This window comes from Rana temporaria, chromosome 4 (genome assembly GCF_905171775.1).
Source record: "Rana temporaria chromosome 4, aRanTem1.1, whole genome shotgun sequence".
Taxonomy (NCBI): Eukaryota; Metazoa; Chordata; class Amphibia; order Anura; family Ranidae; genus Rana; species Rana temporaria.
In genome coordinates this window covers 422,146,497-422,216,663 of record NC_053492.1, presented here as the reverse complement: position 1 = coordinate 422,216,663, position 70,167 = coordinate 422,146,497, and the positions used below count along the sequence as shown (strand labels likewise).

The 70,167-nt window shown below is 45.5% G+C and overlaps 2 protein-coding genes across 2 annotated transcripts; one reads left to right on the top strand and one right to left on the bottom strand.

Annotated features, from left to right (window-relative positions):
• Positions 1 to 14,417: 14,417 nt before the first annotated feature.
• Positions 14,418 to 43,469, bottom strand: LOC120937845. Its single transcript, XM_040351359.1, has 2 exons — positions 42,059 to 43,469; positions 14,418 to 15,968 (listed from the first exon to the last, which is right to left on the bottom strand). The coding sequence occupies exons 1-2, from the start codon at positions 43,309 to 43,311 to the stop codon at positions 15,956 to 15,958; spliced, it is 1,266 nt and encodes a 421-aa protein (XP_040207293.1). The 5' UTR covers positions 43,312 to 43,469; the 3' UTR covers positions 14,418 to 15,955.
• A 445-nt stretch (positions 43,470 to 43,914) lies between these two features.
• Positions 43,915 to 45,406, top strand: LOC120937844. Its single transcript, XM_040351358.1, has 2 exons — positions 43,915 to 44,512; positions 44,567 to 45,406. Exons 1-2 carry the CDS (start codon positions 44,075 to 44,077, stop codon positions 45,380 to 45,382), a joined length of 1,254 nt encoding a protein of 417 aa, XP_040207292.1. The 5' UTR covers positions 43,915 to 44,074; the 3' UTR covers positions 45,383 to 45,406.
• The last annotated feature ends 24,761 nt before the right edge of the window (positions 45,407 to 70,167 follow it).

Genomic DNA, 70,167 nt, shown 5'->3' with positions numbered 1-70,167 from the left:
GGCGGCGACGAAATTTCACTTTTGACGGGACGCCTAATCTGACGAAACAACGGAACACCTGTAATCTGATACAATACTGTTTCTCTGCCCGTTTTGTCAAATTAGGCGACCCGTCAGAGTGTGTAAGAGAAGTGACGTTTTGTCGCCGCCATCTTGCTACACCCCGCACTCCTCCATAGTAAGGTTACATCCACCAGAGTTTTGCATTCTACACATTTTTTTTTAACAGTGAACTGAGGTTATATAGTGAAATACAGTGCTTAGAACTCCGTATGACGGGTCGCCTAATCTGACGAAACACCGTCAGAATCCAAGGGGGTCGAGAGGGGTCTGGCTGCAGAGTGGAGCTCCACCATTGACAGGAAGCATGTGGCCTCCACTCCACTTTTCTTTTTAAATTAAACGATCAGTAAAGAAAAAACATATATATATTTTTTTAAATAACAAACATATCATACTTACCTCCACTGTGCAGCTCGTTTTGCACAGTGTCCCTGATCCTGGTCTTCTGGGATCCCTCGGCGGCTGTCTTGTCTCCCCCCCCCTCACAAGAGCTTTCCACCTTAATGTGAGCGAGCTTGCATGGGTGAAAGCTCTTGCAGGCACGCTTCCGTGATACAGCGGCGGCCATAGCCGCCGACTGTATCACTCGGCCTCGCCCCTAGCACGCTGCGTCATTGGCTGTGATTGACAGCAGCGCAAGCCAATGGCTGCGCTGCTTTCAATCCATCCAGTGTAGGCAATCAACGGGCAGGCTGAGAACCGAGGAGTTTACACACAGAGATCCACGTCCCTGGCTCTGTGACTGCCAATCGCGGGTACCTGGTGGACATCGCAGCCGCCAGGCACGTACATAGGCACCCGAGTGACGTAGCAGGCATATGACGTCCACCGAGGATGGCAGAGCCACCTTGTGGATGTCATATGTCAATAGGCGGGGTGGAAAGTAGTTAAGGACCAAGCCTCTTTCTGAGATTTGGTGTTTACAAATTAAATTTTTTTTTTTTGCTAGACAATTACTTAGAACCCCAAAATATTATGGCCCGGATTCAAAAGAAATGCCTATCTTTAGGCGGGCGTAGCGTATCTCATATACGCTACGCCGCCGTAACTTTGAGAGGCAAGTCCCGTATTCAGAAAGAACTTGCGCCCGAAGTTACGGCAGCGTAGCGTATATGGGCCGGCGTAAGCCCGCCTAATTCAAAATAGGCTGGTAGGGGGCATGTTGTATGCTAATTAATCGTGACCCCACGTAATTGACGCTATTAACGAACGGTGCATGCGCCGTCCGTGAAAGTATCCCAGTGCGCATGCTACAAATTACGCCGCAAATAGTCAATGCTTTAGATGTGAACGTAACTTACGCACAGCCCTATTCGCGTACGACTTACGCAAATAACGTAAACGACGCAAAATTCGACGCTGTCCCGACGTCCATACTTAACATTGGCTACGCCTCATATAGCAGGGGTAACTTTACACCGGAAAAAGCCTTACGTAAACAACGTAAATCAATGCGTCGGGCGCACGTACATTTCTGAATCGGCGTATCTAGCTCATTTGCATATTCAATGCGTAAATCTACGGAAGCGCCCCTAGCGGCCAGCGTAAATATGCAGTCCAAGATACGACGGCGTAGGAGACTTATGCCGGTCATATCTAGGCAACAGTGAGGCGTATCTGATTCTATGAATCAGCCGCAGAGATGCGACGCCTCACACTCAGAGTTACGACGGCGTATCTCTGAGTGTGCGACGGCGACTCTGAAATTCATGACTTGGCTGGCGCCCTATGACTGCAGGTGTTCTGTCAGATTAGCAAACCTGTGCATGCACAGTAAGAATTCTGCTGACAGGAAAGTTACTTCCATTTCCTAATCTGGCGGATCACCTATTCTGACAGAACACTGTAGGCTGCCGGGCAGTGGGCGGGGCGTTAAGGCGCACTGTATGTGTCCACTGTCGTCTGGGGAGCTGGTCCCACCCGGACCGACAGGTGGCAGCAGTAGGGTCAAGGTAGTGTGGATATTCTTCCCCGGCGGCCAATCAGTGGGGGTTGATCGCCTCGCTGTGCCTGCTGGGGAGGGGTATTTAGGGGGCAGACACCATTGGTTCGGGGTCATCGTCGTTGTCGCCGCCTGGGCAGTCATCCCACCACCCCCGTGTGTGGCACTCCTGCCCGGGGTGTGTGTTTCAGTGTTCCTGGCTCCGGGACCACGTTGGTCCAGAGCAAATAATCTGCCTTGTGGGTAGAGTGAGTCCGCGGTTGCAGAGTTGTCCTGTGCTGTCCATCCCGAAGGGAGGAAGCCGACCGATGAAGAACCTGTCTGGGAGAATACTGAGCACAAGGCTGGTATCTCAGGCGAGGCCTACTGCTTTATCGAAGGACACATCGTTTCTGAGAGGCTGAATGATGGTCGCCTATCAGTTCTGAAATAAAACTAGCCGTTTAAGGGAGATTCAGGTGCTTAATCCAGTGTTGAGAAGGATTTTGGGCCGAGAAATATCTCCACCTTTGGGAAGGTCTGTGGCAGAGACTTTGCTAAAGTTCTGGGTGACACTCTGGCTGCTAGGCTGGTGAGAGCAGCCTATCCAGATGTACTATACCCACTCTGGCTAGAGTGGCAACGAAAGTTGTCGTTGGAAGCAGGACTGTTTCCAAAATCCAGTTATACGTCTGAATCCACTACCTACCATTTCTTCTATCTTCTCACTTACTACTACCTTTACCATTTTTACTCCGTTGGGTAATAAAGCACAGAAAAAGATACCTACATTGTGGACATTGACTTTCTTACAGCTCTCATCCTGTACCCTAGACGGCGGAGAATTAGAGGTAACATGCCACCCAAATCAAACCAGCAGCTCCTTCGGGGGTATTGCTACATATGCATGGACGCATTGTCCAACATACACGGCTGGAAAAAATAAATACATTTAAAAAAAAAAGTCCAGATGCCCCTAGGAACAGCTGAAAATTGTTGTGTGCATGAGGCCTTAGATACCCCAAACGTGGCTAGTAAACTCATAAGTGGAATGTATAGTTGCAGACCCTCAAACCAGTCCTCCTCCGTCAAGGCCGGTATATCTTGTTTCCACGCATTAAATTATTTGAGCATTTTAGAGGTGTCTCTACACGGAAGTCTGAGGTAAATAGAGGACAACGTCCAATCAATGTTAGTGGCCGTGAGGAGGGACTCGACCGAGTGAGTAGCAAGATCCACCTCATCAATGATAGAAGGCGCCCCCTTACTGAAAATGTGGCGCAGCGTCCGAATCTAATATCTATCCCAGACCTGTGGATCCGAAACAGATCTGAAATGAGGCAGGGAGGGGTTGCCCCTTAGCAGAGTATAGGGGGGAAGCAGTTCCCCCGGTCATTAAGATGCAGGGAAACCTGTCTCTATACCGTCACCATCGCTTTCATGGGTTTACATGGGGGGCTATATCTTGGATCTTTTTAAACCAGATTATTGAGTTCCGAGTAGGAGCCCAAGCGCGCCGCTTCCAGATTGACCGCCGGGTTAGAGATATTCTGGGCGAACCACCACCGCACAATAACCAACACTGCTGCCCAATAGTACTTCTTAAAGTTGGGCAGGGAGAGTCCCCCTTCCGTAAGCGAGAGCTGCAGTGTATTCCTAGCCACTCTAAGGGTTGTACCTGCCCAGGTAAAAGAGGTGATAGCTTGATCAAGTTGCGGCCGAACCCACAATAACGGTATGTAGACACCTTAGGTTGATGTCAGTTCCCTTGCCTGGCATATAACTTTATTGAGACCAGGACCTTTGCAAGGATTTTTGCGTCCACATTGAGGAGCGAGATGGGTCTATATAAAGAGCACAATTCTAGATCCTTGCTAGGCTTGGGAACCACCACAATAAAGACTCAGAGGAGGCAGAAAGGACCTCCAATAGTCTACTGGCCAGGGTTTCTATGTGGGCCTTATAGAGTTTGGCAGGGAACCCATCATCTCCTGGGGTCTTTCCTGACTGGAGAGAACTAATAGCGCACTGGAGCTCTTTCAGGGTGAGAAGAGTGTCAAGCCCCCGGCAGGCTGCCTCAGCAGCCCATTCATTTTAATAGGCTGCTCTAAGCGCAAAAAAATACAGAAAAGAACACTCTGACCCTTTTCCAAAACTGTGGCACTATGCAGTTTGCTGTTAGCAGATGTGCAGGAGTGCCATTAATATTTAGGATTGGTTTTCACCAATAGGGATGAGCCCGATGTTCGACTCGAACGTAAGTTCGACTCGAACATTGGGTGTTTGCCCGTTCGCCAAATTTAGAACATTATGGGGCATTCACCGGAAATAAAAGGACCTGCCGAACGCCCCATAATGCACTGCGAGATCGCAGTGCATTGACGGCTGCTGATTGGCCAAAGCATGCCCCTAACCTGCATGCTTTGGCCAATCACAACGCGCTCTGCTGTGAGAGCTATGATTGGCCAAAGGCAGGGTGCTCTTGGCCAATCATGGCTCAGGGGACTAAGTCCACGGCCCACACTTTGTAAGGCTGCTTCATAGTGGCCGTACATAGTGTAATGAAAGAGAGCAGGAAAATTACACTAAATTTTTTTTCATTTAAAACTGCTTGTGGCTGGAATGTATTGTTGGATCTCGGCAATATACATAAAAATCATTGAAAAAAAAGCGTGAGCCCCCCTCTCCATTACCAGGCCCTTCAGGTATATATTTTAAGGGGAACCCTGCACCAAAAGATAAAAAAGTGGGGTCCCCCCAAAATACATACCGGACCCTTATCCAAGCACGTAACCTGGCAGGCCGCAGGAAAAGGGAGGGGGCGAGAAAGCGGCCTAAACTGTACCAGGCTAGATGCCCTCAACATGGGAAGGATGCTTTGGGGTCCCCCCCAAAACACATTCTCCACATGTTGATGGGGACAAGGGCCTCTTACCCACAACCAGGCCCGGACTGGCCATAGGGCATACCGGGCATATGCCCGGTGGGCCGCGGCGGCCCGCGGGCCGGTAGTGGCCCGCGAATGGCCCTTGGCGGCCCGCGGGCCGATCGCGGCCCGCGAACGGCCCTCAGCGGCCCGCATGTCATTTCTACCCAGAGGTGTACCAAGGCCCTTGGGTCGGACTGGGCTGGGTTGCAAGAATGCATTTGCCCCCTGGGCTGCTCTAATGTCCTTCAAAAAGGCCACTGAGCTGGCCGAGTGCGCCACCTGCCACAAATTGTGGATTGTCCACTGGCCACGTCACCTGCCATGTCACCTGGCCACGTCACCTGCCACAAGTTGTGGATTGTCCACTTGCCATGTAACCTGGCCACGTCACCTGGCCACATCACCTGCCACAAGTTGTGGATTGTCCATTGGCCACGTCACCTGCCACGTCAACTGGCCACGTCACCTGCCACAAGTTGTGGATTGTCCACTTGCCACGTCACCTGACCACGACACCTGCCACAAGTTGTGGATTGTCCACTTGCCACGTCACCTGCCACAAGTGGATTATGCACTTGCCAAATCACCTGGCCACGTCACCTGCCACAAGTTGTGGATTGTCCACTGGCCACGTCACCTGGCCACGTCACCTGCCATGTCACCTGGCCACGTTACCTGCCACAAGTTGTGGATTGTCCACTTGCCATGTCACCTGGCCACGTCACCTGCCACATCACCTGGCCACATCACCTGCCACAAGTTGTGGAATGTCCACTGGCCACGTCAACTGGCCACGTCACCTGCCACAAGTTGTGGATTGTTCACTTGCCACGTCACCTGACCACGACACCTGCCACAAGTTGTGGATTGTCCACTTGCCACATCACCTGCCACAAGTGGATTATGCACTTGCCAAATCACCTGGCCACGTCACCTGCCACAAGTCGTGGATTGTCCACTGGTCACGTCACCTGCCACAAGTGGATTATGCACTTGCCAAATCACCTGGCCACGTCACCTGCCACAAGTTGTGGATTGTCCACTGGCCACGTCACCTGGCCACGTCACCTGCCATGTCACCTGGCCACGTTACCTGCCACAAGTTGTGGATTGTCCACTTGCCATGTCACCTGGCCACGTCACCTGCCACATCACCTGGCCACATCACCTGCCACGTCACCTGGCCACGTCACCTGCCACAAGTTGTGGATTGTCCACTGGCCACGTCACCTGCCACGTCAACTGGCCATGTCAATTGCCACAAGTTGTGGATTGTCCACTGGCCACGTGACCTGCCACATCACCTGTCCATGTCACCTACCACAAGTTGTGGATTGTCCACTTGCCACGTCACCTGCTTCAAGTTGTGTATTGTCCACTTGCCATGTCATCTGCCATGTCACCTGGCCACACCACCTGCCACAAGTTGTGGATTGTCCACTGGCCACGTCACCTGCCACAAGTTGTGGATTGTCCACTTGCCATGTCACCTGGCCACGTCACCTGCCACATCACCTGGCCACGTCACCTGCCACAAGTTGTGGAATGTCCACTGGCCACGTCACCTGCCACGTCAACTGGCCACGTCACCTGCCACAAGTTGTGGATTGTCCACTTGCCACGTCACCTGCCTCAAGTTGTGTATTGTCCACTTGCCATGTCATCTGCCATGTGACCTGGCCACGCCACCTGCCACAAGTTGTGGATTGTCCACTGGCCACGTCACCTGCCACAAGTTGTGGATTGTCCACTTGCCATGTCACCTGGCCACGTCACCTGCCACATCACCTGGCCACGTCACCTGCCACAAGTTGTGGAATGTCCACTGGCCACGTCACCTGCCACGTAAACTGGCCACGTCACCTGCCACAAGTTGTGGATTGTCCACTTGCCACGTCACCTGACCACGACACCTGCCACAAGTTGTGGATTGTCCACTTGCCACATCACCTGCCACAAGTGGATTATGCACTTGCCAAATCACCTGGCCACGTCACCTGCCACAAGTTGTGGATTGTCCACTGGCCACGTTACCTGGCCACGTCACCTGCCACAAGTTGTGGATTGTCCACTTGCCATGTCACCTGGCCACGTCACCTGCCACGTCACCTGCTACATCACCTGGCCACGTCACCTGCCATGTCACCTGCCACAAGTTGTGGATTGTCCACTTGCCACGTCACCTGACCACGTCACCTGCCACAAGTTGTGGATTGTCCACAATGCAATGCAAGCAATTACATGTTTTAATGTTTTTTTTATGGTTTTTCATAATTTGCCATCATTTTTGAGATTTCTAATGTAAAAAAATAGGTCACCTTTAAAAACGCCTATAAACAAAATCGCGGCAAAACGCCGGTACCCCGTTTTGCCGCGTTTAGCAGCGATTTGCCGCGATTTGCGTCTGAAACACGAAAACTTTTGCGTCTGAACCCAAAATTTTGCTTCTGAAAAAACAAGCCTAAACCCAACTGCTTTAAAACGCAAAAAAAAAAAAACTAATGTGTGCATGGACACATAGGATAACATTAAATGTGTTCAGGGGCAGTTGAAAAAAATGTCCAAATGCCTCTGAACTCGAGTTTACCAGCATCTCGTGTGCATTGGGCCTTAGATATGCCTAGCCCCTCCCTCCTCCACACAAAGCTCTATCAGAGGCTGGGTGGAGCTGCTCTTCCTTTCCCCGCCCACACTCCTGGCAGCCCTGTGTTGTCTGTGAAGAAGATTTGTGGGCGGGAAAGTTAAAACAAAGCAGTCAGCTCGGCATCCACAGCCTTAGAAAGACAAGTGAGCCCCTCCTGGGACTGTCCATTATGTCCCATCCAAGTAAGTGACAATAAGTAAGCTTCTCCATTCCTGCTCTCTCTCCCCCTCTCTGCATATTAAGTGTTATATTACAGCAGCCTGTGACAGTTTCTTGCCCTCCTAGATGTTATGATGTGGGTTCACACTGGCAAGCTGCAGTTTAGCTGCAGTGCTGGTGTTCTGGTATGTTACCCTCCAGTCCCATAGACTTCTATTAGGATGTACATTTTTGCTGCATGTCCTGAAAGTGTACAAAAAGTCCTGCATGCCGCATCTGTGGTGCAATTCCAAAAAATGCAGCAAAAATGCACAATTTCTAATTAGAAGTCTGAGGGACTGGGGCTATGGAAAACCGCCACAGTGGCGACCTGTCCATTAAGGGCACATGGCACTGCCCCCTCCATTATGCCACCCCCATATGTAAAATGGATAGATTCATGCCTGACCGGCCACTATGGGTAAGTGTCGGTCAGACAGTGAGTGGGTGGAGGGTGTGTCACAGTGGCTGCATTTGATAGGACAAAGTGGCTGCATTTGATGGGGCACAGTAGCTGCATTTGATGGGGCACAGTGGCTGCATTTGATGGGGCACAGTGGCTGCATTTGATGGGGCACAGTGGCTGCATTTGATGGGGCACAGTGGCTGCATTTGATGGGACAAAGTGGCTGCATTTGATGGGACAAAGTGGCTGCATTTGATGGGGCACAGTGGCTGCATTTGATGGGACAAAGTGGCTGCATTTGATGGGACAAAGTGGCTGCATTTGATGGGGCACAGTGGCTGCATTTGATGGGGCACAGTGGCTACATTTGATGGGGCATAGTGGCTACATTTGATGGGGCACAACGGCTGCATTTGATGGGACAAAGTGGCTGCATTTGATGGGGCACAGTGGCTGCATTTGATGGGCACAGTGGCTGCATTTAATGGGGCACAGTGGCTGCATATGATGGGGCACAGTGGCTGCATATGATGGGGCACAGTGGCTGCATATAATGGGGCACAGTGGCTGCATATAATGGGGCACAGTGGCTGCATTTGATGGGGCACAGTGGCTGCATTTGATGGGGCACAGTGGCTGCATATAATTGGGCACAGTGGCTGCATTTGATGTTTTTGTTCAGTTTGATTGCTTCCCCCCAAAAAAATGTTGAGCACCAGTGTGAGCCAAAAGGCTTGCACTCACAGATACTCCACTGAAAAGTTATCAATTCTCATGTCACTTTTCAGAGGCATTTGACAGACAGTAAGGAGGTGATGCCTAATTTCCTCCCTGCCTGTTTAAAACCTCAGCCAGTCCCTCCAGATATTTCACTTTGTACTCCACCTTATTTTCATTACTCTTTTATAGGTATTAGATGTTCTCTCACCTTATTCTTTGCACATCTAATACATAACGAGAGTTCTGGAAATAAGGTGGAGTTCAAAGTGAATTTCTAAACCTAAGTTGAGAACCCCTTTCAGAAGATTTGAGGATATTATTAAACTCAGAGACTGGTGGACTTAGGCCATCATAAATAGATTGAAATTTCTGCTGAACTGGCAGAATTTCAATCTATCAATGTGCAGACTGGTTATACAGACTCCGATCTATCAACTGACTTCAGTACAACAATGGGAAATGTCGAATGATTTCTCTCTGTTCCAGCAATGTGGAGTGATTTCTCTCTCTGTGCCACAAATGTGGAGCAGTCTCTCTCTCTGTGCGGGCATCCCATCATTACCCCCACCGCATGCCCCCCCCCCCCCCCGGCTGCTCAGTCTAAAATGCCCGGGCCTATTTTTTGTCCCAGTCCGGGCCTGCCCACAACCCTTTCCTGGCTGTTGTGGGAGTCTGCGGGCGGGGGTTTATTGGAAACTGGAAGCCCCCCCCATGTGAATGGGTATCGGGTACATTGTACCCCTACACAGCAACAGGTGCGTTTCCGTGCATCATGCAAAGGGCAGCCAACTAATTTCAATAGGCTGCCCTACACGTGAGAAATGCAAAAAAATAAATTCTTGACTGGCATTTACAGATGTGTGGGACACTATTAACAATAAAACCACTTGCCGACCAGCCGCCGCCATTGCTCGCTGCATTACTAGTCAAAATAAATAATAAAAATGCTATAAATCCATCCCCTATTTTGTAGACGCTATAACTTTAGCGCAAACCAATCAATATACGTTTATTGCGATTTTTTTTTTACCAAAAATGTGTAGAAGAATACATATCGGCCTAAACTGAGAAAAAAAAACGCTTTAAAAAAAAAAACAAAAAAATTGGGATGTTTCTTATAGGGAAAAGTACCCCATGGAATGGAGACAGCGCCCAGAGGCGATTCAGTTCGCATGTGTTGCCCTTTACAAGTTTTTCACTCACTCACAAAATATATTTTTTTTTCAAAATTGCCGCTCTTTTTTTGTTCAAAAAATAAAAATTGCAGAGATGATCAAATACCACCAAAAGAAAGCTCTATTTGTGAGAAAAAAAGGATCTCAATTTTATTAGGGTACAGCGTTGCACGACCACGCAATTGTCTGTTAAAGCGACGCAGTGTCGAATCGCAAAAATGGCCTGGTCATTGGGCAGCCAATTCTTTCAGGGCTGAAGTGGTTAAAGGTCAGTGCAATTCTGTGCATGTTGGCAAAGTGAGCAATTTTGCACATAGATGGTGAACCTAGCCTGAATGGAACCAAAACAAAAACACGTACCTTCTGCAGGTTCTCACACATTACATTGAGGGCAGTCTATTAAAGCAGAGCTCCGCTGTAAAAAAAATATTAAAAGCATGCAGCTACAAATACTACAGCTGCTGACTTTTAATAAATGGACACTTACCTGTCCTGAAGTATAGCGACATTGGCAGCAGAAGACGAGCAATCGCTCATCTCTCGGCTGCCCCCACCGCTAGCATTGGTAAGGGAACCAGGAAGTGAAGCGTTGCGGCTTCACTGCCCGGTTCCCTACTGCACATGCACGAGTCGTGCTGCGCCGTCCTCACTGTTCCCCGCTGTGTTCTGGGAGCCATGTGTTTCCCAGAACACAACGGTGGGGGGGGGGGGGGGGTGTGGGCGGGATGGGAAGTGGCGTAATGCCCACAGGCTCTATGCCAGAAAGTGGGTGCAAATACCTGTCTTAAACAGGTATCTGCACCCCCCTGAAAGGTGGCAATTGTGGAACCGGAGGGGGGGGGGGGAATCCGATGAGCGGAAGTTCCACTTTAGGGTGGAGCTCCGCTTTAAGTTCAAAAGTACCTGAGCTTCAGTCTAAATTGTTAAATCTAGGCGTGATATTTGATGCTAGTTTAACCACTTCAGCCCCGGAAGATTTTGACCCTCAATGACCAGGCCATTTTTATATGGAACTGCGTCGCTTTAACTGACAATTGCGCGGTCGTGCGATGTTGTACCCAAACAAAATTGACATCCTTTCTTCCCCACAAATAGAGCTTTCTTTTGGTGGTGTTTGATCAATTCTGTCGTTTTTATTTTTTGTGCTATAAACAAAAGACGAAAATTTTAAAAATAACAAAAAAACAATATTTTTTACTTTCTGCTAGACTACATATCGAAAACAATATATATAAAAAAATATGTAACTGTTACATATTTTTGGTTTAAAAAAACGCTATGAGCATATATTGTTTGGTCTGCGCAAAAGTTATAGCGTCTACAAAATAGGGGATAGATTTATGGAGTTTTATCTATTTATGTTTTTACTGGCGGCGAGCTGCGATGTTTTGCGGGACTGCGGTTGACAAATCTGACCCCAAGTGACACTTTTTGGAGAGCAGTGACATTATTACAGTGAACAGTGCTAAAAAATTGCACTGATCAATGTATAAATGACACTAGCAGGGAAGGGGCTAACACTAGGGGGCGATCAAAAGGGGTAAATGTGTTCCCTGGGTGTGTTCTAACTGTGTGGGGGATGGGCTCACTGTGACAACACAGAGATCGCTGTCGCTGATCACTAGGAACAGCAGATCTCCATGATGTCCCGTTAGAACGGGGATCCGTCTTCTTTACATAGGCAGATCCCCGTTCTGCCTCTCTGTGAAGCGATCGCGGGTGGCCGGCAGACACGAATATCTATTACATGAAACGATGTACAGGTACATCGTTTTGCGCAATAGAGCCGACCTGCTGCAGTATATGTACTGTGGCTGGTCGGCAAGTGGTTAAGAGGACTTTTCAAAAACTGTCTTTTGTTTTTTGTAACACTACACTTCTTTCATTCACATGGGGCGGGGGGGGGATCAGGGGGCCCCCTCTTGTTAAAAGGCTCTTGCAGATTCTGATAAGCCCACTTTCCGCACAACCACTGGCCAGGGTGGTCGAGAAGAGGCCCTTGTCTGGGGACAAGGTGCTCTGAGGTGGGTTGAAAAGCATTCACTCATACCCCCTCTTTCCTGACCTGCCAGATAAGGGTCTTGTATGGATGGTGGGGGAACCCCCATTCTGTTTTCTTTTTAAATACATTTTGGTGTGGGGGATCTCTTAAAATTCCATTGGATCAGTTAAGCTGATGATCCTGACTCCCATTCAAATCAATGGGCTGAAATCGTGCCCAAGGCGGACCAAAGTAGTGCAGGAAGCATTTTCAAAGTCAGACCGACACTAGTTGGACCAGTTAACATGGCTCTCATAGGGAACCATTGATTTTGACATATTATGCGAATTGTGTTCTGGAAGTTGGAGAGCATGTTAGACCAGTGTGAACCAGCCCTTTAAGGCTTCAACAAAGCGGCTCAAAGCTACCTACTTTGTAAAAGCTCATTGTACAGATGGATCTCAAAGCTGAAGCTGTGTGAATACTGTAAGATCTTACTGCATTTGTGATTCTTCTAATATAAAAAGGGGGAAAAAAAAAAATCTTGGTAAATGGATGGAAAAATTATAAGACCGGGAATATACTTTGGAAAACGCCAGAACCTTTGGAAGGTAGTCTGGCATTTAACTTCTTCCTCCCCCCGCTATAGCCAAAAGACGGCTACAGCCAGGGCATCAAATGTCGGGAGGACGTCCATGTACGTCCTCCCGAGCATGCCCCGTCAGCGTGTCCATGCAGAGCGCACATGGCACGCTCTGTGATCACCAAGTCTATGAGACTCGACTGATCACAGATCGGAGCAAGGTGCCAATCCTGACCCCTTACCACGTGATTAGCTGTCTGATTTAAACAGAAGATTGGTAATCCATATCCCCCCCCCCCCCTTAAGCTGTCAGCATGAGGGAGAAAAACAGCCAGTTTACTGACTTCTGTTAAATGGACATCGGTATCTCACACAGAGAGCCGCAGCTGCCTCCTCTGTGCCCACCAGTGCCACCCAAATTTTCCAACTAGTGCTGCCAATGCCACCGATCATTGCTGCCTATCAGTGTCACCTACCAGTGCCAACCATCAGTGCAGCCCCATCAGCGCACATCAGTGAGGGAGAAAAATACCTGTTTTCAAAATAGTTTCATAGTTTGCTATATTTTTAAAAAACAGCAGTGATTAAATACCATCAAAAGAAAGTGCTATTTGTGTGAAAAAAAATGTCAAACATTTCATTTGGGTAAAGTGTTGCGTGACAGTGCAATTGTAATTCAAAGCGTGACAGCACTGAAAGCTGAAAATTGGTCTGGGTAGGAAGGGGGTTCAAGTGCCCAGTAAGCAAGGGGGTAATGGTCACAAAAAGAAACACAGATTCAGAGAGCCAAGACCTGTGTCACACAAGAGAGTGTCAGCGTAACTGTGTGAAACTGACAAATAACTTAATGTAGAGAGAGGAGCTGACAAAATTCAGCTGTGATGTCAGGGGTGGGTGGGACCCAAAAGCTAACACCAGCCAATGATTGAGCTGCTTAAGAAAGGGGGTGGGGCCACATACACGTAGCAGCCCTCCCAGATCCCATCCCTTTGGCTGGTGCTTGATAGCTGCTGGGTCCTGCCCATCCCTGACATCAATGCTCAATTTTGACAGCTCCTCTATCTCTCTGCATTCAGTTAGGTTACAGTTTTACACACTCAACAGCTCTGGCAAGCTTCAAGTGCCGCTCTGCCAGTGAAGTGTGGAGAAGAAAGGAACAATTGTGGGCATGGCGTTAAATATCGGCCAATGACGATTTATCAAAAATGGCCAAATATCGGCCAGCCTCTAGTAATTACCTGTTGATAGACAGAAGTGGTTTCTACTGATGTCCTCCAAGGCAAAGCGCTGTGCATACTGCCTGCCTGGGGACCTAAATATGTCGCCAGACGCATGCACGTGATTTAGGGGATTACCGCGCATGCGTGGAGGAGGCCCTAGGACCAACTGAGCCTGGAGCGCACAGCGCTGCCCCAACAGCTTTGCGAGGCGGCGCCATACATTCCAAGCCCACTGGTGCACGTGTGCAGCCCCACCAGTCTACGGGCAGAATCCCCCAAAAGGGAGGCTCTATCTGGCACCAATGACGCCATCCGATGGGCCTCACGTGGGCTATTCACATGGGGGGGGGGGGCTCCCGTGCAGCGGGTAGAGAAACTCCAGCCCTACAGAAAATCTCCCCAATGGAAACAAAAACATGGCAGATGTTTATTCCTACTCTATTCAAAAATAATAATAATAATAATAAATAAAAGATTAGCCTTAGATATACTTTTAAACGATAAATTCACATTTAATAAATAAGATAATAAATGTACTTTTTTACAGGTAACAAATATGTGCATTCCCCCCCCCCCCCCCCCCCAAGAGCCTGTAAAATCACTGCACCTGCAATCAACAGATCGCAGGTGCAATATCCGGCTCCTGCAGACTAAGTGTAGCTGTCTGCCCTTACCTCCTGTATGGGTAGACAGTTACTTCAGCCCGGGAAGAATCAATGAATGACAAGAATGCTCAAAACACTTTCCTAGTTCATCGAGAACCTCAAGCCATCAGCCACAAAGGTTGTCAATACTGTGAATGAAAGATTCTGCTGTGTAGGCGGAGCCCTGCACAGCCACGCTCTTTTCAAATTGTGACAGCGGATGCAGGGAGAAGATCACTGGCCCGCTATCACAGGAAGGGGGAGTGGACAGGTTATACGCTCCACCCTAAAACTGGGTGTAACAAGGTGTAAGATGTTCCCAATAGTGAACTTGACCAAAAAAAGTTTTAGCCTTAGATATATTTTAAACGAAACCTGTATTGAGAGAAGTATGGAAGCAGTCACTGCTGAACTCCATCTGGAAATACGAATTGCCTGGCTTACTCTAGCTTCAGTACTTTGAGTCACTTACCCTAAAAAACTAAATTAGAAAATCAGAAATACTGTTCAAGGTCAGTGCATCGTCAATATTGCAGCAAATAGATCAGAAAGTTTCAACTTATATATCCAGTGCACTGCATTTGGGGGATCCCAGAGCATTTACGAGCACCCTTACAAAGAAAAGAGAAATAAAGAAATGAATATACAGCCAACTCCCTGACTACTGTTAACAAGTAAGCTGGGTTTACAGGTTTTAGGTGAAAACAAGTTTATTACAAACAAATGTATCGTTCAGCACTTCAGACGGAACATATAAAAATTCATCTTTGTTATGAAATTAAATATAAAGTTACATCTTTATTATGATCCCAAGAAAATTAAACCAAAAACTGGTAATGCGTCTTATACCTGGTCTGTATATTATAGCAATAACTTTTTTTTTGTGTGCTCCCTAAAAAGGCTCTACAAAAGCTGCTAAGAATGTATCTACCTGTAAAATAAAAGTGTGTACTCACCTTTTTCTCCCGCCTGCTCATATTAGTGCTGCTCTAATCCTAACAAAATGTGCTGTGGAATTCACAGGGAAACAGACACTTTCAGGAGTGTTGATTTCCTGGGTCCCCCACTGACAAATCTTGCTGAACTCCACATCCCTACATGAGACAGTGGTGACACAAAGGGCATTAGTTCAGTGAGCGCTGCGGGGGACCAAAGACATCAATTCTACTGAGAGTGTCAGATCCAGAACAATTTTTCAGCATCCAAGGTGAGTTCAGCAGCAGTTGCAGCATGAAAAGTGAGAATGTACACTCCTATTTTACGGGTAGATTACTTCTTGGGACTTTTTGTGTGATGACAGGGACACTCTGCATCATTATGACCACAGAGTTGGGATCTGCCCGGTCCCTGGACTGACACCTGGCTCTGGGTTTCTGCGAGCCGCTCCGCCCCCTCCATTGCCATAGCTCATTATGCCTTAGTTTGGCAGGGTCTTTTGAGAGTTGTCTTTGAACGACGACGTTTCAAAATTTTATAAATGCCATTTTTATAAATCCCTGGGATCTTGTGGACAGTCCTGCTTGTGTCCTCCAATGGAGCCTCAGGCTAATGACCGGTCTTCCGCCTCTCTATTTCTTCTTCCTGAAATCTTGTCAATGCCTTAATGCAGTTTTGGGTAATTGTCCGAATAAAGACGACATCTTCATAGTCAGAAATCACAAAATTAGCAAAATATTCCAAAAATTCATCATTTGTTTTGAACTCTAATTCCTGTGTAGCTGCACAATCCCTTCTAATGGCATGGCTCTTATTATAGTGTGAGCTCCCATGCTTTGAACTATGCGATGTTGAGGGTAAGACATCCTGGTTACCGCCAGGGGAACGCCTGCTCCTCTTGGCCAAAGGTGGGTCATTGCTATTAGATTTTTGGAGCATCTTATTGTAGCGGTAACTTTTACGGCTCTCCTGATTTGGTAATGGACTTAATTTTAAGTGAGAAAGAGTTCCACTCTTAGGTTTGGATGGTGGGGTGTCCTTGGAGGCTTCCCTTACATTACCGTCACTCTCAGGTTTGGATGGTGGGGTGTCCTCGGAGGCTTCCCTCATTTTACCGTCACTCTCAGGTTTGGATGGTGGGGCGTCCTCGGAGGCTTCCCTCACATTACCGTCACTCTCAGGTTTGGATGGTGGGGCGTCCTCGGAGGCTTCCCTCGTTTTACCGTCACTCTCAGGTTTGGATGGTGGGGCGTCCTTGGAGGCTTCCCTCACATTACCGTCACTCTCCGGTTTGGATGGTGGGGTGTCCTCAAAGGCTTCCCTCGTTTTACCGTCACTCTCAGGTTTGGATGGTGGGGTGTCCTCGGAGGCTTCCCTCACATTACCGTCACTCTCAGGAAGCACGACCTGAATTTGTTTCTTATTCCCCTGCACTTCCAGAATCGTTACTGCAGCATCTCTCAAACATTCCAAATGATGGTGTTTGTTGGAGGCTTTGTTGATTTTGGACATTAAGTGCGGAAAATGTTTCTCTATATAACATCTAATGTGTAATGGTTTCATGAGATGGATGACTATGGTCGGCAAGTCGCAAACCAGCAAGACGCACAGCTGGCAGGTATATGTATATATAGAGTCCTTCTTCTTCTCTATGATATATTCCAGGCCCACAATGGGCTCTTCTTTCATGTGGGTCTTCATGAAGGTGCTCAATCGGGATTCATCTTTCTGCTTCTGGGATTTACTTGTCTTCACTTTATGTTGATGTTTTCTGCCCAGGAGGTGTTGAGCCAGCTGACATACTACAACGTAGTTTTTACTGCAGAGATCACAGTAATAATTCCGAAGCTTGTCCCCTTTTGTGTTCTCTCCGATAACCTGTGGACTGGAGAGCGCCATTTTTACATCTGTTTTACTTAGGGGACAAATAGGCTCCACATTCAGGTCTCAGACGTCTCATCGCTAATACTTGATGTTCCCCTTCCGGCGCAGGCGGAGTGACGTCACGCAGTGTGAGCCGAGAGCGTTCACGACCTAAAGAGAGCTAGACAGTTGAGAAGCGCATGCCCAGTGAACACGCACAGGGGTGTTTCGTCAGATTACGCAACCCGTGTAACGGAAGCGACGTTCTATCGCCGCCATCTTGCTACACCCCGCACTCCTCCACAATAAGTATACACTGAGAAGGGGAAAGCGGACATCTTGTTACACCCACCGGAGTTATGCATTTTACACTTATTTTTAACAGGAAACTAAGGTTATATAATGAAATACAGTACTTAGAACCCTTTTGAATGTTTAGATGTTGAATTTTAAAATCAGCGAACTTCTGTCAGATTAGCAAACCTATGATAGGAGCCACTGCTTCGTCACTTATGGCGACCCATCACATTTGGCTACCCGATGGAGTGCGCATGCGTGACGCCGCCATAAGTGTTCCAACACTTTTACAACAAAACAGCACACTAAAACCGTGATGGGTAGCCAATTGTGACGAAACACTGTGCTGTTTCGTCGTAAAAGTGTTGGAACTAGGGTTGCCACCTCATCCCTTTAAAAAGGAACACATCTGAATTACACAGGTTCTGTGGCTGATTAAGGTGGTAATTAAACTCACTTGGTGCCTTATCTGCATTAAATTAGCCTCAGAATCTGTGTAATTCAGATGTGTTCCTTTTTAAAGGGATGAGGTGGCAACCCTAGTTGAAACGCATATGGCGGCGTCGCGCATGCGCACTCCAGCGGGTAGCCGAAACACAGCTGCTTTTTAAATTCAACATCTAAACATTCAGATGGAGTTCTAAGTACTGTATTTCACTACATAACCTCAGTTTACTGTTAAAAAAAAAGTGTAAAATGCAAAACTCCAGTGGGTGTAACAAGATGTCCGTTTGCCCCGTCTCAGTTTATCCTTACTATGGCGGAGTGCGGGGTGTAGCAAGATGGCGGCGACGAAACGTCACTTTCTGACGGGTCGCCTAATCTGACGAAACAACGGAACACCTGTAATCTGATATAATACTGTTTCTCCGCCCCTGTTTTGTCAAATTAGGCGACCCGTCAGAGTGTGTAACAGAAGTGACGTTTTATCACCGCCATCTTACTACACCCCGCACTCCTCCATGGTAAGGATACACTGAGAAGGGGGCAAGCTGACATCTTGTTACATCCACCGGAGTTTTGCATTTTACACTTTTTTTTTAACAGTGAACTGAGGTTATATAGTAAAATACAGTGCTTAGAACTCCGTCTGACGGGTCGCCTAATCTGATGAAACACCGTCAGAATCCAAGGGGGTCGAGAGGGGTCTGGCTGCAGAGTGGCGCTCCACCATTGACAGGAAGCATGTGGTCTCCACTCCACTTTTCTTTTTTTACTGAACTTTATTGTGAATCATTGCAGTCACCAGGAAACATGTGGCCCCCACAACACCACTTTTTTTATTTTTAAATTAAAGGAACAGTAAAGAAAAAACATTTTTTTATTTTTTTAAATAACAAACATGTCATACTTACATCCACTGTGCAGCTCGTTTTGCACAGAGTGTCCCCGATCCTGGTCTTCTGGGATCCCTCGGCAGCTGTCTTGGCTCCCCCGCAAGAGCTTTCCACCTTCATGTGAGCGAGCTCGCATGGTGGAAAGCTCTTGTGGGCGCGCTCCCGTGATACAGCGGCGGTCCCGCCCCCCGGTGTGTTGCGTCATTGGATGTGATTGACAGCAGCGCCAGCCAATGGCTGCGTTGCTTTCAATCCATTCAGTGTAGCCAATCAACGGCCAAGCTAAGAACCGAGGAGGATGACGGGGCGAGCGCGGGACTTTCGAGGGGTCGGGTAAGTAAAACAGGGGGGGGGGGGGCAGTACTGTCGGATGTTTTTTCACCTTAATGCATAAGGTGAAAAAACATTTACCTTTACAACTTCTTTAACTTTAATGAAACAACCAACAAATAGACAATACTACAGGAAGTGAAGGCCACATGGTTCCTGTACATGATTTCTGTGTAGAGTGGAGCTCCAGTAACTGCAGTCTGTAGAACATACTGAGCCATTCTGTTAGTATTAATTGAGCCTGGAATTTGCAGAAATACAAGATATGTTTGGTAGGTTTTGTACTTTCTGTTAAAGTGATACTAAAGCTTTGTTTGTTTTTTAAATAACAAACATATCATACTTACCTCTGCTGTGCAGTACGTTTTGCACAGAGTGGCCCCGATCCTCCTCTTCTGGGGGCTCTCGCGGCTCCTCCACACATTAGATAACCCCCTAGGAGAATTGCTCTCCCGGGGGGTTACCTTGTGGGCATGCTCCTGATTCATACACTCGGCGTCCATAGATGTTGAGTGTATGACTCGGACCCAATTTGATTGATAGCAGTGGGAGCCAATGGCTGCACTGCTATCAATCTATTCAATCAAAGTCGGGACTCTGTGGAGAAAAGGACAGCGGGGACGCGCCCACGGAAATTCAGGGCTCAGGTAAGTAAAACGGGGGGAAGGGGGCTGGAGAGCCGGACACCGCAAGGTGTTTTTTTACCTTAATGCATAGGATGCATTAAGGTAAAAAAATATGAAGGTTTACAACCCCTTTAAGTTAAAGTGCCTCCTATGCATTAAGGTGAAAAAACTTCTGGCAGTCACCGGCCCCCCTGAGCCCTGCAATTCATTCGGCGGTGATGCGCTGGTCCTCTCTCCACAGGGGCCCGGTTCTTGACAGGATAGATTAATAGCAGCACAACCATTGGCTCCCGCTGCTCTCAATGAAATCCAATGATGCGGGGGTGGGGGCCGAGTCATACATTTGGCGGCTATGGACGCCGAATGATGGACCCGGGAGTGCGCCCGCAAGGTAACCCCCCCGGGAGAGCGCTTCTCCTAGGCGAACCCAAGAAGACGGTGTTTGGGGCCACTCTGTGCAAAACGAGCTGCACAGTGGAGGTAAGTATGACATGTTTGTTATTTAAAAAAGCAAAAAAAGCTTTACAATCACTTTAACCACTTCAATACCGTGCAGTTTCACCTCCTTCCTGCCCAGGCCAATTTTCAGCTTTCAGCACTGTTGCGCTTTAAATGACAATTGCGCGGTCGTGCGACGTGGCTCCCAAACAAAATTGACGTCCTTTTTTCCCCACAAATATAGCTTTCTTTTGGTGGTATTTGATCATCTCTGCGGTTTTTATTTTTTTGCGCTATGAACAAAAAAAGACAATTTTGAAAAAAAATTTCTCAGTTTTGGCCGATATGTATTCTTCTACATATTTTTGGTAAAAAAAATAAAAACACAATAAGCATATAGTGATTGGTTTGCGCAAAAGTTATAGCGCCTACAAAATAGGGTATGGATTTATGAATTTTTTTTTATTATTATTTTTTTTACTAGTAATGGTGGCGATCTGTGATTTTCGTCAGGACTGCAATATTGCGACGAACAGATCGGACTTTTGACACATTTTTGGGACCATTCACATTTATACAGCAAACAGTGCTATAAATATGCACTGATTATTGTATAAATGTGACTGGCAAGAAAGGGGTTAACACTAGGGGGCGATCAATGGGTTAAATGTGTGCCCTAGGGAGTGATTCTAACTGTTGGGGGAGGGGACTGACTGGGGGAGGTGACCGATCAGTGTCCCTATGTACAAGGGACACACCATCGGTCTCCTCTCCCTGACAGGACATGGATCTCTGTGTTTACACACAGAGATCCACATCCCTGGCTCTGTGACTGCCGATCGCGGGTACCTGGTGGACATCGCAGCCGCCAGGCACGCGCATCAGCACCCGAGTGACGTGGCGGGCATATGATGTCCACCGGGGATGGCAGAGCCACCTTGTGGATGTCAAAAGCGGGGTGGGAAGTGGTTAAGGACCGAGCCTCTTTCTGAGATTTTGTGTTTACAAGTTACATTTTTTTTTGCTAGAAAATTACTTAGAACCCCAAAATATTATATATATATATTTTCTAACACCCTAGAGAATAAAATGGCGGTCGTTGCAATACTTTCTGTCACACCGCATTTGCACAGCGGTCTTATAAGCGCACTTTTTTTGGAATAAAAAAAAAAATGTGATTAAAAAATAAGACAACATTAAAGTTAGCCCAATTTTTTTATATTGTGAAAGAAAATGTTACACCGAGTAAATTGATACCCAACATGTCACGCTTCAAAATTGTGCCCGATCGTGGAATGGCGACCTTTACCCTTAAAAATCTCCATAGGTGATGTTTAAAAAATTCCACAGGTTGCATTTTTTGAGTTACAGAGGAGGTTTAGGACTAGAATTATTGCTCTCGCTTTACCGATCGCGGCGATACCTCACATGTGTGGTTTGAACACCGTTTTCATATGCGGGTGCTGCTCACGTATTCGTTCACGTCTGCACGCAAGCTCGGCGGGATGGGGCGCGTTTACATAATTTTTTTTTCTTATTTATTTTACCTTTTTATTTTTACACTGTTCTTTTAAAAAAAATTGTGTCCCTTTTATTCCTATTACAAGGAATGTAAACGTCCCTTGTAATAGAAAAAAATCATGACAGGACCTCTTAAATATGAGATCTGGGGCAAAAAAGATGTAATTAAAAAAACAAATAAATAAAAATGTCTCTAAGAGTTATGGGTGGAAGTGACGTTTTGACATTGCTTTCCCCCTTTAATGGTATGGAGACAGGCGGGGGCCATCTTCCCCTCACTCTATACAAAGCCAGGGAGCAGACCCGATCACCTCTGCAGCTACCGACGGCTCAGTAAGCGGCGGAGGGCACCGGGAAGGGGGAACACCGTAAAGGGGGGGCCCTCTCCCGCCACCAATAAAACTGATCTTGCGGCGAATCCGCTGCAAAGACCACTTTTATTTGAAACCAGACCACTCACTGAAGAAGAGGATACCTGGATCATGGCAGTTACCTGCTGCCATAACATCGATATCCCTCTTCAAGGTGCCGACGTATATCTGCCTGAGCCGGTCCGGAAGTGGTTAATTTATCCTATGCATTAAGGTGAAAAAACTTCTGGCAGTGACTGGCTCCCCAGTCCCCCTGTTTTACTTTAACCAAAAAAAAGGGGCCTTAAATTATGTGTAGTAAAAACTTGTATCCTCATAACATTGTTTACCAAGTATCGGTAGCGTCACTCTAGTCAAGAAAACTGCATATACATCAAAAAACGGGGTTGTCTTTATCAAGATTGTAAGGAACCAGAGGACCAAATGATTGACATTTTACTTACCTGAGCCCCTTCATCCCCTCGGCGGAGACGCATTCTCCCTCTCTTCACAGGGTCCCGGCTCTTGATTGGATAGATTGATAGCAGTGCAGCCATTGGCTCCCGCTGTCAATCAAATCCAATGACGCAGGGGGCAGGGCTGAGTCCGGCATTCGTGTCTATGGACGCAAATGCTGGACTCGGGAGCACATCGCAAGGTAACCCCCGGGAGAGAGCTTCTCCTAGAGCAGGGGTGGGCAATTATTTTTTCGATGGGGCCACATGAGAAACTAAAAATATTTTGGAGGGCCGGGCCAAAAGGCTAAACTCAATACTGCATAAAATCAATTGTATTTCTTTATAAAAAGCAGTAAATATCATTGTTGGACAACTGGTACGAGTACTTGTTATAGTTAAACAATGAAAAAGTGAGGTTGCCTTACAAGAAAAAAACATTTATTAAACAAAATTTCCCAAAACAATGAAAAATTTTCACTATTTGTGACTCATATTAGTGAAAATTATGGTTTATGTATGTCTTATTGTCTTAGTGATTGATTCACATCACAACTTCATTGATAGCTTTTTTTTTGTATGATTTTTAGTTTTGCTCATTACTGCCACACACGTGCAATGCATGGCTGCATGTGTGTGGCAGTGATGAGCAAAAGCAAAAATCATACAAAAAATAAGGGTATCAATTTCAAATCAATGAAGTTGTGATGTTAATCAATCACTAAGACATACATAAACCAGTGTGCCATCAATTGCTGCCAGTGTGCCATCAATTGCTGCCAGTGTGCCATCAATTGCTGTCAGTGTGCCACCAGTGTGCCATCAATTGCTGCCAGTGTGCCATCAATTGCTGCCAGTGTGCCATCAATTGCTGCCAGTGTGTCACCAGTGTGCCATCAATTGCTGCCAGTGTGCCATCAATTGCTGCCAGTGTGCCATCAATTGCTGCCATTGTGCCATCCATTGCTGCCAGTGTGCCATCAATTGCTGCCAGTGTGCCACCAGTGTGCCATCAATTGCTGCCAGTGTGCCATCAATTGCTGCCAGTGTGCCATCAATTGCTGTCAGTGTGCCACCAGTGTGCCATCAATTGCTGCCAGTGTGCCATCAATTGCTGCCAGTGTGCCATCAATTGCTGCCAGTGTGCCATCAATTGCTGCCAGTGTGCCATCAATTGCTGCCAGTGTGCCATCAATTGCTGCCAGTGTGCCACCAGTGTGCCATCAATTGCTGCCAGTGTGCCATCAATTGCTGCCAGTGTGCCATCAATTGCTGCCATTGTGCCATCCATTGCTGCCAGTGTGCCATCAATTGCTGCCAGTGTGCCACCAGTGTGCCATCAATTGCTGCCAGTGTGCCATCAATTGCTGCCAGTGTGCCATCAATTGCTGCCAGTGTGCCATCAATTGCTGCCAGTGTGCCACCAGTTTTTTTTTTTTAAAGTTTATTTTCATACATTTTTCTCAGATTAAAAGGTCCGCCGGGCCGTAGTTTGCCCACCTCTGTCCTAGAGGGTTATCTGATGCAAGGAGGAGCCGCAGAGGGACCCCAGAAGAGGATGATCAGGACCACCCTGTGCAAAACGAGCTGCACAGTGGAGGTAAGTATGATATTTTTGTTATTTAAAAAAAATAAAACACAAAGCTTTAGAGCCGGTTCACACAGGGGCGACTTGGAATCTGGCTTGAAGTCGCCCGACATTAGAAATTCAATGGTAGGGAATGGGAGCCGTTCTTAATGTACACTACTGAAGTCGCTCCGACTTCAGAAAAGGTTCCTGAACTACTTCAATCCGACTTCTATGCGACTTGTATCCATTGATTTCAATGAAGGTTGCCTCCAAAGTCGGATCACCGTCTTGACTGAAGCGACTTTCCAGGAAGTGAAAATTGTTTTTAAGGGTAAACCCCTCCCTCCCTCCCACAGAGCAGATTATTATTTGATTGGCCACTGGCTTTGTCGCCTGTCCTGGAGGCGACTTGAGTGGCGTTGTAAGTAGCCCCAAGTGGCGCTGCTGTTCGCATTCACGTCGTCTCCAAGATGCCTGTGAAAGTCGCGCTGGAAGTCGTGTTGCCCCAGTGAGAACTGGCTCTTACCACCACTTTAACTTTGTAAACTGTCTTTGTTTGTTTAACATTTACCAATTTATATTTTTGGTGATCATAGAAGTTCATGTTTATGTTGGAAGAAGAATACAATCCATGTTTCTAATCACTATTTCATTGTCCTTTTTTGCCCCACCTTCATGCCAACTAACAGGGCCAAGATTGAGACACACACAGATCTCCACAAAAAAAAGTTCTACTGTTCAAAGGTATGTCGGCATTAACCACTTAAGAGTTGTAAAGAAAAAAAGTTTTTTTTAAAAAAATAACAAACATGTTATACTTACCTCCACTGTGCAGCTCGTTTTGCACAGAGTGGCCACTATCCACATCTTCTGGGGCCCCTTGGCGGCTGTCTCTGGTCCTCTCCGCAAGAAATCCACACATTCATGTGAGCGATCATGGTGTGGAGTCCTTGCGGGCGCACTACTGTGATACAGAGAGCGGCTATATCACTCGACCCTGCCCCCCGAGACAGATTGGACACTTTTTTGGGACCAGTGACATTTGTACAGCGATCACAGCTAAAAATAGCCACTGATTACTGTATATTGAGTTGTGTCAAAAACAAAGAAACAATAGCTGGAGAAACTTTTTCATTCGGCTTTATTCACACTGTGTGTTACACTATATATGGCAGACAAATGCCTGATGCTTGTAAGGGCCCTTTCACACGGAACATAGTTGGATGCATTTTGAACTGTATAGACAGCCCCAAATCAAGGTAATCCTATGGGCATAGTTCCCATCATTGCAGCGCTTTGTCATTCACACCTCGGAGCTTTGAAATCGCAGAAAATCTGCCTGTGATTCAAAATGCAGAGGTGTGAATGCAGCCTTAGGTAAGTCAAGCGTTAGGGAATTAATTCATTTCATTGGCCAATATAATAATGTATTCTGGCTATTGAAATGAATTAACGCTTTACATGGGCTTACAGACATCAAGCATTTTATCTTTCACAACCCCACTGCTTCTGGATGTGCTGGCAGTGTTTTTTTTCCCTGCCTCTAAAACCCTATTAGGTAGATTCAGAGAGATTGCCGCAACTTTGCGGCGGCATAGATTAGCGTGTTTAGGCTACTTGATTCTCAAAGTACTTGCCTGCTAAGTTACGGCGGCGTAGCCTAAAGCGGGCGGGCGTAAGGGCGCCTAATTCAAATTCGTCTGAGGGGGCGTGTTTTATGGTAATGAGGCTTGACCCGACGTGATTGACGTTTTTCCTGAACTGCGCATGCGCCGGGTGCCTACATTTCCCAGTGTGCATTGCGGCTAAGTCCGCCGCACGGGCCTATTGATTTTGACATGGACGTAAACGACGTAAATCCCTATTCACGGACGACTTACGCAAACAACGTAAAATTTTCGAATTTCGAAGCAGGAACGGCGGCCATACTTTAACATTGGCTACGCCACCTAGGGGGCAGCTTTAACTTTAGGCGACCTATCTCTTACGTAAACGGCGTAAATGTACTGCGTCGACCGGCCGTACGTTCGTGAATCGGAATGTCAATGGAAGCGCCATCTAGCGGCCAGCCTCAATATTGCAACCTAAGATAGGACGGCGCAAGCCGTCGTATCTTAGATATGTTTAAGCGTATCTCTGTTTGAGAATACACTTAAACATAGGTCGGCGCAGATTCTGAGTTAGGTCGGCGTATCTACTGATACGCCGGCCTAACTCTACCTGAATCTAGCTATTAGTATGCATGGACGCGTTGGCTAACATACACGGCTGGAAAAAATAGATACATTTTTAAAAAAAAGTCCAGACGCCCCTAGGAACAGCTGAAAATCGTTGTGTGCATGAGGCCTTAGATACCCCAAACGTGGCTAGTAAACGCAACCAAACATAACAAAACTGCTTGAGGCTCACAGCCCAAAAAAGGTGCATGGGCTACTTTGGTGCATTTGTTGGGCAATGGCAGCCTTTTCAAGTGAATGGACTGCCCTATGCTGTTTCCTGACAAACATGCAAAAAAAAAAAAAAAAACATGACCACGCCACACAAGTGTGAATGGGGCCTTAATGGCACTCCCGCAGCACCCACCTTTTTATTAAAGGGACCTTTTTCCTGAAATGAATGGGCTGCTGTGTCCATGCAAACACAAGCCGCACCACCCACACAACCGTGAACCTATCCAAGATGATCAAGCGTGCGCATTTCCTGCATGTGGTGTGTAGAGCAGCCATTTCATTTATTTTTATTTTTTAACAGAAGGAATGTTTATTGAAGCAATAGCAGAGTACACTTGTGAATAAAAGCACATATACAGAAGCTTAAATGAGCAGGTTTTACAACTCAGATTGGTGAAGAGATAGAGAACAAAGAAATCAGTAAAGCAATACAATTAGGTAACTACTCTTGTTTGCAGTGTTGGGACTAAGCAATGAATTAGAGAGCAGACAGCAGACCTCATATAAACCAATAAAACATATTTCCATGTGTGGCTGTCACAAGCTCCAGGGTCTCATTGCAGAGGTAAAGGTGGGGAGGGGGGGGGGGGGGGGGGGAGGAACCCAACAGGGAAGCAGCAGAGGAACAACATCAGGAGTACAGGGGGAGAAGGGAAAGAAGGGGGGAAAGGGAAGAGGAAGGCAAGGGAGATTCAGGGCCAACAATCAGTAAAGAGCAGCGGAGTCAGGATTCAGAACGAGTATGGAGATCGAGATGCTAAGAGGGTTCCCCTTGCGGCTGAGTGCAGCGCGACCCTGGAGTTGGGAACAGGGAGCGCAGTGCCCACAGAAGCACGGTTGGCCGAGTGCTTGCTTGCAGTCTGGGGTGAAAGGAGCGGCTCATTCAGGGTGCTTTGCAGGAGTTATTTTTAGCTCTATAGCGCCTGCAAAGTGCCTCAGTGTGAAAGTAGCCTTCTAAAGGAAAAAAAATAATTTAAAACTGTTTACACCGGTGTGTCGGATCCCAGCAATATACATAAAAATCATTGGAAGAAAAAGCATGAACCCCCCCCCCCCCCCTACCAGGCCCTTCAGGTCTGGTATGGATTTTAAGGGGAACCCTGCACCAAAAAATAAATAAATGGCGTGGCCCCCCCAAAAATACATACGACTCTTATCCGAGCACGCAACCTGGCAGGCCGCAGGAAAAGGGATTCCCTCAACATGGGAAGGGTGCTTTGAGGTCCCCCCCCAAAACACATTGTCCACATGTTGATGGGGACAAGGGCCTCTTCCCTACAACTCTTGCCCGGTGGTTGTGGGGGTCTGCGGGCGGGGGGCTTATCAGAAACTGGAAGCCCCCTTTAACAAGGGGGCCTCCAAATCCTGGCCCCCCAGTGTGATTGGGTATCGGGCACATTGTACCCCTACTCATTCACCAAAAAATGTGTCAAGTAATGTCGAGTGTTTCCCAGAACACAGCTGGCAGGGGCGTGAAGTCAGGTACTCCTCGCAGAGAGGACTCCCAGAAGTGGGTGCAGATACCTGTTAAATCTGCACCCCCTCCCCCCTGAAAGGTGTCAAATGTGACACTGGAGGGGGGTAGGGTTCCGATGAGCGGAAGTTGCACTATAGGGTGGAGCCCTGCTTTAACATTTAGGTGCAACTGATCATGCGCATGTTTCTCCACATTCCCGCATGTCACATGTACGGCAGCCCATTCATTTCAGTGGGCTGCCCTATGTGCAAGAAATACTGAAAACAAGTCCCTGTCACTTTTACAAAAATGCATCAAAGCACATTGTGCTGCAGCCCCATATAATCTGGCACACACAAAAACACACACATTGGCAGGTACATGGGGTTGGCATTAATATTTAATTGCACTGCTATGTGTCTGCCAAAGGGCAGTGTACTTCTGGGTGCTTTATGATGTGTGTTTTGGGGCATGGTCCTGCTATAAGACCCATGACCTCTGACGGAGACCCAATTTTCTGACACTGGGCCCTACATCGCACCCCAGAATTTTTTGGTAGTCTTCAGATCTCATAATGCCATGCACACAGTCAAGACATCCAGTGCCTGAAGCAGCAAAGCAACCCCAAAACATCAGTGAACCTTCACCATGTTTGAGTGCAAGGACTGTATTCTTTTCTTTAAAGGCCTCATATCTTTTCCTGAAAACAGTAGAATGATGGGCTTTACCAGAAATCTGTCATTTTCTTTCGTCTGTCCACAGCACATTCTCCCAAAAGGATTTTGGCTTCCTCAGGTAAGTTTTGGCAAACTCCAATCTGGCTTTTTTATGTTTCTGTGTCAGCAGTCGGATCCTCCTGGGTCTCCTACCATAACGTTCCTTTTCATTTAGATGGCAACATATAGTGCGATCTCACACACTTGTACCCCGTGCCTGAAGGTTAAACTTGAATTTGTCTGGAAGTTGATTGAGGTTCTTTATCCACCATTTGAACAATCCTTCGCTGCAATCTTTGATAAAAAATGTTTTTGTCCACGTCCAGGGAGATTGCCTATGTGATTTCTATTTTGTCAGCACCTGTTAACCACTTCCAGACGGCCACACACCGATCTACGTCGGCTGTTTGAAGAGAGATATATCTCTTATGGCAGCAGTTAGCTGTCATAACCCAGGTATCCTCCTCTTCATCCGGTGGTCCGGTTTCCGATAATGGTGGTCTCTGCGGTGGATTCGCAGCGAGATCACCTTTATCAGCGGCAGAAGAGGGCCCCCCTCCCGTGCACTCCGCCGCTTACCGGAGCCGGCGGCAGCGGTGGAGGCGACCAGGTCCTCTTGCAGGCTGGGTATGGAGACGAGTGAGGGGAAGATGGCCCCTACCTGTCTCCATAGCAGGGTGTAAACGACGTCAAAACGTCACTTCCGCCCATAGGGCCATTTTTTTTGCATTCTTTCAAATGCCCAGAAAAAAACATTTGCATTTTAGCGTAAATATGAGATCTGAGTTCTTTTTGACCCCAGATCCCATATTTAAGAGGACCCGTCATGCTTTTTTTCTATTACAAGGGATGTTTACATTCCTTGTAATAGGAATAAAAGTGACACAATTTTTTTTTTTTTAAACAACAGTGTAAAAAATAAAAATAACAGCTAAAATAAATAATAATAATAATAATAAAAAAAGCTTGCGTGCAGTAAGGAACGCATACGTGAGCAGTGCCCGCATATGAAAACGGTGTTCAAACCACACGTGAAATATCATCGCGATCGGTAGAGCGAGAGCAAAAATTCGAGCCCTAGACCTCCTCTGTAACTCAAAACATGCAAGCTGTACAATTTTTTAAACGTCGCCTATGAAGGTTTTTAAGGATAAAAGTTTGTCACCATTCCACGAGTGGCGCAATTTTGAAGTGTGACATGTTGGGTATCAATTTACCCAACGTAAGATTATCTTTCACAGTATAAAAAAAATTGGGCTCACTTTACTGTTGTTTTATTTTTTAATTCAAAAAAGTGTTTTTTTTTTCACAAAAAGTGCGCTTGCAAGACCGCTCTGCAAATACGGTGTGACAAAGTATTGCAACGAACGCCATTTTATTCTCTAGGGTGTTAGAAAAAAATGTATAATGTTTGGGGGTTCCAAGTAATTTTCTAGCAAAAAAATGTTTTTAACTTGTAAACGACAAATCTCAGAAAGAGGCTCGGTCCTTAAGATCAGGGTTTCAGGTCGCATTTGCGACTAGAATTAGCAACCTGGCGCGGAACAGCTGGGGTATCCTGTCTCCGTGCGCACCCCCCCCCCCCGGGCGTGATCGCGTTGGGTCGCGGAGGCCGGGAATTGAGGCTGCGGCTTTGCGGCCTTCTGCAGTCCTATGCTTCCTTCTGGAATCAGGCGCCCTCTTGTGGTGGCCATTGGTATGACAAGACAACCAGCAATGCTAATGGAGCTTCCCCTGCCTGTTTTCACTGCCCGCCCATCTCCTTCCCTTTACTTAGAACCCCCAAACATTATATATGTTTTTTATTCTAACACCCTAGAGCAGGGGTCTCCAAACTTTTCAAACAAAGGGCCACTTTATTTCCCTTCAGACTTTAGGAGGGCCGGATTGGGGCCAGCAAGGGAAGAAAATGTCACAGGCCCGGGATCAGTGAGAACAAATATGGCCTCAGGGTTGGTGGTCAATAGGAAAAGGAGTATTCCCCCTATTAGTAGGAGGAATAGTATCCCATCATTGGTATCAGTGGATAATATAGTGCCCCATTGTTGGTGTCAATGGGAGGAATAGTGCCTCATGTCAGTGGAAGGAATAGTGCCCCAAGGGCCGGATAAAGGCTAGCAAAGGGCCACATCTGGCCCTCGGGCCACAGTTTGGAGACCCCTGCCCTAGAGAATTAAATGGCGGGAGCCAATGGCTGCACTGCTATCAATCATGCAATAAGCCGACAAGAGCTGGATGAAAGCAACGCGGGATCGCGCCCACGGAGATTCGGGGCTCAGGTAAGTAAAACTGGGGCTGGGGGGGGCAGTGACTGCAAGGTGTTTTTACACCTTAATGCATAGGATGCATTAAGGTGAAAAAAAAAAACAGAAGGTTTACAACCCCTTCAAGTGGTTAATTGATACAAGTGAGTTTATTTACAAATTACAGGAGCATAACAAACTTGGAATGCAATTATTTCTTAAAATTGTGAGAAGGTGCAAATAATTTTGTCCAGTCCATTTTTGGAGTTTTGCGTGGAATGTGCTAGATTTGGCTTTTTGTTTCTCCACTTTGTGTCATAACAATACAAACAAAAGAAGTAAACATGAAAATGCCTAAGGCCCCTTTCACACGGGGCGGATCAGTAATGATCCGCCTTCGTATGCTCAGCGGGGATCGCTCCGTTGATCCCCACTGAGCCGGCGGATGACAGGGCGGTCCCCGCAAACTGTGCAGGGACCGCCCTGTCTTTTCTCCGCTCTCCCCTATGGGGGGATCGGATGAACACGGACCGTGTGTCCGTGTTCACCCGATCCAATCGGCCAGACGGAAGGAAAAATAGGGTTTTCTTCCGTCTGCAGAATCGGGTCATTGCGGAGGCGGACGAGATCAGGTGTCAGCGGATGTTTATCCGCTGACATCCGCGATCTCATAGGGACCAATGTATGTCCCTTTTTCATTCACAAGCGGATGGATGAAAAAGCGGACATAAGGCCTGCACGTGTGAAAGGGGCCTTAACATTTGTATTTGCAATAGTTTTGTGCGCAAAGTTGTGCATTATCTACTGAAATAGAGGAGTGCCAATATTTTGGCCATGACTGTAACCAAAACAGAAATATTTGTTTTGGCTAAAATGTCCCTGATCAAGCGAAGCAAATTGTAGCTGTAAATAAATATCTACACTACTTTTTGCATTTTACTAAATAGGAAAAACTGAATATGAACATTGTAAGCAAAATTTAAGAACATTGGATGTTCATACTTTTCATAGAGAATAAAAACTAAGGATTTGGGCTCCGTTTACACTTGTGCGATTTAAAAAGTCCCGTGATTTGGAAGGCGACTTTGATGCGGCTTTTACACTCAAAGTAGCATCAAAGCAGAGCAGAAACCTTTTCAAAGTCGCTGTGACTTTAGCCACTTCCCGACCGCCATATGCAGAATGATGGCCGCAGGTTGTATTATCCTGACTGGGCATCATTTGATGTCCAGCAGGATAAGCTGCTCGGGCGCGCATTACTGTGATTGGTATTGCGGTGTGTCGCTCTGACACACTGCATCTCTGATCTTGGTAAAGAGCCTATGACGAAGGTTCTTTACCGTGTGATCAGCTGTGTCCAATCACAGTTGGTCACATCATAACCAGGAAGTGCCGTTTATTGGCTTTTCCTCTATTCACGCTGACAAGGCGCGGGTAAAGGAGAGCCGATTGGCGGCTCTCCTGACAGGGGGGTCTGCGCTGATACTCAGTGCATTGATTATCAGTGAAGAGTGAAGACCCATCGAAGATGCACACTAAAGCCCACTGGGGATGCCAACCCATGCCCACCACAGTGATGTCGATCAGTGCCCATCAAGGATGCCAATCTGTGACGTCTATCAGTGCAATCTATTATCACCCAATAGTGCCGCCTATCAGTGACACCTATGAGTGCCCATCAGTGCCGCTCATTAGTGCTTGTCACTGAAGGAGAAAAACGTACTTATTTACTAAATTTTATAACAGAAACAAAGAAAAACTTTTTTTTTTCTTTTAATCGTCCCAGTGGTGATCAAATACCACCAAGGGAAAAATGTCGTTTGAGTACAGTGCTGCATGACTGCGCAATTGTCATTCAAAAGGAGACAGCCTGGGCAGCAAGGGGGTAAAAGTGCCTTGTATTGAAGTGGTTAAGTCACATAGATTAGTATGTGATGGCAAATCTCTTTGAGCCTGAGTGCCCAAACTGCAACACAAAACCAACTTATTTATTTCAAAGTACCAACACTGAATTAAACCATTGACAGTATTGGGGTTCTTCATCATGAACGTTGGTGCGTTTCATGAATCACGCAAAGAATATACTATATATGTGGACCAATGGGGGCCCTACATCCAAGATGGAAATGGTAATTACCTGTTGGTAAATAGAAGCGGTTTCTACTGATGTCCTTCAAGGCAAAGTGCTGTGGATACAACCTGCCTGGGGACCTAAATATGTCGCCAGACGCACGCACGTGGTTTAGAGGGGGGGATTACCGTGCATGCGTGGAGGAACCCCTGGGACCAAATGAGCCTGGAGCGCGCGGTGCTCCCCCGACAGCTTTGCAAGGCGGCGTCATATGTTCCAAGCCCACCGGCGCACGCGTGCAGCCCCACCAGTCCACGGGCAGAACCCCCCAAAAGGGAGGCTCTACCCGGAACCAAAAACGCCATCAGATGGGCCTCACGTGAGCCATTCACATGGGGTGGGGGGGGGGAGCGTGCACCAGGTGGAGAAACTCCAGCCCCACAAAAAACTCCCCAATGGAAACAAAAAAAAAACACCTGATAGATGTTTAATTCTACCCCATTCAAAATAAAGCTATAGCCTTAGATATACTTTCTAAAGAATAAAATCACTTTAAAAAAAAAAAAAAGGTTTTATAATAATAAATAAATGCACTTTTTTTTTACAGGTAAAAAAATATGTGCATTTACATTTTTTTTTTTTTCTTAAAGCGGAGGTTCACCCAAAAGTGAACCTCCGCTTTTCGGAACCCTCCCCCCCTCCGGTGTCACATTTAACACCTTTCAGGGGGGAGGGGATGCAGATACCTGTATAAAACAGGTATTTGCACCACTTCCTGGTATAGACTCCTGAGGGAGTCTGGCCCCTCCGCGTCACCCCCCCCCCCCGTTGTGTTCTGGGAAACACTCGGCTCCCAGAACACAATGGGGACCAGTGGGATCAGAGCAGCGCGACTCGCGCATGCGCAGTAGGGAACTGGGCAGTGAAGCCGCAGCGCTTCACTTCCCGATTCCCTCACCGAGGATGCCGGCGGGGAAGCCGAAAGCCGAGCTACCGCTCGGCTTCGGCTGCCGACGTCGCGGGCGACCTGGACAGGTAAGTCTCAAAAATATTCCAATTGCACACCTTCCTGAAAAATGGCCGATAAGAAAGAAGGGGGCTGAAGCGATTACCAGTTGGGAACCGGAAAGGCAATCATGCAAACATATTCGCCAGCACACCGAGGATCATTTAGAAAAACGTCCAGAAGGGGGGCGTGGTCAGCCGCAGAACTGTATGGCTGCATTCTGAGGGAGCTCTCTGAGAACGGATCTCCCTGAGCAACTTACACAGCAACCTGTGAGCCCTAAACAACACAGAGCGATACTGGAACTTACCGGGACTGTAGCAGACATGTCGGCTAAGAGGAAGAACAGTGAGGGACCCCGCAAACTCAGCGCATTCTGCAGCCCGGCTGGGCTGCAGAGAGAACAAGATGGCGCTGCCCCCTCACCTCACTGCAATGCAGAACGGCGTGCTGCTCCCTCTCTCCATGAGGGAGAAAATCTCACAGCTACACAGCCCCAGCCTGACAGCGATCGCCTGGATGACATGCTGAGTCCAGTGAGGCAGAAAAGGAGGATCTCCTCTGAACAAGGTAATCCTCACACACCTCATACAGGCCTTGCCTGCAGCCTGGACAAAAATCCCTATGATGAAAAACTACAGGCTATGCCCACTACTGATTTACCAGTACTGGACACTACCTTTAAAGATATGATCATGTCTTTAAGAGGTGCATTACAGCATGATATGATTAGCCTTATGCACAAATCTAAATTGGAGATTGATGCTCTGGGAGAAAGAGTGGATTATATGGAGAATAAAATGTGCGATTTCACTGCTGCGCACAATGAATTAGTGGACTCCCACTTTGATCTAGAAGAAGAAATGAGACAACTCAGGATCAAAGTCGGACAAATTGAAGACAGAAATCGGAGAAATAATATAAAATTCAGAGGTATACCTGAGAATGTGAAGCCACCAGACCTAAAACGCTTCATTAAAACCATGATTTCTGATCTAATCCCTGCCACTCCTCAACAAGAGCTGGAAATTGACAGGGCACATAGACTACCTAAACCGCATTACATAGCAGAGAAAATACCTAGAGATGTCATTGCTAGGATCCACTTTTTCAATGTCAAGGAACAACTGATGCAATTCGCTCGGCGCCACTCGCCACTCCCAGATCCGTATTCTGGAATAATCCTTTACTCGGATTTCTCACAAGCGACAATCTTAGCTCGCAAAAATCTAAACTCGATCACTAAAGTGCTGAGAAACCATGGCATAATTTACAAATGGGGCTTCCCCACAAAAATTCTGGTAGATTTTAAAGGCACCTCATACACTATTAACGGAATGGAACAGGGTCTGAAAATCCTCCGCTCATGGGGTCTACTCCCAAACCAAGAAAATACCAAAATGGACACTACTACACCTGGTCCCATTTCCCAGGACTGGAAAACAGCTTAAAAATCCTCTCATGGTGATTAAAAAAAAAAAAATCCTCTCATGACAAGTTTTAATGTCCAGGCACAAACTGAGGCCTCACAAATCTCTTATGCCCATGTTTAAGGGCCTTTTGCAGCTCAGGGAATCCAGATTTTGAATAATTCCTGACTGGACTTCTCTTCAAGTTTTTACCCCCAATCGATTGGAAGTACATGGTCATGTACACAGGAGTTGGAGCACAACAACTCCTATTCTTTTTTCACAGTTTTACTAAGCTTTTGTTGATTTTTCTTCCCTGGTTCGTTCACCATTTTCTGTTTTTTTTCTGCTGCCTGTACACTATTTCTAAAGCAACACCACCATCTACTGGCAAAACAATATTACTACGCCACAATGATATACCATCTACCCACAAAAAAACTATCTCCTACAAGACTGAATCTACAACAAAGCATCCTCAACTGATAAGATATGCCACTTAAACTCATGTCTTTCAATGTCAAAGGCTTGAACAGCCCTCATAAAAGAAAAGCATTGTGGACAGATGCAATTAAATTCGGAAGTGATGTTGTTTGCATCCAGGAATCCCATTTCGCTAAGGATAAAACACCTACCTTCAAACATCATAATTTTCCCCACATTTTCCTCTCCAGCAACGAAAGAAAGAAAAAAAAAGGGGTGGCTATAGCTATCAAAGACACTGTCTCGTTCCAACAAATAGATCTCAAAACTGACACCCAAGGAAGATACATAATTCTGGTTGCCACCTTAGACAACGTGACATACACTATTGTCAATATTTATGCCCCCAATAAAAATCCCCACCAATTCATCCAAAAAGTGATTGGGAAGACAAGAAAAATTCAGAAAGGCCACCTCTTGATCTGTGGAGACTTAAACGCACCGATGGATCCTGATATGGACACCTCCAAGAAAGGAAAAGCTCCCAGAAAGGGTCTTTCCAACATTTTCTCAGCAGAAGACCTGTACGACCCCTGGAGATGCCTTCATACCACAGAAAAAGACTTTACTTTCTTCTCCAATGTTCATAAGACGTACTCCAGAATAGACTATTTCATCACAGATAAAAATCTCCTCACAAAAGTAGCGAATGCTAGTATTCACAACCTAACATGGTCTGATCACGCTCCAATCACTCTTGATATTAATTCGAACCAAAATTGCCCCAACAATTATCTTTGGAGAAACAATACATATATCCTCTCCCAGGAGAAACATAGATCTGTGATGAAAAAAGGTCTAAAAGAATTTTTTGATGTAAATGATAATATGTCCGTTAACAACACTACTCTATGGTGTACCCACAAAGCATATGCTAGAGGTCTCTTAATTCAAATCACCGCTAGAGAGAAAAAAAATAGAAACAACACGATTAACTCAATACTAGTAGAAATTTCCAACCTTGAAAAGTTACACAAAAAAACCCCCCAAAACATAATCTTAGAACGCCAACTCAATAACCTTAGATCTGATCTTAGATCCTTATTAATTGCTGACCATGACAAATATCTTAAAAAACTAAATTTAAAATACTACTCCCAAGGTAACAGAGCAGGTAAGTTAATGGCCTCCCAAATAAAACTTTGCCAACAAAGGAACAAAATTCATAAACTAACCCACCACACCTCAGGCAAAACAATCCTCAATCCTAAAGAGATAGCAGATACTTTCTCACTGTACTATGAGACACTCTATAATCTAAAAAATGACACTCTCACCCCCCAACCAAACGCTGATAACATCTCATCATTTTTAGACAATATTGTCCTTCCTTCCATTGATCCTACATCATTAGAATTACTCAACAAACCTATATCAGATGAAGAAATTATTAAGGTCATACACGAACTACCGAAAAATAAATCACCAGGCCCAGATGGCCTATCAGGAGAATATTATACTGCCTTTGAAGAAACCCTAGTCCCCTATCTTTCCAACCTATTTAATCAAGCAGCTAACTCAGAAGCCCTCGCAAAAGAACTGCTAGAAGCAATAATTATCACTATACCTAAATCAGGCAAAGATCCCACTTCCCCTTTAAACTATAGGCCCATTTCCCTACTAAACTCAGATCTGAAAATCTACGCAAAGATACTGGCGAATAGACTCGTTAATATAATTCCCACTCTAATTAAACCAGATCAAGTTGGCTTTGTTAAAAGTAGACAGGCCCCAGATAGCACAAGAAGAATGCTCAATATTATTAACTCTATACACAATAATCGAACCCACGCCCTGCTCTTAGCTTTAGATGCTGAAAAAGCATTCGACAGAATGCATTGGGAATATATATCAAAAACCTTAACTAAATTCGGCTTTAACGGTTTTATCCACTCAGCAATCATGGCATTATATACCCAGCCCAACGCAAAGGTCTACACTTCAGGTATCTTATCTATAAACTTCCCATTAACTAACGGAACTAGACAGGGCTGCCCCCTATCCCCTATAATTTTTGCCTTAGCTATAGAACCCCTAGCAGAATACATTCGATCATCCCCAAACGTCAGAGGTGTTACGATTGGCCAAGACGTGCACAAACTAGGACTATTCGCAGACGATATCATATTGACACTGACAGAACCTGATATATCTCTGCCTACAATACACGCAATACTAGAAAAATTCAAAGATGTCTCATACTATAAAATCAATCAGGAAAAATGCTTTATCCTCCCTATGAACATACCAGACTCGACAATCAACTCTCTACGCACAACACATAAATACAATTGGGACAACAAATCGATAACATACCTAGGGATCCAACTCACATTTCCTCCAACAAAAATGTATGATGCCAATTTCCCCACACTTTTAGGCCAAATATCCCGTGACTTATCACATATTCAAAAAACCAACTTATCCTGGGTTGGTAAAATAGCCGCTTTCAAGATGCAAACTTTACCTAAAATTTTATATCTCTTTAGATGCCTCCCCATACCAATTCCAGCTAAGTTCTTTAAACAACTAGACAGCAAACTTAGACAATTTATCTGGAACAAACAAAAACCCAGAGTTGCTTTCTCGATCCTTACTACTAAAAAAAATTCCGGTGGAATGGGCCTCCCAGACATTAGAAATTATTATTTTGCTTCTATCTTAGATCAGATGAAACATTGGTTTAACCCAACAAATGACAAATTATGGGTAAACATTGAACGTCTAGCCACACACAATTTTGACCTCCCTTCTCTCGCAATAGCTAGCGCCATTATCCCCAAGATAACAATCCCCAACCTAATAAGCATTAAAACTACTTTATTCGCTTGGAAACACATTCTCTCAAAAACCAGACATGTAGAGAAAAAGGCTAAATTACATCTTCCCACAGAAGTCATTAATTATTGCAGAATCAGATTCTCTGTAAACGAGTGGATCAGTAATGGATATAATCTATACCAGAACCTACCCCCTAATGTTAAGAACATCATCGAGACTAAGATTGGTAAGTGTGCCCGACTGAAAGATTTCTCTCCCAGTAATTTGATCGAAATCCCTATGAACCTTTGGGAGTTCCTCTCTCCTCAGAAAAATGATAAAAAGAAAGGTTTATCTTTCTTCTACGATGTCTTATCCTCCCAACTCTTTACCAAAAACACAAATATGCTGAAATGGGAAAAGGATCTGGACCAAATTTTTTCCCCGACTCAGTGGATTAAAGCATTTCAAACAATAAGTAAGTCATCCTCTTGCATTGAACACTGGGATAATGCCCAAAAAATAATTAATAGATGGTACTTAACACCATACAAGTTATCCAAAATTTATCCAACAGCATCCGACATCTGTTGGAAATGTAACGAGCAAACGGGAAACCTCCTGCACACGCTTTGGAGTTGCAAGACTCTAAAAAGTTTTTGGAACTCTATCTCATCCTTTATCGCCAATCTTACGGGCAACCTTACCAAGCTTACTCCTACTAACGCATTATTAGGTATAGATCTAGACAAATACCCCACTTTGTATAGGACTATTGTCTTACATATTTTGATAGCCTCAAGAATTACAGTGGCCTCTCTATGGAAATCCGCAGATGCCCCAAACCTACCAATGGTCATCACCAGATTAAACACCCAAGCTCAATTAGAACTATTATTAGCCTATAAGAATGATTCTATAATCCCCTATCGTAGAAAATGGAAAATGTGGTTAACCCACCCGAAAGCTTCCAAATATTTAAAAGATTCCTTACTTTAATAATCTTCCTATAGTCTGAAGAATAACAGTATAAAATACTGAATCTTTGGTATAGATAATGACTAACGGCAGCCTTTATTTTAATTTTCTCCATCCCTTCCCCCCTCCTTTATTTGTCTTTACTTTAGCTGTATAGGTGTACCTCTGATCATCTTGGTGACCTCCCAGTCCTACAGTTTGTACCCAATTGGGGTAGACTGGCCTAGGTCGCTGAGTACCGTATTCTTTTTCTGTTAATTGTTTGCCTGTACATGATGATTTATATTACTCAAGTTGTATATTGAATGCAACTATCTCAAGTGTTGTAAATTGATAAACCCAATAAAAATGTATTGATAAAAAAAAAAAAAAAAAAAAAAAAAAGAAAAACGTCCAGAAATTCTTTAATGCATAGAAACGATCAAAACAGCAACGTTTCAAGGTCGCACAGGACCTCTTCGTCAGGCAAATGAAAATTAGCCTGACGAAGAGGTCCTGTGCGACCTCGAAAAGTTGCTGTTTTGATCGTTTCTATGCATTAAAGAATTTCTGGACGTTTTTCTAAATGATCCTCGGTGTGCTGGCTAATATGTTTGCATACTGGACAGGTAAGTGTCCATTTTTTTAAAGTCAGCAGCTGCTGTATTTTTAGCTGCTGGCTTTTAAAAAAAAATTCAGGTGAACCACCGCTTTAAGAGCCTGTAAAGCACTGCACCTGCAATCAGCAGATCGCGGGTGCAATATCCGCCTCCTGCAGACTGTAAGTGTAGCTGTCTGCCCTTACCTCCTTTATGGGTAGGCAGTTACTTCAGTCCAGGAAGAATCAATGAACTACGAGAATGCTCACAAGCACTTTCCTAGTTCATTGAGAACCTCAAGCCATCAGCCGCAAAGGTTGTCAGTACTGTGAATGAAAGATTCTGCTGTGTAGCACAGCCACGCTCTTTTTGTGACAGGAAGTGGGGGGGTGGGGAAGAAATAGGTTATATGCACCAATAGGTTATATGGGTGTAACAAGGTGTAAGATGTTCCCAATAGTGAACTTAACCAAAATAAAAAAAGTTATAGCCTTAGATATAATTTAAAGGAAACCTGTATTGACAGAAGTATGGAAGCAGTCACTGCTGAACTCCATCTGGAAATACAAATTTCCTGGCATACTAACTCTAGCTTCAGTACTTTGTCACTTACCCTAAAAAACTAAATTAGAAAATCAAATACTGTTCAAGGTCAGTACGTCTTCAAAATTGCAGCAAATAGATCAGAAAGTTGCAACTTAAGAATTCAGATCACTGGATTTGGGGGATCCCAGAGCATTTGGGAGAATCCTTACAAAGAAAAGAGAAAAAAAAATGAATATACAGCCAACTCCTGTAGCAAGTAAGCTGGGTTTACAGGATTTAGGTGAAAACAAGTTTATTACAAACAAATGTATCGTTCAGCACTTCAGATGGGACTTATGAAATATAAAAGTGCATCTTTATTATGAAATTAAATGTAAAGTCACATCTTTATTATGAACCCAAGAAAATTAAACCAAAAACTGCTGATACGTCTTATACCTGGTCTGTATATTATAGCAATAATGTTTTTCTGTGTGTTCCCTTAAAAAGGCTCTACAAAAGCTGCTAAGAATGTATTTACCTGTAAAATAAAAGTTTGTAAATTACCTTTTTCTCCCGCCTGCTCATATTAGTGCTGCTCTAATCCTAAAAAAATGTGCTGTGGAATTCACAGGGAAACAGACACTTTCAGGAGTGTTGATTTCCTGGGTCCCCCACTGACAAATCTTGCTGAACTCCACATCCCTACATGAGACAGTGGTGACACAAAGGGCATTAGTTCAGTGAGCGCTGCGGGGGACCAAAGACATCAATTCTACTGAGAGTGTCAGATCCAGAACAATTTTTCAGTATCCAAGGTGAGTTCAGCAGCAGTTGCAGCATGAAAAGTGAGAAAGTACACTCCTATTTTACGGGTAGATTACTTCTTAGGACTTTGTGTGTATTGACAGGGACACTCCGCATCATTATGACCACAGAGTTAGGATCTGCCCGATCCCTGGACTGACACCTGGCCCTGGCTCTCCGCGAGCCGCTCCGCCCCCTCCTCACCATAGCTCATTATGCCTTTGTCTTGCAGGATTTTTTTTTCGAGGGTTTATAACCACTTTAATACTGTTGAAAAATAAGTCGGTGGCTTCATTTTTAGGGATGGGGTCTGATGGGGGATTTGAGTGGTCTTTGAGCAACGAAGTTTCAGAATTTGATAAATGCGATTGTGTTTCGTCCTCTAAAATCCCCGGGATTACTTGGGCAGTCCTGCTTGTGTCCTTGAATGGAGCCTCAGGCTGATGACCGGTCTTCTGCCTCTCTGCATCTTCTTCCAGAAAGCTTGTCAATGTCTTAATGCAGTTTTGGGCAATTGTCCGAATAAAGACGACATCTTCATCATCAGAGATCACAAAATTAGCAAAATATTCAAAAAATTCATCATTTGTTCTGAACTCTAATTCCTGTGTAGCTGTACAATCCATTGTAATGGCCTGGCTCTTATTATAGTGTGAGCTCCCATGCTTTGAAGTGTGCGCTGTTGAGGGTAAGACATCCTGGTCACCGCCAGGGGAACACCTGCGCCTCTTGGCCAAAGGTGGGTCATTGCTAATATATTTTTGGAACAACTTATTGTAGCGGTAAATTTCACGGCTCTCCTGATATGGTAATGGACTCAATTTTAATTGAGAAATATTTCCACTCTTAGGTTTGGATGGTGGGGTGTCCTTGGAGGCTTCCTTCGTTTTACTGCCACTCTTAGGTTTGGATGGTGGGGTGTCCTTGGAGGCTTCCTTCGTTTTACCGTCACTCTTAGGTTTGGATGGTGGGGTGTCCTTGGAGGCTTCCCTCATTTTACCGTCACTCTCCGGTTTGGATGGGGGGGTGTCCTTGGAGGCTTCCTTCGTTTTACTGTCACTCTCCGGTTTGGATGGTGGGGTGTCCTCGGAGGCTTCCCTCATTTTACCGTCACTATCAGGAAGCACGACCTGAATTTCTTTCTTATGCCCCTGCCCTTCCAGAATCATTACTGCAACATCTCTCAAACTTTGCGCAATACCACGTTTGGTGCGTACTTTGATGCATTGGGGAAATAAGATCGAAAAATGTTTCTTAATATAACATGTAGCGTGTGATGGATTTACGAGATGAGAAACTATGATCTGCAAGTTGCAAATCTGCAAGCCGCACAGCTGGCAGGAATATGTATATGAGTAGTCCTCCTCCTTCCTCTCTATGACATATTCCAGGCCCACAATGGGCTCTTCTTTCATGTGGGCCTTCAGGAAGACGCTCAATCGGGATGCATCGTTCTGCTCCTGGGGTTTAATTAACTTCAGTTTATGTTTATGCTTGTTGCCCGTGAAGTGTCCAGCCAGCGAATTTGCTGACTCGCACATTTTACAGCAGATATCACAGTAATAATTCCGCTTGCCACTTTGTGCGTTCTCTCCGATAACCTGTGGACCGGAGAGCGCCATTTTACTATCCGCTTGACTTAGGGGACAGATCGGCTCCACATTCGGGTCTCAGACGTCTTATCACGAATACTTGATGTTCCCCTTCCGGCGCAGGCGGAGTGACGTCATGCAGAGTGAGCCTAGAACGTTCAACTGAAGCAACCTAGAGAGCTGAATAGTTGAGAAGCGCATGCCCAGTGAACACGCACGTCAGATATGGCGATCCGTCAGAAAGTGTAACGGAAGTGACGTTTTGTCGCCGCCATCTTGCTACACCCCGATCGTCCACAGTAAGGCTACACTGAGAAGGAGCAAGCGGACATCTTATTACATCCACCGGAGTTTTGCCATTTACACGGTAAAGTGAGTTTAAATAGTAAAATACAGTGCTTAGAACTCCGTCTTACTCTTTAAATGTTGAATTTTAAAAAGCTGCGACAATCGTCCTGATCTTACAGGTTCGTCAATCTGATTTAAAGATCAACTTCTAAACAGTAAGATCGAGTTGTATTTCACTATATAAACTAATTTTACTGTTAAAAAAACGTGTATAATGCAAAACTCCGGTGGGTGTAACAATATGTCCGCTTACCCCCTTCTCAGTGTATACTTAATGTGGGGGAGTGTGGGGTGTAGCAAGATGGCGGCGACGAAACGTTACTTCCGTTACACATTCCGGAAGAAACACCGGAAGTAGACCACCAAGTATCGGCGATAAGACGTCTGATGTCTGTAAGCAGAGTGTGCAGCTCACCTGTCCCCTAAGGAAGGCGGATAAAAAATAATGTCGCTTCGGAGAGAACAGGTTTCCGGAGAGAACACACAGAAGGGAGCCTCGTGCAGCAAGACTCTGAATTATTACTGTGATGTCTGCTCTGTACAGTGCACCTCAGTAGTGCAGCTGGCTGAACACGTCCAGGGCTACAAACATAACCGTATACTGCAGTCAATTAAACCCGAGGATGAGAACGATGGAAGGCAATTGGGCAACTTCCTGAAGGCCCACGTAAAAACACAGCCCATTGTGGGCATGGAATATGTCACAGAGGTGAAGAAGGACTTACAGTATAACTACTCCTGCCAGCTGTGCAAAGTGGAGAATGCCAACTTGAAGACAATAGTTTTACATCTCACCGAATCATTACACAATGAACGTTATATAAGGGAACTTTTAACCTACTTATTGCCCAGTTCCGGATACAAGGCCGGCGAAGGTATGGAGGACGCTCCACCATCCAAACCCGAGAGTGACGGTAAAACGCGCAAAGCCTCCGAGGACGCTCCACCATCCAAACCTGAGAGTGACGGTAAAACGTGTAAAGCCTTCGAGGACGCTCCACCATCCAAACCTGAGAGTGACGGTAAAACGTGTAAAGCCTTCGAGGACGCTCCACCATCCAAACCTGAGAGTGACGGTAAAACGTGTAAAGCCTTGGAGGACGCTCCACCATCCAAATGTAAGAGTGGAAACTGTTCTCACTCAAAACTGAGTCCATTACCACCTTTGGCCAAGAGGAGCAGGCGTTCCCCTGGCGGTGACCAGGATGTCTTACCCTCAATGGCACACATTCCAAAGGATGGGAGCTCACACTATAATAAGAGCCAGGCCATTACAATGGATTGTACAGCTACACAGGAATTAGAGTTCAGAACAAATAATGAATTTTTTGGATATTTTGCTAATTTTGTGATCTCTGATGATAAAGATGTCGTCTTCATTCGGACAATTACCCAAAACTGCATTAAAGCATTGAAACGCTTTCTTGAAGAAGAAGCAAAGAGGAAAAAGACCGGTCATCAGCCTAAAGCTTCACTGACAGACACAAGCAGGACTGCCCGAGAAACACCGGGGATTTTAAAGTCCCATTTATCAGATTTTAAAACTATCTTGCTCGAAGACAACTCAAATCCTCCCTCAGACTTCACCCCTAAAAATGAAGCCACTGACTTATTTTTCAACAGTATTAAAAACATGGATGAGTCCGAAGTGGTCAGAGATTTCCAGAAACTTGTTGCAACAAATCCTGAATTTCAAGGAATGGACATCCCTTCTGTTATCAGATTCCTGAAGGATTCTGGCAGATTAAAGTAGCCTTGATGCTGTGAAAATCGTGAATGTGTTCTCAATGACGGCTGTTTTATTTTCCTGAAGAGGTTCCAGACAGAATAACTTGGATTTTGTTTGGCATGTGTTTACCAATCCTTGATCTCTCTCCCTATGTCAGCTGTTTTTCGTACAGTTTTCTGCCAAATTTTTTTTTTCTTTTTTTTTTTACAATGGTGAAGGCTTAAACCCCCTGTCAATCTTTTACCATTCTCTAACATTCAGGTGGCAGTGCTTTCTGTACCGGCTGCCCGAGTGACTAAGGATGAGCTCCAGCGTGTTCGCATAGTACACGTACAGAGTCCGCCAGGAAGTCTGCATGGTGCTGCGCTAATCACAGCCAGGGAGACATTTCCCCGATCTCTGCAGCCGAGCATCGGGACAATGTCTCCCTGGCTGTGATTAGCGCAGCGCCGTGCTGACTTCCTGGCGGACTCTGCACGTGTACTATGCGAACACGCTGGAGCTCATCCTTACTAGTGACAATGATTTCCTCGAACAGGAAGTGAGGAATAATGTGCAGTAGGGACATGGCAATACAATTTTGACAGGGGTTCTACTCAACTAAAAAAAATCAGTTTGTTCTCTTTATTGCTTTTGAAGATTTTTTTTATTTTTATTTTTCCCCCTCACTTCCTGTATTGTGAAACTGTTGATAGTAGGACGAGAAGTTAAAGTGGAGGTTCACCCTAAAAACAAATTTTTAACATTAGAGCCAGCATAGTAAGGGCATATACTTTCGGCAGTTTTTTTTTCTCCGTACTTGCCTTTATATTCTGATTTGGTCCAGGGCTTCCGCGTTCTGATGACTCCGGGACTGGGCGTTCCTATCCCTGCCGCAGGGTTCCGATGACTGCAGGACTGGGCGTTCCTATCCTTTGGTTCAATGATTGACGGCTTGTGAAACAGGTGACCTGTCGCACAACGCGCGTCACCAGATTTCCGGAAATAGCCGAGCTGCGAGTCGGCACTATACGGCGCCTGCGCCCGCCGTGTAAAGCTGACTGCGCAGGCGCCGTATAGTGCCGACTCGCAGCTCGGCTATTTCCCGACATTTGGTGACGCGCGTTGTGCGACAGGTCACCTGTTTCACAAGCCGTCAATCATCGAACGGAAGGATAGGAACGCCCAGTCCCGCAGTCATCGGAACCCGGAAGCTCTGGACAAAAACGGAATATAAAGGTATGTACGGAGAAAAAAAAACAGCCGAAAGTAAATGCCCTTACTATGCTGGCTCTGCTAGATGTAATATTAAAATATTACAAAAAAATCTGTAACAGAACCACAGAAAGTGGTAAAAAAAGATGGCGTTTGTTCTAGTTTGATCTTCTTTCCCACTTTTACAAAAGTGGTGGTTATGGACTTTAATGTTAGAATTTTTTTCAATAGCGAAATCGTTATGTACATCGGGGGGGACTAGTAATTCATACAAAGTGACAAAATCGGGTGAACCTCCACTTTAAATAGCTTCCTTTACCTTTAGTGCAGTCATTCACCTCCTTCCAGGCAATTTTCTAGCAGAAAAAAATGATTTTTATGTGTAAGCAACAAATGTCAGAAAAGGTTTGGTCTTTAAACGGTTAAACTTTCTTCATCTACATGGGAGTTCTTTCCTTTGGTAAAAGAACGAAGAGATACTTTGTTTCTACTTATTGGCATGTTTTAGCCCTGGTTCACATTGATGCTACTTTGAAATCGTGCTACTTCACTCGAAGGAGCGTGATTTCAAAGTAACAAGGTCAACGCGATTTCAGGTGCTACTTGATAGACATCTGTGTGGCTTCATACACAGATGTCTATTGAAATCGGCAAAAGTAGTGCAGAAACTACTTTTGCAAATCGGTGCAGAGCCGCAAAATCGGTGTCGCACTGATTGGAACAGTGCCATTACTGCCAATAGGCTGCGACTTGTCATGCGATTTGATCTCTCAAATCGCATGACACATCGCTCCAATGTGAACCTAGGCTTGATAAAACTTGGCAGGCTGCCTGGATTTTGTTTTTCCAGCTGTGAGAACTCTCTGCACTTGTTAGAAAGATATGACATGCTAGGGAAAAAGATTGCAGTTTCAATTCTTAATGATTAATCGTGCAGCTCTACCATCTTGTATTCTATGCATGAGGGAAAAAAACTTGGGGTTCAGCACCCCCCCCCCCCCCCGATCTTTACCTGAGCTCCATCTGATCCAGCGATGTTCCCAATAGCCTTGTCTGTCCCGGGGCTCTCCCTCCTCATTGGCTGAGACACCAGTGTGAGCCCATTGGCTCTCACTGCTGTCAATTACAGCCAGTGAGGTTATAAGGAAATGGCAGGTTAAACTGCAGCTCTTTGTGTCTAGTGGACGCATAAAGCAGCATCTCGAGAGTGAGCATGCAGCGGTGCCCCCCAGGGCAAGCTGTTTTCTCCGGGAGCACTGCGTGCAGGGGAGAGGCCAGGAGCACCGGTAAGAATAACATGTTTATCATTAAGGAAAAAAAAGAGCTTTAGTTTCACTTTAACGTTTAATTTGAGGTATGGTTTTTCTTGCATAGTTATATTTGTTCAACTTGGAGCAATGTAAGTATGCAGATCTCATACCTGACTGATCTCTGTGGAAACTGTAAATTACTTTAATCACATTCACTACTATTCCAATGGTGGTACAGAGCGGCTGCCCTTCTGTATAGTAACCACAGGTGGTTGCTTAATCAGCACTATCTCCATTCAGAGAAATCCTTGCATTTTTATTTATTTTTTCTTTTTTTAACCACTTCCCGCCTGGCGTATAGTCAAATGACGGCCGCAGGATTCCTTCGTCCCTCCGGTTGGCCGTCGTATGACGTCCTGGGATTCCCTGCAGTGTGGAGAGCGCTCGTCGCGCACTCGGCGCATCACTGGGGACCCGATGCGCGTGACCGGCGACCGCAATGTCCACCGGGCACCCGCTATTGCTCGTCACAGAGCAGGGACGTGGATCTCTGTGTCCACGTCCTGAGATCCACGTCCTGCCAGGAAGAGGAGACTGATGGTGTGTCCCTTGTACATAGAGACACCGATCGGTCACCTCCCCCAGTCAGTCTTCTCCCTGCCACAGTTAGAATCACTCTCTAGGGAACACATTTAACCCCTTGATCGCCCCCTAGTGTTAACCCCTTCCCTGCCAGTCACATTTATACAGTAATCAGTGCATATTTATAGCACTGTTCGCTGTATAAATGTGAATGGTCCCAAAATAGTTTCTTCTGAGAAATCCTCACTTCCTGTTGTTCTTCTGTCTGTAAACTCCACACAGTAATGCGAGGCTTTCTCCCTGGTGTGGAGTGTCGTGCTCGCCCCCTCCCTTGGACTACAGGAGAGTCAGGACACCCACTAACACACAGCTCCTTACTCTATCTGCAACGTAGAGAGTGTCCTGACTCTCCTGTAGTCCAAGGGAGGGGGCGAGCACGACACTCCACACCAGGGAGAAAGCCTTGCATTACTGTGTGGAGTTACAGACAGAAGAACAGGAAGTGGGAATTTCTCAGAAGAAATAAGGACTTTTAAAAGCAAAATCGAAGAATGAGGTAAGTGAAGGAGGACTACACTAAGGTAAAGGAAGCTATTTAGGAAAAAAGAATTGTACCTTTACAACCCCTTTAACATTTTTAATAATAATTTGGACGATTTGGAAACGGCACAAAACTGTAAAGCAGTGGTCTCAAAGTACCGGCCCGCGGGCCATTTGCGGCCCGCGGACCAGTTATAAATGGCCCTCGGGCAGGGTGGAAGTGAGGGGAGCAAAAAAAAAAAAATTTTTTTTTTTTTTTTTTTTTTTTTTGAGCTGGTGCCATCTGGTGGTGAGCCGTTGGTATTACAAGTTATTACCACCAGATGTGAGCTGGCGCCATCTGGTGGTGGCCGTTGGTATTACAAGTTAAGCATTACAAGTTAAACAGCAATTCTAATGTCATTTTACACTATTTTCACTGCCATCTTCTTCCCTCTAATTAGAATCCCCAAACATTATATATATTTTTTATCCTAACACCCTAGAGAATAAAATAGCGATCGTTGCAATACTTTCTGTTACGCCGTATTTGCGCAGCGGTCTTACAAGCGCACTTTTTTGGGAAAAAAATTACACTTTTTTTAATAAAAAAATAAGACAACAGTAAAGTTATCCCCATTTTTTTTAATATTATGAAAGATAATGTTACGCCGAGTAAATTCATACCCAACATGTCACGCTTCAAAATTGTGTCCGCTTGTGGAATGCCGACAAACTTTTTTACCCTTTAAAATCTTCATAGGCGACGTTTAAAAAAATCTACAGGTTGCATGTTTTAAGTTACAGAGGAGCTAGAATTATTGCTCTCTCTCTACCAATCGTGGCGATACCTCACATGTGTGGTTTGAACACCGTTTACATATGCGGGCGCTGCTCACGTATGTGTTCGCTTCTGCGCGCAAGCTCGTCGGGACGGGGTGCGTTTTCTGGCTCCTAACTTTTTTAGCTGGCTCCTAGATTCCAAGCAAATTTGTCAAACCCTGACTTACACCAGTGCAGGTGGTAATAATGCGCTCGCTGACACCAGTGCTGGGGGTTAATAATGTTTTCGCTGACACCAGTACTGTTGTTTTTGAAGTTTGAAAGTTTGCATGCGGCCCCCCCATGGCATATGAAAACTTGTCTTGTGGCCCTCAGGTAATTTGAGTTTGAGACCCCTGCTGTAAAGCCACAAAGTGACCCCGTCGATATACAAAAAGTCCTAAGAACTAATCTACCCATAAAATATGAGTTTACATTCTCACTTTTCAAACTGCTGCTGAACTGAGAATTGTCCCCCAAAGCACACAGGATCTGACACACTGATTAGTATTGATCTTTTGGGTACCCCGCAGTTCTCACTGAACTCCTGCTGCTCCCCGTTTCACCACTGTCTCCTGTAGGGACGTGAAGGCCAACAGAATTTGTCAGTGAGGACTGTGGGGGGGCCAGGAAATCAACACTCGTGGAAGTCCACAGGACAATCTCTCTGCAAGGAACAGGCTGAAGAAAAAGGGGAGTACACACTTTTATGTTTTCAGGTAGGTACATTCTTATGAACTTTTGTATATTAACAGAGCCTTTTTAAGGTAACATAAAAAATAAACTATTGCAATAATGTACACCAGGTAAATGTAGACGTTTTTGGTTTATTTACCTTGGTTACATAATAAAGATGTGATTTTATGTTTAAAGTGGAGGTTCACCCAAAAACTTAATTAGATTGAGGCTCATTTTGTGAAGGGGAATCGGGTGTTTTTTTTTAAATCGAAGCAGTACTTACCGTTTTAGAGATAGATCTTCTCCGCCGCTTCCGGGTATGGGCTGCGGGACTGGGCGTTCCTATTTGATTGACAGGCTTCCGACGGTCGCATACATCGCGTCACGATTTTCCGAAAGTAGCCGAACGTCGGTGCGCAGGCGCCGTATAGAGCCGCACCGACGTTCGGCTACTCGTGACGCGATGTATGCGACCGTCGGAAGCCTGTCAATCAAATAGGAACGCCCAGTCCCAAAGACCATACCCAGAAGCGGCGGAGAAGATCTATCTCTAAAACGGTAAGTACTGCTTCGATTTAATAAAAAACTACCCGATTCCCCTTCACAAGATGAGCCTCAATCTAATGTTAAAAATTGTTTTTCGGGTGAACTACCGCATTAAAGCGGAGGTTCTGTGGGAAACGTTTTTTTTTTTTTTAAACACTAATCTGCTGCTTTTACTATAGTATTTATTTTACTCACATGTCCCGTTTTAGCAGCCGCCAGGATCCTCTTTTCCCATAAAATAATATTTTATAAAGTATAGTGATGGACATTGCCATCTTAATTGTGGGCACTCTGAAGCCCTCCTGTTCTTTCTACCGGGATGCGGCAAATGCTGATCTCCCAGCATTCACCGCGTAATCCCGCACATGCGCAGTGTCGACGGCGAGCCGCGCCGTCAACACTGCAGAGTTGCTATCACAACGGCCGGCGGCGTCCTGAAAAGGACACGCCCCGCTGTGATAATTATAATAGGGGAAGATGTATCCGCCCTCCCTCATCATATGACGCGCTTTGCGAAAGTCATGTGACCCGCTTCCACATGACAGCCTAGCTAGCGCGAGAGATCTACGGCGCCTAGCTATTTGAGATGGCCTGCACGTCACTCACAGGAGAACACAGTCAGCTCCCAGAATGCAAAGAGCCGTCGGGGAATATAGCGACACGCCCACTCCCCGCTGGGCTGAAAACCAGGAAGTAGAGGAGATAAGAGGTAAGGGAGCATTTAAAAAAAAAAATTCAACGCTATCATCCGTAAATAGGGTTAAAGCTAGCAATGCTGAAAACTTAATTTTGAGGGTGAACCTCCGCTTTAACATGAAAGGAGTATTCGTTATTTTTCCATGCGTTTAACCAACAGTTTTTTTTGCTCGAAAATTACTTAAACATTATATATATTTTTTTCTAACACCATAGAGAATAAAATGACGGTCATTGTAATACTTTTTGTCACACCGTATTTGCGCAGCGGTCTTACAAGCGCACTTTTTTTGGAAAAAATTTACTTTTTTGAATTAAAAAATAAGACAACAGTAAAGTTAGCCCAATTATTTTATATATTGTGAAAGATAATGTTACACCGAGTAAAATGATACCCAACATGTCACGCTTCAAAATTGCGCCCGCTCGTGGAATGGCGTCAAACTTTTACCCTTAAAAATCTCCATAGGCGACGTTTAAGAAATTCTATAGGTTGCATCTTTTGAGCTATGTGGTTTGAACACCGCTTTCATATGCGGGCGCTACTTACGTATGCGTTCGCTTCTGTGCGCGAGCTCGACGGGGCGCTTTAAAACATTTTTACATCTCATATTTAGACTTCATTATTGGGCTTTATTAGACCTAAAAAGGTAAAAAAAAACATATTTTTTTTTTTTACTCATCTGGAAATGCCTGTTGCTATGCGGTCCCACGAAATCTGCCTTTGAAACCACCTAGGATTCTGACATCATCTCCCTCTAATGCTCCTGGGAAATGTGTGTCATCATTTCCTAGGATGCAGTGCGCTGTCCAATTATCACTCCCCATCCAAGACTTCCAGGAAGTAAGTGCTTGTAGGCTTCACAATGCCCACAAGCAAAATGACAACGGTGTAGATATAGTTTTATAAACTATGTTTTTTGAATATCTATGCGGATCGGCGGCGGATTGTAAAATAGTAAGTGACCGGATTTATATTATAAAACGCAGGATGAAAGGACATACATTTAAAAAATGCTAATTGTGGTTGGAACTCCGCTTTAAATGCAAAAATAAATAAATTTGTCATTTGAAAAAATTACATCAAGAAAATATTGCTTTAAGAAGCATGGGCAGAAGTGACGTTTTGACGTCGCTTCCGCCCTGCTATGCTATGGGGACGGGTGGGGGCCATCTTGCCCTCACTCGCATCCACAGCAAGCAGGAGACAGCACCCGATCGCCTCCGCCGCTACCAACGGCTCCGGTAAGCAGCGGAGGGCGTGGGAGGGGGGAGGGCCCTCTCCCGATAACGGTGATCTCGCAGCGAATCCGCCGCGGAGACCACCGTTGACGTTTACAGGACCGCTCAAAGACAAGATGGATATGTTACCGAGATATCCATCTTTAAAAACAGGACGTATATATACATGAGCGGGTCCTTAAGTGGTTAATGTCATAGCATGCCTGTTTTTTATTTTTTTTATTTGTGTAATGTTAGCATATGTGTGAATATTTTACATCTCGCATCACACAATGGCAGGTTGCGTCCACAATTTTTTGCACACACAGGGGCGGGCTTAGGGGTAAAAGTGCTGCAGATTGCAGATCATCCTCCCTGTCCTGTCCTTTAAAGTTTGCAGTCCGGGTCTCCTGCTTGTCATATTGACAGCAGCACTTCCACCCCCAAGCATGCCCCTGTGTGTGCAAAACACATCTCCAACCTGTAATGTGTGGAGAAGCGCACACAGTGACAGCAGTAAGAGTCAGGGCTGGATGATGTTATTTCACTGTCCCATCTCCCGACTATCAAAGGGGGGGGGGGGGGAGATTTGCATCACAATCACTCACTTAGTGTTAGCCAATCATGCTTTATCCATGCTGCAGCCCTGTATAACGCTGCTAGCTGCAAAGTTTGATGGACTACTGGTCCCAGGCAGTCCTGTGCAAGTCCGGCAATCTTCCTGGCTGAAGCAACTTGACTCAAACACCGGTGACATCACAGCCTCTCCCTCTGGCTTCACATCCAATCCTGGCATGTCTCTCCCAGACTTCTACTCTGTGCCTGTCACTCACAACCCTGGAATGGATCACTCCTAGTGATATGCCCGGCAGTGCTCCACACTGTCCTCCCCCTGCTCCTGTTCCAGACACCTCTCAATGACTGTTTAATAAAGAGGTTTCTTCCCAGCTCCTGAGAAGAAAGGGGGTTCCCTCAAGGCCCATGACGGTCTAACACTCAATCACTAGTTCTTCCACCCAACAACTCCTCCCACAACTTGCTAACAATGGGAATATATAGGAGGCCTGCCAATTCTAGTTGGGGATTGGTCAGGGTTCCCAGATGCACTACAATTCTGTGCCCTACCTCTTTGAACACTCTGGGAACAGAGGAGGCGCCAGAGAGATGAAGTACATGCCATGTCATGTCCGTGTACATGAAAGAAGCAACATGTGAAAGGGTCCCACTGCAGATCAGTGGTAAGGGCCCCAAGCTCAAAGGAAAGGGAACCCCAGGACTCATGAGGAGATGGCCTTTATGTTTTTCTCCATCGAACTGTAGCACAATACATTTTGGTCTGAAACAGCAAAAAATAAAACATCCAGTGGTGATTAAAGAAGTAAAGCCAAAGCTTGTTTGGCTGTACTCCTCCTGGGTCACAGGAGTGCGGTTGGTTCTGCACTCCTTTAGCCCATTTACAGTTGACCGCGGGCTAAAGCATGCTGTCGGCTAATGTCACAGAGTCGGTCCTGGCTGGGGAAAGATCCTGACCATATGGTTGAGATCCACCCAGGAGCCTGGACTGGCACCTGGCTCAGCCTCTCAGCTGTGGAACAAGACTGAGCCAGCCGATCCCTCCCCACCCTAGTCTGGCGCTCCACTGAGTGTTGGAGGGGCAGAGCAGACAGCAGTGACTGACAGTCATGGCTCTCTGCTCAGAGTGGCAGAGAGAACTGAGCAAGCAGAGGTGTTTGATCGCTCAGTTGTGACCTTAATGCAGGGCGGGGGACAGATGCAGCATTGAATCGATGCGTAGATAAGTATGATTTTTTTCTTAATCCCCAACTTATCTTTTAAATACCAAGAAACCTCTTTCTCAAAGAAATAATAACAATTTGATATGCCTACATGTTGTATGAGTAATTTTCATTTAAAACATGACCGTGCTGGAAACTGAAAATTTACCTGGGCTGGAAGGGGGTAGAGGTGTCCAGTATTGAATTGGTTATTATGCCTGCATATTAAGTTAATAATATACCCTTTGTCTTGAATTAGTCATAAAAAAATATTCTAGTATGGGAACTTCTGTTAGGCAGCCTTAAAACTGTACACTTGCAGCGTAAGGTTATCTAAGGCACTGCTGGCTATTCTCATGTGATTTTGTCTAACCCTCCATCACAGACTGACCCCCCATCAAAGACTGGTCCCCCATCAAAAACTGGTCCCCCCATCACAGACGGACCCCCCCATCACAGACTGACCCCCCATCAAAAACTGGTCCCCCCATCACAGACTGACCCCCCCATCACAGACTGAGCCCTCATCTCAGACTGGTCCCCCCATCAAAGACTGGTCCCCCCATCACAGACTGACCCCCCATCACAGACTGGTCCCCCCATCAAAGACTGCCCCCATCACAGACTGTTCCCACCATCATAGACTGACCCCCCATCCCAGACTGGTCCCCCATCACAGACTTGTGCCCCCATCACAGACTGGTCCCCCCATCACAGACTGGTGCACCCATCACAGACTGGTCCCCCCATCACAGACTGGCCCCCCATCACAGACTGGTGCACCCATCACAGACTGGTCCCCCATCAGACTTGTGCCCTCATCACAGACGTGCCCTCATCACAGACTGGTCCCCCCCATCACAGACTGGCCGCCCCATCACAGACTGACCCCCCCATCACAGACTGGTCCCCCCATCACAGACTGCCCCCCCATCACAGACTGCCCCCCCATCACAAACTGGTCCCCCCTCATCACAGACTGGTCCCCCCATCACAGACTGGTCCCCCCCATCACAGACTGGTCCCCCATCACAGACTGGTCCCCCCATTACAGACTGGCCCCCCCCTTCACAGACTGCCCCCCCTTCACAGACTGACCCCCCCATCACAGACTGACCTCCCCATCACAGACTGACCCCCCCATCACAGACTGGTGCCCCATCACAGACTGGCGCCCCATCACAGACTGGTCCCCTCATCACAGACTGATCCCCCATCACAGACTGCCCCCCCATCACAGACTGCCCCCCATCACAAACTGGTCCCCCCTCATCACAGACTGGTCCCCCCATCACAGACTGGTCCCCCCCATCACAGACTGGTCCCCCCCATCACAGACTGGTCCCCCCATTACAGACTGGCCCCCCCTTCACAGACTGACCCCCCATCACAGACTGACCCCCCCATCACAGACTGGTGCCCCATCACAGACTGGTGCCCCATCACAGACTGGCGCCCCCATCACAGACTGGTCCCCTCATCACAGACTGATCCCCCATCACAGACTGATCCCCCATCACAGACTGACCCCCCATCACAGACTGGTGCCCCCATCACAGACTAACCCCCCTCACAGACCCTCTTCGATAGTAGACTCCTGTCCTTATAACAACACAGCACTCCCCCTCTTCCCACAGAGCATTACCTTATTTACACAAGATGAGAAGCATGGCAGCCCTGGACAACGGTAAATGTGATGGACTAGCCAAGCATGTCTCAAAACCTAAACCCTTTTGAGCATCTGTGGGGCATCATCAAACGGAAGGTGGAGGAGCGCAAGGTCTCTAACATCCACCAGCTCTGTGATGTCATCATGGAGGGGTGGAAGAGGACTCCAGTGGCAACCTGTGAAGCTCTGGTGAACTCCATGCCCAAGAGGGTTAAGGCAGTGCTGGAAAATAATGGTGGTCACACAAAGTATTGACACTTCGGGCCTAGTTTGGACATTTTCACTTAGGGGTGTACTCACCTTTGTTGCCAGCGGTTTAGACATTAATGGCTGTGTGTTGATTTATTTTGAGGGGACAGCAAATTTACACTGTTATACAAGCTGTACACTCACTACTTTACATTGTAGAAAAGTGTCATTTCTTCAGTGGTGTCACATGAAAAGATATAATAAAATATTTACAAAAATGTGAGGGGTGTACTCACTTTTGTGAGATACTGTACTTTAATGAGATGCCTGTTGTATTGTAAGGCTCAGTTCACACTACTATGCTTCGTTTTTCATGCGCTATTCAGTGCAAATATGTAGTGCAACTTTGGATGTGGTTAGCATAATCTTTGGAGCCAAATCGCACCAAAGTAACACAGGAACCTTTTCCAAAATCACACCTCACATAATTGAATTGATGTGAATGGGCACCATTGAAAATAATGTGATTTCCCTTGTAATGCAATTCAGTGTGACTCAAGTCGCATCAGTGTGAACCAGCACTTAGTGTTACTATGTGAGAAACATGTGATTGTTCATCTTGAGGAAGGGAAATGTTCTGCAAAACACATAGAAAATAGGAAACAGACATTTAGGTTCCAGCTATTGATGTTAATATCAAATGTAAAGTATATGTATCCCATATTTGAGGTCGGTGATATTAACTCATGAAAATGTATGTAGTTCAAAATGTTATGCATTAATGCAGAGGACTTTTTAAATCAAGGTTTGACAAATTTGCTTGGAATCTAGGAGCCAGCTAAAAAAGTTAGGAGCAAGAAAACGCACCCCGTCCCGACGAGCTTGCGCGCAGAAGCGAACACGTACGTGAGCAGCGCCCGCATATCTAAACGGTGTTCAAACCACACATGTGAGGTATCGCCGCGATTGGTAGAGCGAGAGCAATAATTCTAGCCCTAGACCTCCTCTGTAACTCAAAACATGCAACCTGTAGATTTTTTTAAACGTCGCCTATGAAGATTTTAAAGGGTAAAAGTTTGTCTGCATTCCACGAGCGGACGCAATTTTGAAGCGTGACATGTTGGGTATGAATTTACTCGGCGTAACATTATCTTTTATAATATTTAAAAAAATGGGGATAACTTTACTGTTGTCTTATTTTTTTATTAAAAAAGTGTAATTTTTTCCCAAAAAAGTGCGCTTGTAAGACCGCTGCGCAAATACGGCGTGACAGGAAGTATTGCAACGATCGCCATTTTATTCTCTAGGGTGTTAGGATAAAAAATATATATAATGTTTGGGGGTTCTAATTAGAGGGAAGAAGATGGCAGTGAAAATAGTGAAAAATTACATTAGAATTGCTGTTTAACTTGTAATGCTTAACTTGTAATACCGACGGCCACCACCAGATGGCGCCAGCTCTACATCTGGTGGTAATAACTTGTAATACCAACGGCTCACCACCAGATGGCGCCAGCTCACAAACAAATATTTCTAGTCACCCTGGCGACTGGGATTTGTCGAGCCCTGTTTTAAATAAAGGGTCAGTTTATTGTCCTTCAGACTTTAGGAAGGCCAGTAGAAGAAGAAATTTTCCTGGTATCGGTGGGAGTAAATATGGACACAATTGGTACTAGGGGGAGGAACAGTGCCCTATCATTGGTATCATAGGAAGGAATTCCATTACCAATATCATTATTGATGTCAGATGGCAGAACAGGGTGTCATATCAGGGTGGATTCACACCATTGCTAATTGGATGCGGAATTCGCAATAGCAGGAGTTTTTTAACAGGCTCTCTATAGAGCCGATTCACATATCTCCGCAGCGGGTCTGGTGCAATTTGCACAAAAACGTTGTGCGTCTTTTGGTCCATTACAGGTTCGAATTCAGCCCAAAATTCGGGCCGAAATCGGACCGGAAATGGTGAACCAGGACGCAACGACCCCTGCTGTGAGTGCGGTGGGGGCAGAGCAGAAAGCCGTTGACTGATAGTCACCAGCTCTCTGCTCAGGGAGGTCTGGGAACCGAGCGATCAGCGGTGTTTGATCGCTCAATTCTCAGTGTAGAGGTGCCAAGGGACAAATGCAGCATCAGACCGATGCTGTATCCACCTAGGTAAGTATAACTGGGCACAGAAGGCATTAAGGTGAAAAACCTTAAGGGCCCTTTCACACGTACGGACCGTATGTCCGCATTTTCATCCGTCCATTGCGGATGAAAACGGGACATACATGGGTCCCTATGTGATTACGGGTGTCAGCGGATGACCATCCGCTGACAACCGTAATTGTCCGCCTCCGCAAAGATCCACATTTGCGGACGGAAGAAAATCCTATTTTTCTTCCGTCTGCCGGATCGGATGAACACGGACATACGGTGCGTGTTCATTCGATCCCCCATAGGGGAGAGCGGAGGAAAGACAGGGCGGTCCCTGTGTGGGGACTGCCCTGTCAGCTGCCAGCTCAGCGGGGATTTTACGGAGGATCCCCGATGAGCTTTTGCGGACACACGGAGCGGATCATTACTGATCCGCCCGTGTGAAAGGGCCCTAAGGCTTTACAACCACTTTAATAGGAAATGCTATGTGACAGCTAAAGGGCAGTGTATTTCGGTGTGTGACGGGAAACCAAACCTTTTTGCATACACAGATGTGAACCTAGCCTTAAAGGGGTTGTAAACCCTCCCGTTTTTTTACATTAATGCAGACCCCCCTTTTTCTTATCTAAACCCGATCGTTCTAGCGAAGGAGACGAGCACAGCAGCTACAGCCGCTGTCTCGGCTCCTCATTGGATAGACTGATAGCAGCAGGAGCCATTGGCTCATGTTGAATAGGAGTCAGTACACACCGGCCATCATTTAAAGTGCCTCCTATTAACCCCAAATAAAGTTCAACTGTTCTAGTAGGTCTTTCCTGACATTTTCTTAGTCGCAGCCTACAGCAAAAGCCATGGTCCACAGAGAGCGTTTAAAGCATCAGAGGGATCTGATTGTTAAAAGGTATTAGTCAGGAGAAAAGGTACAAAACTATTTCCAAGGCATTAGATATACCATGGAATATAGCAAAGACAGTCATCATCAAGTGGAGAAAATATGGCACAACAGTGACATTACCAAGAACTGGACGTCCCTCCAAAATAGATAAAAATACAAGAATAAAACTGGTCAGGGAGGCTGCAAAGAAACCTACAGCAACATTAAAGGAGCTGCAGGAATATCTGGCAAGTACTGGCTGTGTGGTACATGTGACAACAATGTCCCGTATTCTTCATATGTCTCGGCTATGGGGTAGAGTGGCAAGACAGAAGCTTTTTCTTACGAAGAAAAGCATCCAAGCCGGCTAAATTTTGCAAAAACACATCTAAAGTATCCAAAAAACATGCAGGAAAATGTGTTATGGTCTGAACTTTTTGGCAACAATTCCAAAAGATATGTTTGACGCAAAAACAACACTGCACATCCCCAAAAACACCACTATACCCACTGTGAAGCATGGTGGTGGCAGCATCATGCTTTGGGGCTGTTTTCCTTTAGCTGAAACAGGGGCCTTAGTCATGGTAGAGAGAATTATGAACAGTTCCAATTACCAGTCAACATTGGCATAAAACCTTCAGGCTTCTGCTAGAAAGCTGAACATGAGGAGGAACTTCAGCTTTCAGCATAACAATGACCCAAAGCATACATCCAAATCAACAAAGGAATGGCTTCAACAGAAGAACGTTTTGGAATGGCCCAGCCAGAGCCCAGACCTGAATCCCATTGAAATCTGTGGGGTGATCTGAAGAGGGCTGTGCACAGGAGATGCCCTTGCAATCTGACAGATTTGGAGTGTTTTTGCAAAAAAGAGTGGGCAGATATCACCAAGTAAAGATGTGCCATGCTCATACCCAAAAAGACTGAGTGATGTAATAAAATCAAGCGGTGCTTCAACAAAGTATTAGTGTAAGGGTGTGCACACTTATGCAACCATCTTATTTTATTTTTACTTCCCTCCACCTAAAAGATTTCAATTTGTTGTTCAATTGAGTTGTACAGTTTATAGATCACATTAAAGGTGGAAAAAGTTCTGAAATGATTTAGCTTTATCTCATTTTTTTTTTACATCACAGAAACCTGACATCTTAACAAAAGACTCTTTATATCCACAGTATGGTTTTCTCCTTTATGCATCCCATTCTCCTGAATTACTTAGGTTTTTATTATATTTGTACTCTCTCCTAGATATGGCTTTAACCACTTGGTTACTGGGCACATATACCCCCTTCCTGACCAGAGGACTTTTTGCGATTCGGCACTGCGTCGCTTGAACTGACAATTGCGCGGTCGTGCGACGTGGCTCCCAAACAAAATTGACGTCCTTTCTTTCCCACAAATAGAGCTTTCTTTTGGTGGTATTTGATCACCTCTGCGGTTTTTATTTTTTGTGCTATAAACAAAAATAGAGCGACAATTTTGAAAAAAAAATAATATTTTTCACTTGTTGCTATAATAAATATCTCAATTTTTTTTTCTCAGTCTAGGCCGATACCTATTCTACATTTTTGGTAAAAAAAAAAAAAAATCGCAATAAGCGACTGGTTTGCGCAAAAGTTATAGCGCCTACAAAATAGGGGACAGATTTTTTTTTTTTTTTACTAGTAATGGCAGCGATCTGCGATTTTTATCGGTACTGCGACATTATGGCGGACACTTTTGACACATTTTTAGCACCATTCACATTTATACTGCGATCAGTGCTATAAATATGCACTAATTACTGTATAAATATGACTGGCATTGAAGGGGTTAACACTAGGGGGTGAGGAAGGGGTTAAATGTGTACCCTATATAGTGTTACTAACTGTGGGGGAAGGGGACTGACTGGGGGAGGTGACCGATCTGTGTCCCTATGTACAAGAGACACAGATCGGTCTCCTCTCTCCCTGACAGGACATGGATCTGTGTGTTTATACACACAGATCCATGTCCTTCTCTCTGTAACCACCGATCGCGGGAGCCTGGCAGACATCGCGGCCACCAGGCACGCGCATCGGCATCCCAGTGATGCGGCGCGCGCGCCCCCCAGTGGCCAGGAGGAGCGGAGGCCGTAAAAACAAGGCCTCCCGGAGATTTAGAGCCACCCCGCGGCCGTATAAAGTCGTACGGCCGTCGGGAAGTGGTTAATGTGTCAGCAGTTCCTGTGGTTAAAGGGGTTGTAAAGGTTTTTTTTCCCCCCCTAAATAGCTTCCTTTACCTCATCCTTCCTTTCCTTTACAACCCCTTTAATCAACTTCAGTTCTCAAAGCTGCCACCATTCAGAGAAAGCCATGTATCTTATTCAATGACTACAAGAGATTTTAGGATTGGATGAGATGGAGTTTGTGACATTACCACCTGAATCTAATATCATCAAGTCAGAACGTCCTATATTCATTAAAAATATGCAATGATTTCTCTGAATGGGGGTAGTGCTGAGTAAGCAACCACTTGTGGTTACTATACAGAAGGGCAGCAGCTCGGTACCGGACCTGGAAGACTGGTGCCAGCATTGTAACAGTGGTGAATAAAGTAATTTACAGTTTCCACAGAGATCCTTCAGGTATGAGATCTGCATACTTACATTGCTCCAAGTTGAACCAGTATAACTATGCAAGAAAAATCATACCTCAAATTGAGCTTCAGGCTGGGTTCACACTGGTGCGATCCCAGACATTGCATGTGATTCGCACCACATGCGATTTCTGTGCATTGGGAATTCAGCCAGAAAACGCATCGCATTCAGACCACAATGGTGCAGGACCTCCACCTTTTTTTTTTGTGTGCATTGAAATTGGATCGCATTGGGGGTTTAGATCCATGCAATCCGATTCCAAATTTAACAGTTTTCACTGCATTCTGCGAACCGATTTGGAGGTGTCAAATACCTCCGTACGTAGCGTTTGCTATATTCGTTCCCACCGCCACTTCCGGGTACGATGCTGGCGGTGGGCGTTCCTAATTGATGGACAGGCATCCGACCGACGCATCCATCGCGTCACGAGATGCCGAAAGAAGCCGAACGTCGGTGCGGCTCTATACGGCGCATGCGCACCGACGTTCGGCTTCTTTCAGGATCTCGTGACGCGATGGATGCGTCGGTCGGATGCCTGTCCATCAATTAGGAACGCCCACCGCCAGCATCGTACCCGGAAGTGGCGGTGGGAACGAATATAGCAAACGCTACGTACGGAGGTATTTTTTACATAAAACCAGCCGATTCTAATTGTAATTATTGTAGCAAATGCAATGTCAAAAGTTTATTGTTAGGGGAACCACCCCTTTAACTTTATATTGACACCCGCAATGGTTCACAGAGAGCAGTTCAAGTCAGATGTGATGTGGAAACCCGCACAGGAATCACTGTGGTTCCCACATCGCTCCAGTGTGAACTGAGTCTAAAAGTGATACTAAAGCTTTATTTATTTTTTTAACAACAAACATGTTACACCTTCTTGCTTTGTGCAGTGGTTTTGCATCCTCTTCTTTTGGGGTCCACCCCCACAAGCAGTGCCCCAGAGAAAGCAGTTTGCCCTGGGGGCACCACTGTGTGCTCTGTCTATGCATCCATAAGACACAAAATGCCGCGGTTCAGAGCAGTGCCCCCAGAGAAAGCAGCTTACCCTGGGGGCACCGCTGCCGAGCCGCTGCTCTATGCGTCCATAAGACAGAAGGAGCCACATTTCAGCCCCACTCTCTCCTCATTGGCTCACTCTCTTTGATTGACAGCAGTGGCAGCCAATGGGCTCCCGCTGGTGTCTCAGCCAATGAGGAGGGAGAGTCCCGGGACAGCCAAGGCTATTGTGATTATAGCTGGATCAGAGAGAGCTCAGGTAAAGATGGGGGGGGGGGGCGGGGATGCTGCACACAGGTTTTTTTCCTTCATGCATAGAATGCAAGAAGGTAAAAAAAAATCTCAGCCTTTAGAAACACTTTAATTGTTACACAATATCCTCCCTTAAAAAGCAAGTCTGACATTACAGGATTTCCTTTTGTCAGTAACACTCATTACACGCATTAAACATTTTTTTTTCTTATTACATTAAAATCTATAACCACCCAAGCTTTTTGTAAGTTTTAACCACCTAAGGGCCAGAAGATTTGCTCCCTTAATGACCAGGTCATTTTTTGGGATATGGCACTGCATCATTTTAACTGAAAATTGCGCAGGCGTGCTACGTTGTACCCAAACAAAATTGATGTCCTTTTTTTTTCCACAAATAGAGCTTTCTATTCGATTACCTCTGCAGTTTTTATTTTTTGCGCTATAAACAAACAAAAAAAAATTATTTTTTACTTTTTGCTATAATAAATATCCAAAAAAACAACTTTAACCACTTAAAACCTGGACCAAAATGCAGGTTAAGGACCAGGCCCCTTTTTGCGATTCGGCACTGCGTCGATTTAACTGACAATTGCGCGTGCAACGTGGCTCCCAAACAAAATTGATGTCCTTTTTTTCCCACAAATAGAGCTTTCTTTTGGTGGTATTTGATCACCTCTGCGGTTTTGTTTTTTTTGCGCTATAAACAAAAATAGAGCGAAAATTTTGAAAGAAATGCAATATTTTTTACTTTTTGCTATAATAAATATCCCCCAAAAATATATAAAAAAACATTTTTTCCCCTTAGTTTAGGCCGATACGTATTCTTCTACCTATTTTTGGTAAAAAAAAATCGCAATAAGCGTTTATCGATTGGTTTGCGCAAAATTTATAGTGTTTACAAAATAGGGGATAGTTTTATTGCATTTTTATTATTTTTTTGTTTTTTTTACTACTAATGGCGGCGATCAGTGATTTTTTTCGTGACTGCGACATTATGGCGGACACTTCGGACAATGTTGACACATTTTTGGGACCATTGTCATTTTCAGATCAAAAAATGCATTTAAAATGCATTGTTTTACTGTGAAAATTACAATTACAGTTTGGGAGTTAACCACAGGGGGCGCTGTTGGGGTTATGTGTTCCCTGAATTGTGTTTACAACTGTAGGGGGGTGTGGCTGTAGGTCTGACGTCATTGATTGTGCGTCCCTATATTAGGGAACACACAATCGATGACCGCGCCACAGTGAAGAACGGGGAAGCCGTGTTTACACACGGCTATCCTCGTTCTTCAGCTCCGGGGACCGGTCGCGGAACACCAGCGGTGATCGGGTCCACGAGTCCCGGAGCTTCGGACCGGGTCCGAAGCCTGCGACCCACCGCTGGGCTTTATACGATCACGTATAGGTACGTGATTGTGCCCAGCGGTGCCATTCTGCCGACGTATATCGGCGTTAGGCGGTCCTTAAGTGGTTAAGAAACACATTTCTTCATCAGTTTAGGCCAATATGTATTCTTCTACATAAAAGGTAAATGATGTGGTACTTAGCCAAAATAGTCAATCTGATGCAAATAAACAGTTGTTCTCATAAGTTTACATACCCTGGCAGAATTGATCATTTCTTGGCCATTTTTCAGAGAACATGAACACAAAAACTTTTCTTTCACTAATGGTTAGATTTTGGCTGAAGAAATGTATTATCTATCAACCATGTTTACACTTTTTAAATCATAATGACAACAGAAACTACCCAAATTACCCTGATCAAAAGTTTACATACCCTGGTAATTTTGGCCTAACATACACACAAGTTGACACAAAGGGCTTTGAATGGCTATTAAAGGTAACTATCCTCACCTGTGAACGGTTTTCTTGTAATTAGTGTGTGTGTATAAAAGGTCAATGAGTTTCTGGACTCCTGACAGACCCTTGCATGTTTCATCCAGTGCTGCACTGACGTTTCTGGATTCTGAGTCATGGAGAAAGCAAAAGTATTGTCAAAAGATCTGCGGGAAAAGGTAGTTGAACTGTATAAAATAGGAAAGGGATATAAAAAGGTATCCAAGGAAGAGAGAATGCAAATCATCAGTGTTTAAACTCCAATCAAGAAGTGGAAAATGAGGAGTTCTGTTGAAACCAAACCACGGTCAGGTAGACCAACTAAAAATTCAGCCACAAATGCCAGGAAACTGCCAAAGAAAAACCCACAAATAACTTCAGGTGAAATACACGACTCTCTGAAAACATGTGGTGTGGCTGTTTCAAGATGCACAATAAGGAGGCACTTGAGGAAAGATGGGCTGCAAGGTCGAATTGCTAGAAGAAAGCTATTACTACACAAATGCCACAAAGTATCCTGCTTGCAATACACCAAATAGCACAGAGACAAGCCTCAAACCTTCTGACACAAAGTCATTTGGAGTGGTGCGACCAAAATGTAGCTTTTTGGCCACAACCATATTAACGGGACAGCGTGGCAGCGCATTGCGGGCGGTTTTAAACCTTTCTCGGCCGTTAGCAGGGGGTAAAACCACCCCGCTAGTGGCCGAAATGCACCACAAATCCGCCCATAGCGTCAACGGTAAAAATATCGGAGTTTTACCGCAGACGCTATGGGCGGCTGAGTGTGAAAGGGGTCTAAACGTAATGAACTTTCACCATCCGTGACAATAGTGTGCCCCAGCCTCTCACCTCAAGCAAAGACCCCTACAGGTCTAGTCGTGCTTCTGGTATAGATCTCTTAGATATCCACAGTAGCAAGCTCTTTCTCCTCTAGGCGTTCAGCCAGATCAGACCAAATCTCAATGTAAACAAGGGACTTCACTGAATGTTTTAATCTCCTCACTCTCCTCCGTTGCAGGCTCACATGCAATACAAATAAACCTCCATGTGCAGACTTCCAATACAAATATTTATTAAAAAAAGCAGTAACTCACATCTAAAATGTAAGTGTTTACATAAATCAAAACCCTTGATAAAGTCCTGTGATCTGTGACGCAACGCATCAGGAGGAGCCGGGTGATGTCACTTCCAGTCGGGGCCGAGACTGGAAGTCCTTGATTTATGTGAAGCTGAACACTTCAATTTTAGATGTGCTACTGCTTTTTTAATAAATATTTTTATTGGAAGTCTGTACATGGAAGTTTATTTGTACTGCATTTGAGCCTTCAACGGAGGAGAGTGGAGAGATTAAAAAATTCAGTGAAGTCCCTTGTTTACATTGAACTTTGGTCTGATCTGGCTGAACGCCTAGAGGAGAAAGAGCCTGTTACTGTGGCGAGAGAGAGAGATATACCAGAAACGTGACTAGACCTATAGGGGTCCACGCTTGAGGCTGGGGCACACTATTGCCACAGATGGTGAAGGTTCATCACTTTTAAACCCTTCAATACAATTTTTTTGTAAAATATGAAAGATGATGTTACGCCGAGTAAATAGATACCTAACATGTCACACTTTAAAATTGCGCACACTCATGGAATGGCGCCAAACTTCGTTACTTAAAAATCTCCATGGGCAACGCTTTGAAAAATGTTACAGGTTACCAGTTTAGGGTTACAGAGGTCTAGTGCTAGAATTGTTGCACACGCTCGAACACACGCGGCGATACCTCACATATGTGGTTTGAATGGCGTTTACATACGTGTGCGTTCGCTTCTGAGCGTGAGCTACAGGGGCGTTTTAAAAATGTTTTATTATTTTTTACATTTTTTTTAATCACTTTTATTCCTATTACAAGGAATGTAAACATCAATAAGACCCCACATCTCTCCTCCAGGCTGGAAAGAATGAGATTGTGAAAAATAATTCACCGATCTCATGCTTACTAGCCGCAATCGCCTCCGACGGTCATAGAGATAACTGGTGACCATCTGGTCACCAGTCATCTCTATGCTTCCTATTCGGCGCTGGACGATTCTTTCTCTGGGCCCCCGATGGCACGGGAGAGCTCGGAGAAGCACCGGATGGCGGCAGGAGGGGGGATGTCAGATATCACCGCACAAAGTCCAGGACGTCATATGACGTCCACCTGGGATAGGAGATCCCCTCTGTGGACGTCATATGACTATGTGCGGTACGGAAGTGGTTAAGAACTGAAAATTTCTTTGCACTATGGGTGGTGATATCACTGTATGAACTATTTTTTGCACCAAGATTTTTTGCACAAAGCACTTTTTGTGATTATTTTTTGCTAGTTTTCTTTTTCATCATCATTGACTGAATATTATTTGCACTTATTGATGAGCATTCATTGGATGTCATGTGTACTATATATATTTGCAAAACGTTGCATCAGATTCACTACATTGAGTAAGCTCCATATCAATTACCTTTTATATTGTCACTGTGTTGGAGGAACACTTTAACGTTGGCAGCCACTCGCTGTTTTTTCACATATTTGGTTTGTGCATTAGTATACCCCCATTTTTTATTCTTCTACATATTTTTTGTAAAAAAAGAAGTCTCACTAAGCGTATATTGATTGGTTTACACAAAAGTTATCGCGTCTACAAAATAGGTGATAGATTTATGGCATTATTATTATTATTTTACTAGTAATGGTGGTGATCTGCAATTTTTAAAGGGACTGTGACATTGCAGCGGACAGATCGGACACTTTTTTTGGGGACCATTGACATAGCTATCGGAGCTAAAAATAGCCACCGATTACTGTATAAATGTGGTTAACATTATGGGGCGATCAAGGGTTAAGTGTTCCCTGGGAGGTGTTGCTAACTGTGGCAGGGAGGGGACTGACTGGAGGAGGAGAGAGATTGTTGTTCCTAATCACTAGGAACAGACAATCTCTCTCAGAATGGGGATCCGTTTGTTTACGCCAACAGATCCCTGTTCTGCCCGTCTCTTGAGCGATCACGGCTGGTTGGCTCCCCCGCTCAAGAATGGGCGTGCGCCCACAAATCGCCACGTACGCGCCTGAGGTACAATAAGGACGATTCACGCAGGGGATCCAACTTGCCACAGTACAACTGCGGTGGGCAGTACGTAACTGGTTAAATAAGTGGGAAAGTAGATCAGATTAGAACCACCGTCAGTTTTTGTTTTATTAGACCCCTTTCACACTGGGGCCACTTGAGTGTTAGCGGTAAAACGCCACTTTAGTGGTGCTTTGCCACTGTTTAAGCGGCGCTTTTCGGCTAATAGCGTGTCCGTGTGGGCCGCTTACCGATTTTTTTTAAAGGAGTTGTAAAGAATCTATGCATTAAGGTGAAAAAACATCTGATGACGCCGCCCCCCCCCCCCCCCCCCCGTTTTACTTACCTGACACTTCGAAAGTCCCGCGCTCGGTCTTGAGATCCTCTTCAGCGCTCAGCCTGGCCGCTGATTGGCTAGAGCGTATGGATTGAGAGCAGCGCAGCCATTGGCTGGCGCTGCTGTCAATCACATCCAGTGACTCGGCGCGCCGAATGATACAGTGAGCGCGGCTATGGCGGCTCACTGTATCATGGGAGCGCGCCCGCAAGGACTCACCACCATGCGAGCGATCTCGCATGACTGTGGTGAGTTCTTGCAGGGAGGACCAGGGACCCCAGAAGACTTGGATCGGGGGCCACTCTGTGCAAAACGAACTGCACAGTGGAGGTAAGTATAACATGTTTGTTATTTTAAAGCAAAAAATGTTTTTCCAATAGTAACCCTTTAAGGCAGGGGTGGGGATCCTGCGGCCCGCGAAATCATTCCATGCGGCCCCCCATGCGATCAGAAAAAAAGCGCCGCCGATTGTCACTATGGAGCGGAGTAAATGTATTGCTAAACACACTGACAATGAATGATCATGGCGATCATTCATTCATTGTCCGTGTGTTTAGCAATACATTTACTCCGCTCCATAGTGACAAACACACTGACAATGAATGATCATGGCGATCATTCATTCATTGTCCGTGTGTTTAGCAATACATTTACTCCGCTCCTGCGGCCCGCCCCTGTTAGCCGGCGCCAGCCTCCAGCCAATAGCATTTACTCCGCTCCTGCGGCCCGCCCCTGTTAGCCGGCGCCAGCCTCCAGCCATTGCACTGCAGCTGATGAGCTGCTCCCCTAAGCTTACAGCCCCGCCCGGCGGCGGCGGCGTGACGTCACTCACGGCAGGCGGGGATTACCCTTCATGGCTGGCAGGGATGGCACTAGCCAGCGCCACCGACGAGGAACCATTTCCAGCAGCAAGTAAGGCAGCCATAAATATTGTGCTGACAGCATCATGAAATACGGCGTATTTTTTTAATATGCAGCATAGCGGCGGGGGGAGGGGGGTAAATGTCCTGCACAGTGCACAGGACATTAATACATAAGTTACCATGACCAGTGCAGGACATTTACCCCCCCCCCCATGCTGCATATTAAAAAGATCATATTCATCATATTTACATTTAATAATTTTCAAATTGCATCAATTGCATCCCCCTCCCCCCGCCGCTATGCTGCATATTAAAAAAATCACAGACAGTCATCAAAGTTAATAATCTTCAGACTGCATCATTCTGTATGCAGTCTGAAGATTATTAACTGTGATGACGGTCTGTGATTTTTTTAATATTCAGCATGGCGGCGGGGGGAGGGGGTAAATGTCCTACCTACACAGTTGCACTGGTCATAGTAACTCATGTATTAATGTCCTGCACTGTGAGTTACCATGACCAGTGCAGGACATTTACCCCCTCCCCCCATGCTGCATATTAAAAAAAAAATCACAATGTCATTAGGGGAAAGTTCTTATCTTTATTCAGCAGTTCTGAGTCCCGACAATCTAATCTCCCCACGTCCTCTTC

Coding starts and splice junctions, on each gene's coding strand:
- LOC120937845 (XM_040351359.1), bottom strand. CDS start 43,311: ATGGCGCTCTCCGGTCCACAGGTTATCGGAGAGAACGCACAAAGTGGC.
- LOC120937844 (XM_040351358.1), top strand. CDS start 44,075: ATGTCGCTTCGGAGAGAACAGGTTTCCGGAGAGAACACACAGAAGGGA. Junction 44,513..44,566: donor AGGCCGGCGAAGGTATGGAG/GACGCTCCACCA, acceptor AAAGCCTCCGAG/GACGCTCCACCATCCAAACC.